The sequence below is a fragment of the Rhinatrema bivittatum genome, chromosome 15 (assembly GCF_901001135.1).
Source record: "Rhinatrema bivittatum chromosome 15, aRhiBiv1.1, whole genome shotgun sequence".
In the NCBI taxonomy this organism is placed as follows: domain Eukaryota; kingdom Metazoa; phylum Chordata; class Amphibia; order Gymnophiona; family Rhinatrematidae; genus Rhinatrema; species Rhinatrema bivittatum.
Window position 1 is genome coordinate 14513321 of NC_042629.1, and position 72089 is coordinate 14585409.

Here is a 72089-nt window from a genome sequence, read left to right on the forward strand (position 1 = left end):
TTATAAAATAGCACGTAAGCAAGTGCAAACTGTTTATGCACACACATGCTCATTTTACAAGCATAAATCTTTTGAAAACCCACCCCAATGAGCATAGCTAACAAGCATATTTACTAATCCAGTAATTCCGGAGGAATTATCTGTTTATTGCCCCTGCTTGCCTCCTTGCTCTGCAGTTTCTGTTCTCCTTCCTCTTCTTTCTGGGACTGTACTGTTAAACTGAATGCTTCTTCTTTTCTACTTCTATCACTATGAAATGCATCCGAGCTCTGTCTCAAATGGAAAAGAAATCTGGTAGGTGCAATATTCAAAATAACTCATGGCAGAGAATTCTTTTGCAGAGGGAATAGGGAAAAGCAGGAACTGCTGAAAATATGGACAAACAAGAGCCAAACAGAGGTAATAAAGAACAGAAACACTGATTTACTTTAATAAATTACACAGCACATAGGCAGCGTGGGCCATCCAGTGGATGGCTGGTGCCATCTTTAAAAATGGCGCCAGCCGTCCAGTGCTCCTACCATGTGACAGGGGCCGGACAATAGCATGGTTACCCTGTCACATGGTAAGGGCAAAGGGCCATCGGCGCCATTTTTATTAGTGGCAGCCGACGGCCCGAGAGCGGGAAATCGCTCCCGGGGCCCACTGGACCACCAGGTAATTTTAAAACATTTTTTGGGGGGGGGGTCGGGAGGGTGATGGAAGCTAAGGGAGCGGTTTTAAAGGGTCGGGGTGGGTTTTTTGTTTATCGGCTGACAGCCCGAGCATGAGAGAACGCTCCCGGGACCCCCGCTGGACCACCAGGTAATTTTAAAATGTTTTTTTTGGGGGAGGGGGGGAGGTCGGGAGGGTGGTGGAGGCTAAGGGAGCGGTTTTAAAGGGTCAGGGTGGGTTTTTAGGTTGTGTCCTAACTCCCGTTAGTGTGAACTAACCCGATTAATGATTTTTTCACGATAAATCGGTGGAATTTCTATTGTATTGCACTCTTTTAACGATTAATGACGATTTAAAACATATCAGACGATATTTTAAATCGTCAAAAACGATTCACATCCCTACTGAGTACCATTCAGAGACTTGGTCGGTAGCAAAAGGAAAGTCTGCCCATGAGCTTTCTAATACAAATATTTTGTAAGAAACTGAATAAGCTCTGCTGTGAACACTGCCTTCATTTGTCCTGGGGGCAACAAAGTAGATTAGACGCCAAGAGATGTCCAATTAGAAATTTTATTGATGGAGACGTATTCTTTATAAAATGAGCCCGACTCAGGCCGAGTTTCGCCCACACATTACGGCTGCCTCAGGGGTTAAAACACACAAATAACAATTATAACCCAACAAAAAAGGACATATAAAATGAAATCATAATTACATATATAATGGTAACATATAAAATGAAAAGATGCGTTACGGACACATACTTCTAAAACAATAAATAGAACATTATACAGCAGAAAAAGGTTAAATGAACATAAGTGCATGATTTTACCTGTATGTAGTGAATCTTTGTTGTGTATGAGCTCAATCTCATAACAAATGTACTCTGATATTCTGTAAAAGTGTGCATATCTTTATATATTTATTCTTGTTATTTGTGTGTTTTAGCCCCTGAGGCAGTCCCAATGTGTGGGCAAAACTCGGCCTGAGTCGGACTCATTTCATAAAGAATACGTCTCCATCAATAAACTTTCTAATCGGATATCTCTTGGCGTCTAATCTACTTTGTTGCCCTCACGGCTTTCTTAGATAGCCTACCCTCCTGCTTTGTTGGTCCTTCATTTGTCCTGGGACTGCAAATCTAAGCTCCCCCTACAACTCTTTATTTTCTAACATTTTAGAAGGAGCACAAAATAGAGCAGCCTGGGTTCTTTCGTTGTGTGCAATCTGCTGCATGAATCCTACCCCAGGCCTTCGATTTCCGACTTATTCTAATAATTGGAATTTAAGATCTTTTTTCAATTGTTTGTTGTAGCAAATACAATATGGAAGGAAGTTTCAAATATTTACATGTGTAAAAATTAGCATATACACGTATAAGTAGCATCTACTCGTGCACATAAGCACGCAATAGGGGAGCAGTCTGGGGCAAGGCCAACATTTACGCACATAAAGGTGAATTCTAAAAGCCCGGCGCACGCCAAAACTGGGGGATGTGTGAATATGCTAGGCTGGCGCACACCAAGCAGATTTTAAAAGGCGCCTACGTAAGCGCGCATCTTACGCTACACACACAATTGAAAAATTTCAAAAAGGGGCGGGGTCTGGGCATGGTCTGGGCAGGACATGGGCATTCCTGGATTTCAACTTCAAATTGATACATGAATACTTAGGCACACAGGCACGCACCGGGGTCCCCTGCACATAAATGTACTTCTGCTACAGAGAACGTGTAGGTAATAAAATACAGAAAAATAGATCGGCAGGGTTTTAAAGGTAGGGGCTAGCAGGGGAAGCAAGAGGCTACTAAACTAGGGAAGGTCCTATCTCTTATCTGGGAGAACTGGGAACAAATTGGGAAAACTAGAAATGGCATCGTCACGCATGTCTACTCAAATTTCCCACTTATGCTGTAGAAGCAGCCTTTGCATGCATAGGCACGTGTCCACTTAAAATTGTGTGCCATGTGCGTGCAGTCAGTCTATTTTATAACATGCATGGTTATATGTGCATATGTTATAAAATGGTTGTGTCCCTGGACATGGGCCGACGAACGCGTGCTTATGTGCGCCCAGGCACCTGTTTAAAAATTATGGTCATAAATTGCTATTTTAAAAGACGTGAAGATTTGTCAACTTACCTGCTACTAATCTATATTATACGGTTAATCACAATACCCTCATAATCCGCCTCTCTGAAATAGGTATTTCTGGCTCAGCACTACTATGGTTCCAGTCATTCTTGAGCAACAGAACGTACAGTGTCAAAAGTGGACTAAGTGAATCCAAGACAAGAAATCTCTCTCAAGGAGTACCCCAAGGATCCTCTCTTTCCTCTACATTATTTAATATTTACCTTACACCTCTATGCCGGCTACTATCAAAACTGCGTCTTCAATACTTCATCTACGCGGATGATATTCAAATACTCATACCAATCACCAGCACTATCACAAATGCCTTGAACACTTGGAATGCAGCCTTATTAGAAATTAAAACAATTCTCATGGACAATCAATTGGCTATTAATACCAATAAAACCGAGCTTATCATTGTTTCACCTCCAAAAAATGCATCCCCGAGCTATGCTGGTCTTTCACATGACATGTCTGCTATTACTCAGCAAGTACGCAGCCTTGGCGTCATCATTGACAGCAATCGCACGTTTAAAAAATTCATCGCGGATACAGTTAAAAGTGGTTTCTATAAGCTACATACACTAAAACTTATCAAACCTCTTTTATACCAATACAACTTTCACACTGTTTTACAGGCGACTATTTTATCAAAGATTGATTACTGCAATGCATTGCTACTAGGTCTTCCTAAAACTACAATTCAACCCTTGCAAATTTTACAAAACGCAGCTGCCCGCATCATCACTGACACAAGCCGCCATGAGCACATCACTCCAGCACTTCAATCATTACACTGGCTACCCGTGGCATCCAGAATAATATATAAATCCTTGACGCTGATTCATAAAGCCATCCACAACAGAGATATGAATTGGTTCACTGATCACCTACAATTCAGTAAGTTGCGCGTTCTCGGCCCGGAGGGTGTCGCAAGTATGGGTATTAGCTTGTATTTGTATTTGCTGGCCTTCTACGCGCACATCAATGTCCCCCACCCTGTGGCCCAAAGCTGAGAGATCCTCCTTTACCTCCTCCACGCGGGTCAAAAGCTCCTGACGATATGCCTTTAAATCAGCGCGGATTCCAGCAAACCAGTCCCGAAATTCCGCTCGGGTCGGATGCTCAGAGAGTGAGGTGTCCGGCACATCGGGAGCCAACGGAGAGGGCTCAGGGGGATCAGCGCTCGCTTCGCCGCCATTTTGCCCGCCTTCATCCCCAGTAGGAGATAGGCTGACTTCCTTAGCGCTCTCTTTCTGATATGAAAAGCGCTGGAGATCCACGGTTTTTTTCTTGCTGGCCATCCTGATGTCTGTCGACAAGTGCTCAAAGCAAATTGGGAGCCGAATGAATAAGGGGAGCGCAGATTGCTGTGGATACAGCGGAGAGCCGGCGGGAGCTCAAGGATCAAGCGGCCATCTCGTAGCGTGACGTCACGCTCCCCGATCACCTACAATTCAAAACATCAATCCGCCCAACCAGATTCCAGCATTTAGCTAAACTGAAGATCCCTGCACCCAACCTGACTAATCTTTCCACTACAAAAGAACGTTCATTCATCATTGCTGGACCCAGAATATGGAACACTATGCCATCAGAATTACGCCAAGAATTTTGCTACAAAAAATTTAAACAAAACTTAAAAACCTGGTTATACAAAAAAGCCTACTATTCTTGAACTGAGTCCTTTGCTTTGCATTCTAGTTAGTCCCACAGACACTCATATTCTGATATTTATCTTCATTATACAAAGTTTTATATGGATTTGTATTCTTTCAGTTATAATGTTATATTGTAAAGCTCTATGCTGAATTAATGTTTGAATGTAAACCGAGGTGATGTTACTTACGTGCCCCGGTATATAAAAAACCCGTAAATAAATAATCTGGCATAAGTGATATTAGACTTGTTTATTGTGTATTTTTGGCTGAGTGGGAGGTCTGGGTGAACTGAGGGGAGTTCAAGCTGAAGAACCAGGAGGGTCTCGATGCCCTGGAGAAGGACTGGGCGAACTGGTGGAGTAATTGATAAAACTGGTAATTTCAATTACACACGCATGCTTTTAAAATATACCAACTTACACATGTAAATCCCTATTTATGTAAGTCCGACTTTATTTTCGCACATAAAATATAGGCGTATATATTTTTAAAATTGGTAGAAAATGTAATCATGTTCAGTGAATTGAAATACCCACTTTCAGTGCATTGCATGTATTTGCACATTCATATTGTTAGGTGCCCCGAGGCCAGACCCCCCTCACCTTGAGGGGCAGAAGGCTCACTCCTGTCCTGGTCTTCAGCGGCCCTCGCTGCCAGTACCGGCTCTTGCCGCCATGGCTTGCCTCTGCCCTTGCGGCACCTTCCGACGTTGCCAATGCCGACACCTCCCATGGCCCTACTAGCCGTGCGCATGCCATGTCCGGTGATTAAAGAGCCAGCATCGGGAAAGTTCCTCACGGCCCTGGAAGTTGACAAGGCAGTTATAAAAACCCTGCCTTTCCATTCCCACCTTGCCTCAGCAACGGGTCTTGCTTTGCTCAGAGTGCGAGTTGTGCTTCGGTTGCTACTTCCTGTGATCCTGCTCCTGTTCCTGCTCCAGCTCCAGTTCCTACTCCTGACTCCCTGGTCCTCTTCCTGCTCCTGGTTCCCGTTCCTGCACCTCATCCCCTCGGATTGCTCTTCTGGCTCTGGCCCTGGTTCGTCTCTGGATTCTGCCTTGTCTGCCGCTCGTCTTGACCATCCGCCTGTCCACCAACTCTTCTTGCTAGCTGCCGGCCCCGACCTCTGGTACATCTGATAGCGTTTTTGCCTCCTGCCTCCTTGGGATTGTCTTTGTCGAGAAACCCTTGCCTAAGTCCTGCTGGCCCCAGCACCCAAGGGCTCAACCTGCAGGGAACGTGGGCTGGTACAGGTGAAGCTCCAGTTGGGTCTTCTCTCCCTGGGTACCGCCTCCCGATGATGAGGGCCTACAGGGAGCTCCCTCTTATAGGCAGAGTCAACCTCGTCTTGGCTCAAGGGTCCACCTCCCTAACACATATGTGCGAATATTGTGGGATAAAGATATGTATATTTTTTAATATGCGCGTATCTGATATGCCCGGGTTATAAAATACTATTGTAAAGCTGCGTGCAGCCATGTACGCGTGTTTGTGCCACCATGCACAGTTGTCTGAAAGTTATTTTACCTATGATGTGCAACTTGCCAGTCTATGCCTCTTGATTTTTTATTAAAGTATTAAAATAAAAAGCAGAGCTGCAAATAAGTACCCTTACTTAGTCAACTCTCTTTATTTCTAGCCATAATTTGAGCCTGAAATTGCTTTGTTCTTTCAGTCTTCCCTGCATCATTTGCATGTCAGATAAGGGATCTTGTCAGGCAAATTATATTCCTTGTCTTATTTTTTTTAACTTGTTTTGGTCAGAAACGTTCTTCTGTTTCTATGCGCCTGCACTGGAATCTGATTATTGTATTACTACTACTGTGCCACTCAATGGCAAAGACATGTATTATTTACAGGGGAAAAGGTGTCTTCTGAATAGCTCAACAGATGAAATGCCATTTCAAGGAAATTACTGTCCTATATTCCAACCAGTCCAATTGCCTTACAACAAAGCCTCACCTTTAATTCAAATGAGTCTGCACAGCCCATTCTAAATGCTTTCCACAAAGTCCATTCATTCATTCATTCATTCATTCATTCATTCATTCTCTTTCCATTACTGTTCAGTGTGAAACTCCATGAAAAGTCAATCCCTGAAAGTCTCTTGTCTTTATCTTTGATCTTTTGTCAAATCCTCTCGTTAATTGTCTCTTCCTGGTGCTTTAATTGATGCCCTTGCTCCTTGTCACAAAGATTTTGCACGAGTCTCTCTTGCCCTCAGCGGTAGCTTTTACGGAGGGACGCGGGTGGCCCTCCCTCACATTTGTTTTATGCCTCATACTTGCCCTCACTAACATTCTGCATCTCCCCTTCTGGATTTCTGGTCTACTCTTCTCAAGCAAGAAAACTAAGAATGAAGGTGACAGTTCATGCATATGAGGTAAGGATCAGAAAAAGGATCAAGCTGTGGAAATAACTACAATTCAAGGAATACTAAAAGAAAAAGCTGGGAAAGAGACGTTCATTTCAATATGCTTTAACTGCATATGAAGCTGTGGGCAAAAGACCTCTCTGGAATTTGCTTCTACATATGGTAAATAGCACATTCACAAAGAACGTGTTGTAGAGTCATAAAATTATATTTTGAAGTGTATGAGGTGCACTACATTAACTACGGTAATTTAATATACAAACAGTGCACAGCAAGATTGCTATAGCATTACAATAAAGGTATATGGGATATATACTGTATAAATATATATATATATACATACTGTATATTTAGACACTATTACATCACAGTCTACCAGTAAATGTCCTGTCCACCAAGCATTAGTTCTTTATTATTCCCTTCCATGCTGTGTTTTCAGATGAAAAGCCCATGGGGAAATATTCCACTCCAGGGGCATCCTGTGATTTTGCCACTTCATTTCCATGAGCTGCGAGAGATAGCAGGCAGAACATTTTCTGTCAATGGGGCAAAGCCAGAGAATTTGTGAAAACTGTTGTAAATTTATATGACAGCTAATGTAATTGATGGCACAGGGTGGGGGTGAATGGTGCCATGTGCTGAGCGAAATGAGCCGGCTTGTCACGTTGTCTTCCTCTGTGTAGGTGAAAAGGGATTACAGGATTATTAAAATCCTGTTGCAGAGCTAATGGAGGGTCTTCTGAAGCAGTTTACTCGCCATTGCCCCAACCCACTTACTTCACTGGCTACCCCCTTACATGCTCATGGGATTCATTTATCAAGTTAAAGAAAGGTTAAGTTATGTTCAACTTCATGAAGCCACTTTGCAATATGACAATTATTTTGCAATGATTTTACAAAGAGATTTGCTTTACTTAAGCCAGATTCCATGTTTTCCTTCTCGTCTGTTAACATAAGAGCAGACCATAGATGTATAGGCTGCTTTAAAGACGGTGTGTTGTATGTTCATATTTTCTAATTAGATTGGTCAGTTTTTTGTTACACATAATACATTTGTATGACCTAACAATCTATTTTTCTGAAGATGTAAGTAACGGTAAATACTAAGCAGTGATGTGCAGAGATATTCCTGGCTGCATTGGCTTTCCCCTTTGCATTATATAATCATTTTTCAGCCAAGGGATGGTGCCTTAAATTCAATGCAATGCTGTTTGTGTGTGATTAAACTCTAAAGAGGTAATTTTCAAGAGAGCTATACGTGTAAATGTGGCTATTTTCAAAAGCCAATTACCATCTAAGTGCATTTAATGTGGAGAATTCAATGGTCTATATTGTAGCAATTTTCCAAAGCCCACTTACACAGGTAAAGTGCATTTGCATGTGTAAAACCCAGGTTTAAGTATGTAGATCTTTTTTAACATTACCCCCTAAATTGGGTTGGAGGGTGGTGGTGAGCGGGCCCTTTTTTCCTGCTTCTTTGGGATTTTGTCTAAATCGGAACCAGATCTGAGATCATTCACATCTGCTTGAAGGTTTTTTTTCCCATGTTCTTTTCTATCCCCTGCCAGTTCTCCTATCCCAATCATTACCACAGTCCTCGGCTGGCAGACATATACTAGGACTTCTTCCAGAACTTTGCAATCAGGAGCCCTAAATCTGGCCACAAGGGTCAACATTTATTTTTTCTCTTACATTTTGTATTACTCGTTTCCATCTAATAGCACAAGGCAGATTCCATTAAAAATAAATCTACAGCAAAGTGTATTCAACATAAACAGATAATAAAGGACAGACATCAGCTAATCCAAATTGTAAATAAACATAAATAAAGGGTTTTATTCTTGCTCATGGAATGAGTCTTAGTCCTAAGTAGGAGCAACCTACATCCTACCCAGAAAACCATACTTGTGAACAAAAGACCTGAACTGAAAACTGTTGTGTGAATGGACCCTTGGACTGAGACGAGGATGATGGCTACCTGCAGGGGGAAGCCCTACAGTCCTCGGCAGCAGCAGGTGGAACTGGACAGTGCGGAAACTCAACAGGACCTTCACCAATACCAGCCCTCATTCCCCACAGGTTGAGCCCTTGGGTGCTTGGGCCAGCTGGACTTAAGCACAGGTCTCCAGTGAAGAAGGTTCCCATGACAGATGGCCAGTGGAAGGAGGATCGGAATGTTTTAAGGGTCAGGGCTGGCAGTGATCAAGCGAATCCAGGCAAATGTACCAAGGTCAGGCAGTGATCAAGCGAATCCAGGAAGACGAACCAAGGCCAGGGCAGGCAGCGATCAAGCGAATCCAGGAAGACGTACCAAGGGCTGGCAGTGATCAAGAGAATCCAGGCAAATGTACCAAGGGCTGGCAGTGATCAAGTGAATCCAGGAAGCCGAACCAAGGTCAGGGCAGGCAGCGATCAAGTGAATCCAGGAAGAAGTCCAAAGGTCAGAGCCAAGAGGCAATCCAGAGAAGACGAGACAACAGGACAGGAACATGGAGTTAGGAACATGAAGTCAGGAACACGAGGCCTGAGAAGTAGCACGCTCTCTGTGCTAATTTTCTTCTTCCTTTCACAATGTGACAAACATGGCAACTGTGAACCGCACAGAATGAATGTCTTCACCGGCGTGACGATTGCGGGGCTCCAGTCTGATGCTTGGCATGGAAGCCAGGGGCTTGAACTGAAATCTTTTCCTTCCCCCAATCAGCATCGCAGCCAACAGTGCCAGAGTGAAAAGCTGCATCGGATTTCTGCCTCTGGTGGGGCTGTGCCACTCTCCTTAGCGCCTGGCAACCCTGCACTGAGCACCTTGTTTTCTCTGATCTTCATCAAGGCCCTGTTTTCCTTCCCTGCACTCCAACATCGACTGCAGATAACAACTGGAGTGGAGGTAAGATTTCATTGTGTGGGATTTCAGAAGGAGCAGTGGATTTTAGCATGAAACCAATAATTTTTCTCTTCATTTAACTAAAGTGAGTTTTGCTGATGGATAATTTTACCAGGGGGGAAGTGTCTGAGTTTCTAGTGCCACAGTAATGGACAAGTACTTCACTTACAGATAATAAGAGAGTACTGAATGCTTACACGGCAGAATCAATATGAGCAGGCAGCAAACATACTACTGCAAGAGCAATTGGGAGACAGAAAAGTAGACACTGAACCTAGTTAACTATCATTTTCCTCCAAAACTGGGAGATTTGGTTGGGAAAATTGAAATGTTTGGGTTTGTTTTTTTTGTTACTATCCAGTTGAGAGTAAGAGGAAGAAGGTGAACAGGGATGAGGTCTCCGGAGTGCAAGTGGATGTTTTTCCCATAGGCTAGCCGCAGCAGCAGGTGTCCTTCTCGATCAGCCTTCCTCAAGCTGAAGGGCTTGCTGCTGTCACTGAATTTATTTTCTGGAATGTGCCTAGAGGAAGAGGCAGAGCAGAGAGAACACAAGGAGCTCGGCCTCCCATTCCACAAATCAGAGACATGTTTTTGAAAGCTCCAGCCGAGACAGACATTGAACTTCCATTGGCTTCTAATTTCAGCAGAAAAATACATGCACATATATTGGACGCATGGTAACAGACACAAAATACGTCTTGACATGTCCCTGCCTCCTCCTCACACATTTTTCTAATAGTTGGTGTATCTTCCTCTTCCTCTCTCCATTAACTATACATCATCTGAGCGGTTTTAGCAAGAAGGATAGAGCTAGTCTGTAAAATAAAAATAACCAAAATACTTACATCTCTCTATATCAAGTCTTAGTATGGAATTTTGTTTGTAGAGTGATCCCATAGCTCTGTGACTACGGTCACAACTCACTTCCACAGCAAATATTGCAAGGTGAGCCTCATGTTTTATCGAAATGCTAGAAGGTTTTAGATAGGATAAGCTAACAGCATGAGGCTTCCAAAATATTGGCTAAGATCACTTTTGATATCGTAGAGCCCATAAGAACCTTCGTCAGTTTTCATCTCCCTTTGAGGCCTTGTCACATGCTCCTGGTGAAGATTTTGGCCAATCAGTTTAACCTCTAACTGCAGGCTCCAGAATCGAACTGTGCGGGAGTGAGACTGATTTTTCTCGGGAGACCTCGGTGCGCCCTTTCCTTTGCACATTGAAAGTTACAAGGTGCCCCCCCTTTAAGAAATGCAAGGCATGCACCTACACCTACACCTCGAATAGCTTCCCATGCAGCCATCTCTCAAATCCAAAATGGGAAAGTGGCCGAGTGCCTGTTCCCAACTGCTCACCAAGAAATGGTCATCCTTTCTTCAGGCAGAGCGCCCCACTGCCCGCCAGATTCATCGTGGTCCAAGCCCAGACTTCCCACTGAATGTTTGAAATATGTCAGACTTATCATTTAAAAAAAGGCTACGATTCCTCAAAGTTCAAGATCTGTTTTTACTGTTATTTAAAAAAAATAAATAATAATAATGCCAGCTAACAATGGGGGCAAATGTAATAAGACATTTTGTTCATTTCTCTACAATTTCAATTTAACCATAATGACAGGCCCGGATTTAGGCAAAGGAAACACAGGCAACTGGCTAGGGCACCAAACTTTGAAGGTGCAGAAGAGGAGCCCACTTCTGTTTGCTTCAGGGCCATGTGCCGGCACAGCTTCCAAAGGATGACGCCATGGAATTTAGCCTGTGGCTGCCAAATCTTAAATATGGCCTCCATGCTGAAGCACCAAAGCAGACAAATGATATTGCATGTGTGTGTGCATACAAATTAGCTACACTGATAAATATACAGAGACAAACAGGTAGCTGAAGGCTATATTTGCTGCATGTTTCAGCTGAGCAGAGTAGAATGACACATGAAAGGAGCACATAGTCTATCGTGTTGGACGTTCCATGAACATGTGACACAGGTGTTACATTAACAACCTCCCACACACAAACTAGAGAGAGATACTGTCTTCTAAATTTAATCCGTGAGGAGTTAGTGTTTTGACTCTATGAATCCTGAAGTTTTCCTTTTTGTGGCTTCTCCCGGGGTAGAGTCTCCATGAGAAGAATGAACCTCTTGGGCACAATTTCAATCTCTCAAATTCCCTGCTAGTATTCACCTTAATACTTGCATTGTGCCGTAAAGAGCATCATAAGACATATAGGCAGTACATCAAAGTGCTCCATTAAAAGCCAATGGTGTCTTTAAGATGGTCACAGTTACCGCATCTTATGGAGCCACAGGGAAGATATCCATAAAACTGCAGCTGCTCTTCATTTTGAGGTATGTCATCTTTTCTATTTATGCGGTTTGTTGAGTGCAGCACTAAGGTTGAAGATCTCCAGTGACTAATAAAGTGGCAGTCATCTCCCTGAGTTGGATACACTCCTCTCTCTTGATGTGTCTCTGCTTGCTTCATGGCAAGGTCACGCTTTTAGCTTTCGTCACTAGAGACAGCAGAAATAAAGTATGAGTTGGTTAGAGGTAATGAACTTGCCACGTGAGAAAAGACTGTTGGAGAATAAGATGATTAGCAGAAAGAATGAATGCAGTAATTACACTTAATAGCCTCTGTGTGTGCTATGAGATATAATGTATATTGCAGTGCATATCTTAATCATGCCTTATGATAACTGTGACACTCTTGGAATAGGAATGGAATAAATGATTATACAGAGCACCACAACAATCATAAATGTGTTAATAATATAAATAAAAGTGTGACTTAGAAAGACTTACACACAAATGAACAGCTGGTTAAGTTACCATACTCACAGATGAATTTCCAAAGGCGTTACATATGCAACTGTAACTTACTATCGTAGTAATATTCAAAAGCCATTTATTCTCATTAAGTGCACATAACATGGGTAAAACCTATTGACAATTCAATGGCATACAATGTAGCAGTGTTTCAAAAACCACTTAATGCTGGTCAGCTGCATTTACCATGTAAACCCCAATTTTAAGCATGTAAATGATTTTGGAAAACCAGTCTATAATAAGTTCAATGCAGGAGAAGGAATCTAGAAGGGCAATTCAAGTTAATAAATGAGTTCTCTATTCCACGGCATTACTGTAAATTCTGTCCCGTTCTCCTGTTGTCCCTCTCATCCTTGGCACTCTGAAGGAAGGTCAGGTGTGTTGTCATTTCAAATAATACCTTCTTTCTCCTCTGTAAATATTACAGTGTAAATTAGGGAAGAGGAAGCTATACTGAGATGACTTTGTGGATGGAAACAGGTTTGCAGCTGAACAAGTAATCCTTGAAAAAGTAATTTCTCTTGACCTTCTCCTCTGAGAGCTAAGACTCATAGGGGAAAATTCTTTCAAATGCATTATTTAGCTGACCAAATAATCAGAGCTCCAGTTGTTCAGAAGTGTGGTCCTTGTTGCGTTTCAGACAAAAAAGCCTTTCTTTTATGGAATTTGTTTTTCTTGTATCATTGTAGGTTTGGAGATCAGTTTACACTACAGGAGATACTTGAAGTTTTACCAAAGATGAACAGTGGTTCTTGCAGTTGTGATGCTATAAACTGATATCACCATTCATTCACCTAGCAACATGAGAACATTCCGTGGTTTACATATGCTCAGATATTTTTTTTCAAACACAGGAGAATGGAATTATGTTTAGTTTCTATAATATGTCATACCCCGTTTGATATTCTAAAAAGATCTATGGGGATGGGGGAGGAGGCTGAAGCAAGATGGCAGCCATCTAACTTCTGGCCCTAGATCCCTGCTCCAGTGATTTTTCTTTTCACTTTGGGACTAATTTCTTCCCGTCCCCTGTGGGCAGTATTCTGTATGTAAGGGGGTCACCAAAATGTCCCTTACTGAATGCATCAGATGCCAAATTTGTGAGGTCAGAGAGATCGGGAGGGCGTACTGTTCTCTGATATTCCCCAGTAGCAGGTGTCTTGTAAACTCATGAGCCCATTTTGGCTTGTGGCCTTCCATCCTGGGAAGATGGCTGAGGCTCAAGGTTAGAGACCACAGACCTTCCAGGAGGAGGGAGATTTTCTTGGGGACCTAGGAGGATCTTGAGAATGAGTGAACCAAGAAAGGTGAAGAGCAGTGAAAGGGGAGTTAGTTCCATCCTTCATATGTTTTACTGAAGATTTGCCTTAAGTTTTGAAGAGTGGATTTTTAGTTGGAGTCAGATTAAGGATTGCCTGACTTGGAGATCTACTTTCAGAGTTGCTCATTGGAAGGAGTCAGAAGCAGCTTGTTTGTTCAGACAAGAATTCCAGTTCAGCTACTGGACTACTCAGATCTGCAGACCAGAAAATACAGACCCAAAATTGGAGAACTTAGGAAGGGTTCCATTCTCCTAAGCGGGCAGTGCAAGTAGAAAGACCCTGAGCGTGAGAACATTGTGCAGTGACAATAACGTTTTGGATTGTGCACTGCCTTTTGTTTTTGCTGTATGGACTGCACTATTTTCCATTGTGTACTCTTCTGATTTTATTCATCTGCATCAGTTATTCTCATGCAGGATTTTGCTTAAACTCCCAACTGTCTGGCAATGTGTTCTTCCTATTGGAGCATGTTTGTCATCTTACATCAGCGATCTCGAATGTGCCCCAAAGTTCATGAAATCGCTGGAATAGGGATTGGGGGCTACATATGTAGCCTCAATTGTTTTCTAGAATGGCTGCACCCTTCTTATTGACACAGACATTCAGCTGCCATTTACCAGTACATGTAATGCTACCATCGTCCTTTATGTGATTTATTGCCGATGTGAGCTCTTATATGAGGGGAAGAAGCTCAGAAGAGTTGCATCATCGAGCACACAAGTTATTTACATTATGGAAGGATAGAAACCCTCCACCCACCCCACCCCCACCTCCCTCCACACACACACACTGGTGAAGGAGGGGGAAGGGTGTTGGCATTGGGTTGAATACAAAGTGAATGAATCTCAACTGGGCAGACTGGATGGCTCACTTTGGTTTTTCTCTGCCATAATTTACTATATCACTATGGCTCATTGTGTTGAATGCTATCATCTCTGTGAAGATCCGCAAGACCCTGCATTGGATATGGTTCAGAGAGGCAATTCTGACACTCTGTGAGCGCTGCCTGTGCAGCATCCATAGCCCCACTGATCGGGGAGCAGAAAGCTCGAGCCTCAAATTGAACTTGGATCCCTCCCTAGAGGCCAGCACTGTTGCTGAGCCATTGGCCCTGCTCACATAATGCCTCCCATTGAACGTGATGCGTGTCAGCCCAGGGGGGTTTGAATATCTCTGAATCCATGTTATCTCTGCCATAGCTGTGTGCACTAGCGTAGGCTGCAGCAGAGTGTGTCTGTACCTGAATGTACGTTAGTGCAAAGTTGTGTGCTAGAGCCAGGTGAGCTAGTATGTATGCTGTCCAGGTGGATGTGGAAGAGCTGGGCGTGTCTCTGAAGATGCATTATGAAATTTAAGAAATGTCAAATTTTACAAAGCAGTGGCAAGGTAAATCTGGCTTACTTACAATATTAGTTTTTACAATGGAGTGGAGGAGTAGCCTAGCGGTTAGTGCAGCAGGCTATAGGTCAGGGAAGCCAGAGTTCAGATCCCACTGCTCCTCCTTGTGACATTGGGCAAGTTACTCTACCCTCCATTGCCTCAGATACAAACTTCAATTGTGAGCCTTCTGGGGACAGTACCTGAGTGTAATCTGCTTTGAAGTGTCAAATAAATAAATGCCTACATCTTTGCTCATACAGAGAGTGGGTGGCCTATTGATTAGAATAATGGGCTGGAAAGTGGAAGACCTGCTTTCAAATCCTGCATGTACTATTGCAACCACGGGTAAGTCATCATATTTTCTGTCTGAGGCAGGGACTCATTATATCTGTATGGAATTTATTGTTATACAAATGCTGGTTTAATAACATTCATAAAAGAGTCCTTGCTGATAGCATAAGTTACCCATAGACCAGACTCAGACATTAAAGAATATGCCTGTGTTTGACAGAGAAGATATTTATTACATCACTGGAATCAAGTGTCTCATTTAAAAGCAAATAAAACACATCAATCTAAGAAACTGAGAAGCAGTAAACCAGCAGTCAGTCTTAAATGAACATCACTTCATGGAAGAGGCTGTAAAAACATTTCAGATCCCGCAGTGCTTTGTGTTGTAGTGAATTCCATGATCCAATGCCGACCTTTTCAATGATCTGTAATCTGACTGGCTGGTCCTTTCCATACTCCTACAAGAACATTGAAATTTAATATTTTATGGATTTTTATTTATTGTGTTTTTATTTTTTATTATAGCTTTTTATAATTTTAAGAAATTTTAAAATTTTTTTATTTATATTTTTGTACACCGTTTTGACTAAACTTTGATTGTAAAGGTGGTATAGAAACATTTTTAAATAAATAAATAAAATAAAGAACAAAAGAGGGAGAATCACAGGGCCTTCTGAGATGAAATCTGTTCAAAACGTCAGTACAAGTCAATACAGAACCACAGACAAGACTGGGCATTTACCTTCAAAAAACTCATTTTTGCCAGATGTACCAAAGTGATTTTTTTCCATTTTGTATGTTGGGGAATAAAAGCTTTGCACATCTAGCTCTTAGCAACCAAAGATTGTAATGTGAGCTAAAAATGGGCCTATATAAATCCATTCCTACAGAAAGGAATCATTACAACAAAGTGGATGCACACATATTTTTACAGTGCAATAGTCTTAAATATTGACAGCAAAGCCTCATGCATTGCTCAGTGGTCCCTGATCAGCCTTGTAGCATGTAACATGGATAAGTAACTGTTTGCCTGCAGTACCTATGGTGTGCGGTCCCCAGCACAACCTCAGTACTTTCCCCTGGTCCCCCCACTATTGGGAGCCACCCACAAATTGCCCACCACTGACCCGGGACTGCCCTAATTGTTCCACAGATGTTTGTGGCATTTTAGCAGTTTGCATGGGAATCTATTTACCTTTTGGAATCCTGCCAGGTACTTGTGACCTGGATTGGCCACTGTTGGACCCTCCATCTGACCCAGTACGGCATGCTCTTAAATAGCAACAACGGCTTTTAGGTACCTAATGTGATGTACGACATAGCAAAATTTAATGCTAGCAGTGGAAGAAGAACTCAATGTGAGCAATCAAGGAGAGACAGCAAAAACGTTCTTACAGGCGACTACTCATCACTGTTTTGACTTTTTGCATGGGCAGGAAAGACAGGAGTTTGTTCTAAATTCCCTCTGTGTGCCCCGAGCTTTGCTTCTGCAGTCAGGAGCACAGCGAGTATCCAACACCGTGTCTTCCTGCCCTTGCTGTTCAGTTTTACTTTCTGATGGCTTCTTTCACTGTTTTAATCGGCATGGAAATGGTTGAATCTGATCTGATTCATTTTTATGGATGTAATCAGAACCTACATAACCTTAAAAAAATTGAAAAATGTATTTGACTTGCATGTACAAAGGTCTCTCTTTATTAAAGCCACAATAGGTTAGAGGCTAGCAAATTGATATAAAGATAATGTATGTGTGCTCACTGTCTACCTATAAATATATAAAACAAGCTATGCTTTAAGGGTTTCCAGGTTACTCCTCTGCTACCATGAATGCCTTCCTATCCATTAGGGCTGTGCAAGGGCTTCCTTTTTTTGTTGGTTTTGCCGCTTAGTGTGCTGATTAACCTCACATGCAAAATGTTTTGAAAGCCATCCCCCTTCAGGCCTCCTCTCCATGCCTCCTCCTCCCCCTCCTAGCTTACCTGATCCTGGGGTCGAAATGCGTCAGGAGCATGCCCCAGTTACTCCTTTCTTACTAGTGCCACATGTCAACATTTTGTGGCACAGGTTTATGCAGGGCAAGGCAGGCAGGATACAGAAGCATGGAAACAGAAATAACAGCAGAAAAGGACCAAATGATCCACCCAGTGTGCCCAGCAAGCATCTCGTACAGGTTACCCCCATGCTTATCAGTTTCCCAGCGTAGGTTGCTGCCTGAATCTAATTCTCCTTTATGTTTCCTATGTTACATCCCTACTGTTCAGAGGGCCAGAAGGTTGGGAACTCTGAACTCAAACGTACAAGAATTAGTTTGGAATAAAGGATTCATTTTGCTCTAACTGTTGATAGTAAAACCTCCTCCCCCAGCCTACCAGTCAGGCTAAAAAGCCCAATAAAACCATTTGGTCCCTTTTTTCAGCTGATCCTTCCGTTCCCTACATGTAAAATGTTCAACTTTAAATCAATTAGCACAATAGAGGTGGAGGGGACGAGCGGTACACTCAGTGGAAAATGTCCAAATGATTTCCACCAAAACAATATTAAACAGTACTTAGCTTGCAAAGTTTAAGCCCCCTGAAGTAGATATCCTTCCAAACATGAATTCATGTTGGGGTTTGCTTGTCAAGTGACTTAAAAGCTAAGTACTGTTTAATATTGATTTGCTCACTTATGATTCATTATCGATGCTGACTACGGGACATTTTTTGACACTGACACTGATACAAAACTAGCCTGATCATTTTTAAGAGATTTTGGTTGTTTTCAATAAATAAATTAAAGTGGACTCACGCTTATGTTCAGCTCTTCTGTTATGAGCTGTTTTAGTGTCAGTCATACACACTTATAAAAATTTGAAAATATTTGTTCATGAAAATTTGATATTGTTTGGGACATTATAAAGGTTACTGGATTCTGGTTTGTTTGGGCTCATTTGGGTGATTTGTGTAGCGCTAACACATCAGGATCCACAAATAAAAAGAGGATTCAGACAATTAGGATTCAGTCAATTAGGCTAAAAGATGTGGTAGACCTGATTGACAAACTTAAGAGTAGTAAATCACCTGGACCAGATGGAATACACCCCAGAGTTCTGAAGGAACTAAAAAATGAAATTTCAGACCTATTAGTAAAAATTTGTAACCTATCATTAAAATTATCCATTGTACCTGAAGACTGGAGGATAGCTAATGTAACCCCCATATTTAAAAAGGACTCCAGGGGCAATCTGGGAAACTACAGACCGGTTAGCCTGACTTCAGTGCCAGGAAAAATAGTGGAAAGTGTTCTAAACATCAAAATTACAGAACATATAGAAAGACATGGTTTAATGGAACAAAGTCAGCATGGCTTTACCCAAGGCAAGTCTTGCCTCACAAATCTGCTTCACCTTTTTGAAGGAGTTCATAAACATGTGGATAAAGGTGAACCCGGTAGATGTAGTGTACTTGGATTTTCAGAAGGCATTTGACAAAGTTCCTCATGAGAGGCTTATAGGAAAAATAAAAAGTCATGGGATAGGTGGCGATGTCCTTTCGTGGATTACAAACTGGCTAAAAGACAGGAAACAGAGAGTAGGATTAAATGGACAATTTTCTCAGTGGAAGGGAGTGGGCAGTGGAGTGTCTCAGGGATCTGTATTGGGACCCTTACTTTTCAATATATTTATAAATGGTCTGGAAAGAAATATGACAAGTGAGGAATTCAAATTTGCAGATGATACAAAATTGTTCAGAGTAGTTAAATCACAAGCAGATTGTGATAAATTGCAGGAAGACCTTGTGAGGCTGGAAAATTGGGCATCAAAATGGCAGATGAAATTTAATGTGGACAAGTGCAAGGTGATGCATATAGGGAAAAATAACCCATGCTATAATTACACAATGTTAGGTTCCATATTAGGAGCTACCACCCAAGAAAGAGATCTAGCATCATAGTGGATAACACATTGAAATCATCGGTTCAGTGTGCTGCAGCAGTCAAAAAAGCAAACAGAATGTTGGGAATTATTAGAAAGGGAATGGTGAATAAAACAGAAAATGTCATAATGCCTCTGTATCGCTCCATGGTGAGACCGCACCTTGAATACCGTGTACAATTCTGGTCGCCGCATCTCAAAAAAGATATAATTGCGATGGAGAAGGTACAGAGAAGGGCTACCAAAATGATAAGGGGAATGGAACAGCTCCCCTATGAGGAAAGACTAAAGAGGTTAGGACTTTTCAGCTTGGAGAAGAGATGGCTGAGGGGGGATATGATAGAGGTGTTTAAAATCATGAGAGGTCTAGAACGGGTAGATGTGAATCGATTTTTTACTCTTTCGGATAGTAGAAAGACTCAGGGGCACTCCATGAAGTTAGCATGTGGCACATTTAAAAGTAATTGGAGAAAGTTCTTTTTTACTCAACGCACAATTAAACTCTGGAATTTGTTGCCAGAGGATGTGGTTAGTGCTGTTAGTATAGCTGTGTTTAAAAAAGGATTGGATAAGTTCTTGGAGGAGAAGTCCATTACCTGCTATTAAGTTCACTTACAGAATAGCCACTGCCATTAGCAATGGTAACATGGAATAGACTTAGTTTTTGGGTACTTGCCAGGTTCTTATGGCCTGGATTGGCCACTGTTGGAAACAGGATGCTGGGCTTGATGGACCCTTGGTCTGACCCAGTATGGTATTTTCTTATGTTCTTATGTTCTTATCTTGGAGGAGAAGTCCATTACCTGCTATTAATTAAGTTGATTTAGTTTTTGGGTACTTGCCGGGTTCTTATGGCCTGGATTGGCCACTGTTGGAAACAGGATGCTGGGCTTGATGGACCCTTGGTCTGACCTAGTATGGCATGTTCTTATGTTCTTATTGCCAAGCTATTCCATTTCTATTGTAGCCCAGTATCGAGAAGAGCTGATTTTGGTCCCCTGACACGGAGCATGGATTGTCATTCCGGCTGCATCGGGAGGGACAGAAGCCCAAACCAATCAATGGCAGCATGAAGGAAATGTCCAAAGAAGCAGATCGGAAATTGATCCAATGTTGTAGTAGCAATCAAAGAAAAAAGAGGATCAATAAACACCAGGAGTTCTTTATTGAGCACAGAACATAAAAAGCCTGACTCAGGCCGAGTTTCGCTCGTTGAGCTGCTTCAGGGGCTATTCATTCTATTGCTGATAATTTGTCTCCATACATCTGGTGAACTTTTTCAATGTGCGCCACAACTATTTCAACACTTCACATCGGCTGATGGCTCAGGAACCGCCACGCCGACCATATCATCAGCTTACAATCGTTCAGCGTTTTCACCGTAAGGAGTATTCAGGCCCTTCTACCCTTATCCGGGGAGCTTTCTATGATTAAAGCTGTGCTCCTCAGTCACAGCACAAGCCCTTCAATGAAAATGTCTTCTTAAAGGTGCCACAGTATCTTTAATTGGATGAACACATGAATTATCCCAAGATGGGTGCTGGAGGGAAATTAATGGAGATCCCAGGAGGATGTAATACAGAGGAAGAAGACAAAAACATGAATATGCTGCGTAGGGAAAACCTTACCAGTGGTCATGGATAGAATAAGTGAGCAGGCTGAATGGGTCAGATGGCCTTTTTCTGCCATCTGACCCATCTGACTTAATCTGAACTAAGTAGGCTGCGTTCTAATCTACTTAGTTCCTTTCATATTTAACCAACACCAATATGATTCATAGCATTCCTGAGAGGGGCATAGTGAAATTGTTAGAAAATTGTAGTCACATTAAATATCAGGACAAGTAAGGATCACAGTACATGTGACTGGGTGGTTTTTGATAACAAACTGCTGTGTGTATCAAGTGAAAAAATCTATAGTCTAGGGTTCAGTTGGCTTTGCATTGATTTACCACTGCTAATTTACGTATGTAGCACAGACATAGGAGTGCCTATCACTTCCAACTGTCTGAGGAGATGAAAGTCAGGCGACCCTAGAGAAAGGGAGATCACCATGTGCTCTGAATTTAAATTTTGGAATATGCACAGCTCAGAAAAGCCTGAAATATTATGTGCAGTTGGACACAAGGTAAGATGGACTCAGATTTGTTCAGCTGCAGTATGATGAGATAGCTTGATCCAGACAGGTGAGTCAAACTGTGCAGTGAATTAATGGTAGAGACCGAAAAAAGATGTGAGACATCGTCTGACCCACCCTATGCAGCACGGCACAGTCTGCTGATCTTATGAAGGCAATTACAAGGACATTTATTTTGCTGATGAACAGAGCGGAGCGGATAGCATACGTGTAAAGTCCCTGACCGTGTGGCATAGTGAAGAGAGAATGAAAAGCAGGCAGCTTGTCTATGGAAAACATTACAAAACATTCTGCCCAGCAAATACTGCAATCTTGTGTCAAAGGATTTCATTAGCTTTTTTTTTTTTTTTTTAAATATATATTGAGTTTTCTTGAATAGCGTTTCTTTTTGTTTCACTTTTTGAAAAACAGATAGTTATTGACCCTGTTTTTCTGCGGGGATTTCATTGGATCCTGGAGCCAATATTGTCACAGGTGCTGTGTGCCCTTTTCTGTCCCTCCTCTCATGTGTAACCTTGATAAACTGTGCTTTCCTTTTTCCATCTGTTCCTGCCCAACCCTAACCTCTTTCTTAATGAAGTACTTTCATTCCAGCAGCAGCTGTAATATTGCCTGTCTTGCTTGAAGGAATAACCATAGTGAAAGCCTGCAGATCATTTGATAAAGGGACATAGCTGGGCATAATGCAATGTGTGATTACATGTTGCTTATACTGTATAACAATCTGGCAAAGCAAATGGGATGGTCCAATTTTTCTCTATCTCCATAAGTCCCATCAATATACCCAAACGTTACATATTTCTACTGCACAAATCCACCAGCAGGACTTCCTATCTGTTTTGCATTTTTGAATTCTTGGTATTCTGCCTTCAGTAAGATAAATATGCAAGTCTGAGTTACCAGCTATTGTAACTTTTTTCTTAAACTTTATTCTTAGCAAACTGTGATACTTTTTATTAGACAAATATAATATTTGCCCAGAATTGTTGCTCTGTTTATTTATCTAATTAATACATTTCTACACCGCCTACCATTAATGAACTATTGAAGGAGTTTACAAAATTATGTCCGTAATCATATCTTAGACAAAACAGGACAAACAAAATAAAACTTAAATCTGATGTTTTATGACTTCTATCCATTGATTGTATTTTGAGATGTGTATGTTGTCATATGGAACTTGCTTAAAGGTGAATTTTAAAAGCCCGGTGTGCACCAAAACCAGGAGATCCATGCACACGTTGGGCTGCTGTGCACCAAGTGGATTTTAAAAGCCGCCTCTATATGCGCGTATCTCCCACTGCGTACACAGATGAAAAGTTCCAAAAAAGGGGTGTGGGGGTGGTCTGGGTGGAGCATGGGTGTCCCTAAATTCCAGCTTGAAATTAGCATGTAAATACTTACGTGCACAAGCATGTGCCGAGGTCCCCCTGCCATGTAACTTTACTTCTGCTGTGCAGAATGTTCAGATTGTAAAACAAAAAAATCTAAACAGATGAGCAAGGTTTTAAGAGTCAGGGGCTAACAGGGTTGAAGGAGGCTATTAAACTAGGTTAGAAGTCCTAGCTTTTAACTGGGAGAAATGGGAATGAACTGTGAAAATGGATAATGGCGTCAGTGCGCCTGGCTTTTAAAATCCCCCCACTTACGCGGCAGACGTGGCATTTGCGCACATAGACACGCACCCACTTAAAATTGCGTGCGCATGTGCACGTGAACAGGCTATGTTATAACATGCGTGCATCCCCCAGCGTGGCTGATGAATGCGTGCACATGTGCACCTGTTTAAAATTTACTGTCCCTGGTATTAAGTGATTAACAAATTTTAATAAAGACAATCAATCAAAACAAATTAAAAACAATCTTCTATAACAAATACAGAAAAACAATAAATAAATTAAACAAAACAAGACATTAAATACCTGCTTCAAAGACTGGAGGTTTGAGGTTTCAAAGGATTCCTTCCTTTGACATCTGAAAAAGGAGCCTGTGTGGTTTGGAAGTCTCAAGTGCCAGAACATTTTTTTTAGTCCAATTAAAGGCGTCACAACCTATAAAGAAACTGTTTTCTTCTCCAGTGTCAGGACAGCTTGCAGATGTCTGCACTCTGATGGGAATAGGTCATCATGTAGTTAATGGTTTGAGAGATTGCATCCAAAACCATCTTTTCATGCATTTTTATTCTTTTTATCCAGCAGTTTACTTCTGATCTTTTTGGTTTCCAGATCATTAGGTATCATTAGGTATGTATTGGACTATACTGCCATGTGCAGCTATTTGGAGATATTCCTCATATTTCTAGCATGTCCTGCCGCTTCATCCCCCAGCCCAGGGTTTACATCAACATCCCCCCTGGTCAGGCTGTGGCTCCTTCTGGAATCTTGACCACTGGGCATCGACTCTGCAACACCCCCAATGCCAGCTAGCCCTGGAAGCAGGAAAAGAGCTCGGGACTTACATGCACTTGGCAGCACTGGCACAGAACCCTTTTCATTTTTTAATTCACACACATTTTCTCTTGTCCAGTGTCATTTTTTTTCCATGCTGGGTTTGTGATCTTATAGTTATAATATTACATTCATCAGAGTTAAATTAAACTCCCTCTGCATGCTCTATGGGCATTTAAACAGTGCACTGGAAGTGGGAAGGCATTCAATCAGTGTCAGGAGAGACAAAGGTTCTTTATTTTCATTTACAGGTGGAATTATTGTATTATCAGGTCAAGGACTGGAAAGCAAATGTCACCTAAGCGAACAAGAATGCATTGCAATGACTCCTTTCAGTCGCTTCTCATGATGCAGTGGCTCACGCAGTAGAAGCATCCACTACCGATTAAAGCTTTTTAGAATATTGGACCAATAAGGAATTTTTCAAGTGCCAAACTTTTCAATGTTAGGACCATTGCAAAATTCCTCCTTGGCTGACAATGCATTATGTTATTGTAAAGGCAAGTGAAACAATTAAGGCTGGATATCTATTTGCTACTATCTTATGATAATGGCAACAACAAAAAGAATTATTGTTAACTAGGGATGTGAATTGTTTTTTGACGATTTAAAATATCGTCCGATATATTTTAAATCGTCAAAAATCGTTAGGGCCACGATACAATACCAATTCCCCCGATTTATCGTTAAAAAATCGTAAATCGGGGGAAGGGGGAGGGCAGGAAAACCGGCACACTAAAACCCCCTAAAAACTGCAGGAGGTCGTTCAGCGGGGGTTCCGGACCGCCGCTGAATGACCTCCTTCAGTCGATCTCCTGCCGGCGCCATTTTCCGTACGGAAAACGATTTGCGGCAAGAAATCGCTTCCTGAACCCCGCTGGACTCCCAGAAACTTTTGGCCAGCTTGGGGGGGCCTCCTGACCCCCACAAGACTTGCCAAAAGTCCAGCGGGGGTCCGGAACGACCTCCTGCATCGAATCGTTTTTGTCTATGGCCGCCGCCATTTTGCGGCGGCCATTTTGCAAAATGGCGCCGGCTGAAGACAACAGGATTCAATTGAGGGGGCCGTTCCGGACCGCCGCCGTTCTGGACCACCGCTGGATCCCCAGGTAATTTAAAGCATTTGGGAGGGGGGGTTCGGGAGGGTGGGGGATTTAATTTAAAGGGTCGGGGGTGGGTTTTAGGGGGTCGGCTCACGATTTTAACGATTTTCACGATAGTTTACACACCCAAACGGCAACAATACGATTCCCTCCCCCTCCCAGCCGAAATCGATCGTTAAGACGATTGAGGACACGATTCACATCTCTATTGTTAACTGTATCTTATGCACCACATCATGGGAAGATACATATCAGTACTTCATTAGTATAACAAGTTTTAATCATACTCATTGATATCAATATTTTACAGTACTGCAGTTGCTCCTACCTAATGCTGATATTTGTTGCACATAGGGCCTGACTGACTAAAGGTTTTTCTCCCAATCTCTGTCTATGGAGAGAAAGTTTAGCAAATTAGGCATCTAAGGCATAAGTACAATGTACAAGTGACTCCATTGCTGGAAATTAGTTACTGACAATATCATTATTCAGTATCACCTATTCAGTACCCAGATATAATCATTTGTGAAGTGCCACTGGTCTCATCTCCACAGGGAACTTCTGATGTGTTCTCCTATCCAAAGCTGGTAATGAAGTAGTGAAACCCCGAGATTAATGGCCATAGAAGAATCCTAATAAGTGTTACTATTACCCTGTCGCAGCTGGAGGCATGAAGGCAGAGCCAGAAAGGTATTTCTGCAAATACCTCAGATATCTAACAATATTCCTTCTTCAGAGCATTTTGTGTCCACAGAATCCTCTTAAAATGCCTGTAATTGGATGGTGGTCCAGAGCATTCTCACCTAAGTGTGTTGTTGAGAAAGACAACCTGTTCCTGCAAGATAATATTAATAGAAGATGCACCTATTGTTGCAGTCCCGTGCCGTGCCCCGGTCCCTCCACCTACCTCAGGGATGGTCCAGGCCGCTGCGATGTCTCTTTGCCCTGTATGGGCCTGCATGGCTCCTGCCACGGCGCTCCCTCCTCGAAGGAGACACTGCCGATGCTCCATGGCTGGCCACGCCCCCTAGGCACGCATGCACGCAGGGGCTCAACATTTAAAGGGGCGAACACGGGAAAGTAAAGCACTGCCCTGAGGTGATGTCAGACGCTCCCAGGGTATTTAAACCCTGCAACTGGCTCCACTCCTTGCCTTGCAACGAGGTTCGCTCTTCCTAGAGTTGCTAGTTGCTGTTCCTGGCTTCTGACTGGCTTTCGTCCACTGGCTTCTGACTTCAGCCTTTGTCCTCTGGTTCCTGACTTCAGCTTTCGTCCAGGAGGTCTCGCCTAAGTCCAAGCAGCTTGGGTCCTCACGAGCTAATCTCGGGGGGACCGCGGGCTTCCAGTGGTGAAGATCCAGTTGGCCTCCTGGCTCCAGCTCTACTCTCCTCTATCCTCTGGAACTCCTCCTCCAACACCTACCCATAGGAGGCCGCTCGTAAGTCCAAGCAGCCCGGGTCTTCACAGGCTCCTCCTGGGGGGACCTCGGGTCTCCAGTGGTGAAGATCCTCCTGGTCTCCTGCCTGTGCCGCCACCCGGCTTTGACATTCACTGAGGGCCTTCCCACAGTGCGTCATCATCTGTCCTAGTCGGCTCAAGGGTCCACGAATCCAAGAGTTTGCAAAGCCATGGACCCGGCGGACAAGGCAGACTTAAAGGCCATCCCCAGAATTGCCGAGCATCTACAGCAACGGCAAATCTGCCTTGATGCCCTGATGGCGACAGAAGAGAGACTGGCCAATCGTATGGATGGAGCACCTGCACTCGTACCTCCTGCGCTAGTTGCCACGGTCGATCCCGGACCGTCAACACCCACACAAATGCTGGGACCTTCACGGTACTCGAGGGAGGCGAATATGTGCCGCGGATTCCTCAACCAGTGCTACATCCGTTTCAATCTGCTGCCGTCCCAGTTTTTGACAGATCTGATAAAAACCAGTTACATTATCTCTTTGCTAGACGGGAAGCCCCTGGCCTGGGCCTCTCTGCTATGGGAGTGTAAAGACCCCATTCTGGGGAATCCGGAACAGTTTGTCTCGGCCTTCCGACATGTCTTTGACAAGCCTGCTCGCAGACCCACTGCCGCCGCCGAGTTACTCCAACTACGCCAAGGCACTCGGTCCCTTGCCAAGTATGCGGTGGAATTCCGTACCTTGGCCGCCGAGTTAGACTGGAGGGATGACAGCCTTCATTTAATTTATTGTTTTATGTTAATTTATAGTTTGTAATTTTGTTAACTTATTGTTCAATTACTTAATTCTGTCCTATCTTCCGACATCCATGTTTTTACCCTCCCTGTTTTAATGTAACTTCTCTTTTCCACTTATACGTTAATTGATTTTTCCCCTTGTTCTAATGTAAACCGGTACGATAAGACCTGGTCTTGAGTGTCGGTATAGTAAAAGAAGTTAAATAAAATAAATAAATAAATATTCTTAGAAGGCATGTCTTTGCGTCTCCAAGATGAGCTAGCTGCGAGGGACCTTCCGGATGACCTGAATAGCCTGATTGATCTGGCTGGGCGGGTTGACCGCCGAATCCAACGCCGCTTTCGTGAAGGGAAGTCCAGTCGTAGACCCAGTAACTCGCGGTCTACATTTCCCCAACTGGTACCCTCCTCCTCTGCCTCTCCCGGAGCCCAAGGGATTGAGCCCATGCAATTGGGACAAGGTCCGATCTCACAGGAGGAGAGAAGAAGTTGCCGCACTCAAGGCCTGTGCTTATATTGCGGCAACAAGGGGCACTTCCTAGCTCAATGTGGTGAGCGGCTGGGAAACGCCAGAACCTAGGGATCATTGGGGAGCTGACCCTAGGTAATACTAATACCACCTCATGCACCATACAGGTTACTCTCATCTACCCCGGGGGTATCTTTGATACGCTGGCTTTGGTCGACTCTGGAGCAGGAGGGAATTTCATTCTTGTGGATCTCGTCTGGCAGTTACAGCTTGAGGTCCAACCCCGACACCCTCCACTCCGAGTATCTTCGATCCACGGCACTCCTCTCCTGGGGAGCATCTCTACCTGTACCAAGCCATTGATTCTACGAACTGGTCTCCTACATACTGATGAGATCTCGTTTCTCATTTTGGAGAGATTCATTCACCCTATCATCCTGGGCTGGCTTCAGAAGCACTCCCCAGTTATCCACTGGGATACTCTTCAGATCACATCTTGGAGCTCGCCCTGTTTTGACTCTTGCCTGAGAGATGTGCCACTTCTGACCACATCCGTGGCACTCCTGCCGCAATATCTGAATTACTTGGATGTCTTCTTGAAGGAGAAGGCCAAACTCCTTCCAGAACATCGGCCCTTCAATTGTGCAATAAACTTGGTTCCCGGTACCATTCCTCCCAAGGGGCAGGTTTACCCCTTATCGCTGCCTGAGACTTGTGCCATGTCTTCTTACATCCAGGAGAATTTGGAATGGGGCTTCATTCAGCCTTCTCATTCCCCCACCGGGGCCGGATTCGTCTTTGTTGCAAATAAGGACGGGTCACTCTGACCCTGCATCAACTACTGTGGGCTCAACGCCATCACACGACATGACAGGTACCCTTTGCCTTTGATTCCCGAGCTCCTAGACCGCCTGCAATGAGCCAAGCTCTTCACCAAACTGGACCTCCAGGGCGCATAAACCTGGTAAGGATACGACCAGGTGACGAATGGAAGACCACGTTTAACATGAAATACGGGCATTATGTGTATTTGGTCATGCCCTTCGGCCTATGCAACGCCCCTGCGGTCTTTCACAACCTTATGAATGAGGTGTGAAGGGATATGTTGCACACCTCTGTTATAGTATATCTTGACAATGTACTAATTTACTCTAAGGACCTGGCTACACACCATATACACATTCGACGAGTCCTGCAGAAGCTTCGAGACAATTGTTTCTTCACCAAGCTAGAGAAGTGTCAGTTCGAAAAAGAATCTCTGCCCTTCCTTGGATATATCATCTCCTCCACGGGCTTCCACATGGATCCAGAGAAGGTAATGGCCATCAGGGATTGGCCTCAGCCGGTGGGGGTCAAGGCACTGCAATGCTTCCTTGGCTTCGCCAACATTTATTGCCAGTTCATACCCCATTACTCCCGGATGGTGGCTCCACTGATGGCCCTTACCAGGAAAGGTACGGAAGCTAAGAACTGGTCCTCTGCGGCGCTAAGTGCCTTCCAGGAGATGAAGAAAGCCTTTCTTCAAGAGGTCTGTCTCCACCATCCAGATCCTCAGCGTCAATTTATTGTTGAGGTAGACGCATCCGACCTCGCAGTGGGAGCTGTTCTGACCCAAATATCTACTAAAGGCAAATCTTTGCCATGTTCCTACTTCTCTCGGAAGTTCTCACCCGCTGAGAGGAATTACGGCATAGGGGACAAGGAGTTATTGGCCATTAAACTCGCGTTTGAGGAATGGCACCAGTGGCTGGAGGGGGCCCAACTTCCTGTGATTGTTTACATGGACCACAAGAACCTGAGTTCCTGTGCCGGGCCCAATGCCTTAATCCTCGACAGGCTCGATGGTCACTATTTTTTAGCAGATTCAACTTTGTCCTTCGATACAGACCAGCTTCTAAGAACATCCAGGCGGACGCCCTCTCTCGCACTGTGGAAACAGAGGATAACCCCAATCTGCCTCAATATATCCTCGATCTGGCCAAAGTTCTCCTTGCAGCATCAGAAGTAGTTCCTATAGGCAAGATGATGGTACCTTCTCGCCTGCGCATAAAATTCCTGTCATGGGCCCACGACTCACTGACCGCAGGTCATTCGGGAGTGACTCGAACCTTGGGTCTGTTGATCGAATACTATTGGTGGCCTCAGGTCGAGAGATGTTCGTACTTATGTCAGTTCCTGTCCCACCTGTGCTCGACAGAAGCCTGTCTGGCTGTCCCTGGGGACTCCTCCAACCTTTGCCCATTCCCACCGAGCCATGGACCTATTTGTCCACCGACTTCATAGTGGATTTACCTCCTTCTGAGGGGAAGACTGTGATATGGGTCAGGCTAAGAGAAAATTTGAAAATAAGTTGACCCTAGAGGCAAATACATAATAAAAACTTTAAAAAATATATCTGAAGCAGTAAGACTATGAGGGAGTTGGTTGGACCGTTAGATGATTGAGGGGTTAAAGGGGCACTGAGGAAAGATAAGGCCATTGCAGAAAGACTAAATTATTTTTTGCTTCAGTGTTTACTGAAGAGGATGTTGGGGAGATACCTTTTCCAGAGACAGTTTTCAAGGGTGATGTTTCAGATGAACTGAACCAAATTATGGTGAACCTGGAAGATGTAACAGGCCAGACTGACAAACTGAAGAGTAGGAAATTGCCTGGACCAGGGTTCTGAAACAACTCAAAAATTAAATTTCAGACCTATTAGTAAAAATTTGTAACCTATCATTAAAATCATCCATTGTACCTGAAGACTGAAGGGTGGCCAATGTAACTCCAATATTTAAAAAGGGATCCAGGGGTGATCCGGGAAAGTATAGACTGGTGAGCCTGACTTCAGTGCCAGGAAAAATCATGGAAACTGTTGTAAAGGATAAAATCACCGAACATTTAGATAGACCTGGTTTAATGGGACACAGCCAGCATGGATTTACCCAAGGGAAGTTGTACCTCACAAATCTTCTACATTTTTATGAAGAGTGAATAAACATGTGGACAGAGGTGAACCAGTAGATGTGGTGTATTTGGATTTTCAGAAGGCATTCGACAAAGTCCCTCATGAGAGGCTTCTAAGAAAACTAAAAAGTCATGGGATAGGAGGCGATGTCCTTTCGTGGATTACAAGCTGGTTAAAAGACAGGAAACAGGGCCGCAGCATTTCCTGGTTCGGGTGAGAGCCCAGCTGATTAAAAGTGTTCTAATCTTGCCTACCAATCCTGGGGCAGTACTGAGGACGCCGCGACGTGGAGGAGGAGCCGGGTAGGCTAATAAAATCAAGCCTACGCCGGCGGGACACTGCCGCAGCATTTCCTGGTTTGGGTGAGAGCCCAGCTGATTAAAAGTGTTCAAATCTTGCCTACCAATCCTGGGGCAGTACTGAGGACGCCGCGACGTGGAGGAGGAGCCGGGTAGGCTAATAAAATCAAGCCTACGCCGGCGGGACACTGCCGCAGCATTTCCTGGTTCGGGTGAGAGCCCAGCTGATTAAAAGTGTTCTAATCTTGCCTACCAATCCTGGGGCAGTACTGAGGACGCCGCGACGTGGAGGAGGAGCCGGGTAGGCTAATAAAATCAAGCCTACACCGGCGGGACACTGCCGCAGCATTTCCTGGTTCGGGTGAGAGCCCAGCTGATTAAAAGTGTTCTAATCTTGCCTACCAATCCTGGGGCAGTACTGAGGACGCCGCGACGTGGAGGAGGAGCCGGGTAGGCTAATAAAATCAAGCCTACGCCGGCGGGACACTGCCGCAGCATTTCCTGGTTCGGGTGAGAGCCCAGCTGATTAAAAGTGTTCTAATCTTGCCTACCAATCCTGGGGCAGTACTGAGGACGCCGCGACGTGGAGGAGGAGCCGGGTAGGCTAATAAAATCAAGCCTACGCCGGCGGGACACTGCCGCAGCATTTCCTGGTTCGGGTGAGAGCCCAGCTGATTAAAAGTGTTCTAATCTTGCCTACCAATCCTGGGGCAGTACTGAGGACGCCGCGACGTGGAGGAGGAGCCGGGTAGGCTAATAAAATCAAGCCTACGCCGGCGGGACACTGCCGCAGCATTTCCTGGTTCGGGTGAGAGCCCAGCTGATTAAAAGTGTTCTAATCTTGCCTACCAATCCTGGGGCAGTACTGAGGACGCCGCGACGTGGAGGAGGAGCCGGGTAGGCTAATAAAATCAAGCCTACGCCGGCGCGACTTTGCCCGGCTTAGCCCGGTTTGGAGCGGTTTGGAGCCATAAATTTTGTTCGTGATGCGGTCGGATTGAGAGCGAAGGGAACAAACAGTGAGTAAATTTGATGTTAACTTGGAAACATTGATAAGACTCTCTGTAATTTAGAATATTAATCCCTCATACAGCCATGCCTCATACCAAGAGGAAGGCGAGAATGAGAGAGACGTCCTCGGTAACAACGTCCGGTAATATGTTTCAGTCTACAATTACAGACTGTTTCCATAGTAATCCCACCCAAGCACCCGGAAGGGCCGCTAGTAGCCCAACTCAGGAGCAGGAGTTGGACAACGTGGCATTCGAGACATCTTTAACCCCGGGTGGCCCAGAGAAAAAACCGGTCCCTCCTACTGCAGAAACCGAAGTGGACTTAAATGTCTCTTACCAGGATTCCTCCTTTCAGGAAGGACCAGTGAATATAACTGAGATCTCAAGGGTTATGATTGATCATAACTCAAAGGAAATTAAGGACACTTCGTTGGGTAATGCAGAAGGGAAAGGAGGGCTATTACAACAGATAGGAGAAAGTGATGTCCAACTATGTTTTGACAGTAGTGAAAAGGTTTCTTTTATTGCACCAAAAAAGTTCTCGATGGAGGAATTAGGAACCATGATGATTAAAATGCAAATATCTATTAATAAATTAGCAAACACAGTACAGGATGCCCTGAAACAAAATAACCAAGTGCAAGATAAAGTAGACCAATTGGAGAAATGTGTTAATACAATGGATAAAAATGTGGGGGAAATTCAAAAGATTCAGGTAAATCTAATTAAATCAGAAGAAGATCATGAAAATAAAATTGAGATGTTAGAAAATCAGTTGAAAAAACATAACCTTAGATTATTGAACTTCCCAAAAAGTCATCTGATTACACCTTTGGATTTATTCCATAGTTACTTGAAAAATATCTTGAAATACTCAGAGGTAAACTTTCCTAAATTAAGTAAATTGTACTATTTACCACAAACAGAGGGAGGGGGCAATACAAATAATGGAGAAATCCTAGAGGAATTAAATTTAACTGAATTCCTGGAAAAATCCTTTGAGTCTAAAATTAGCTCTACGGCCATATTGTTAGTTCAATTTGTGTCACAAACAGATAGAGATGCAGTGTTAAAATTGCATTTTAAACATCAAAAATCCATTTTTTATGGGCAAGCTATAAGGATATTTCCGGACATCGCACGTTCCACCCAATTAAGACGGAAAAGGTTTATAGAAATGAGATCTGAAGTATTATCAAGGGGGGCACAATTCCAATTAAGATATCCTTGTAGGTGTTTAATAAAGCATTTGAATAATAGATTCATTTTCACAAATCCTGAACAACTGCGAACATACTTGCACACACACCCTAAGGAAGCTGTATAATAGGGGGAAAAAGAGATATATGGTAGGATAAATAACATCAAGTATATTTCTTAAGTTTTTTTTTTTTTTCCTTAAAAATGCTCCTGATTTTTGTGTTTGAAATCCCTTTGTTCTCATGATTTCATTACCTATTGATTTCTTTTAAAGAGATAATAAGGAAATTGTTCTTGGAATAATATACCTTGTATAATGATTATGTTATCATATATTTGTTTAAAAATGCGAAATTTCAATAAAAATAAAATTAAAAAAAAAAAGACAGGAAACAGAGAGTAGGATTAAATGGGCAATTTTCTCATTGGAAAAGGGTAAACAGTGGAGTGCCTCAGGGATCTGTACTTGGACCGGTGCTTTTCAATATATTTATCAATGATCTGGAAAGGGGTATGACAAGTGAGGTGATCAAATTTATGGATGACACAAAATTATGCAGAGTAGTTAAATCTCAAGCGGTTTGTGATAAATTGCAGGAGAACTGGAAAATTGGGTGTCCAAATGGCAGATGAAATTTAATGTGGACAAGTGCAAGTTGATGCGTATATGGAAAATTAATCCTTGCTGTGATTACACAATAATAGGTTCCACTTTAGGAGTTACCACCCAGGAAAGAGATCTACGCGTCATAGTGGATAATAATAATACACTGAATTTGTCGGCTCAGTGTGCTGTGGTGGTCAAAAAAGCAAACAGAATGTTAGGAATTATTAGGAAGTAAATGGCGAATAAAATGGTGGATGTCATAATGCCTCTGTATCGCTCTATGGTGAGACCGCACCTTGAATACTGTGTGCAGATCTGGTTGCCGCATCTCAAAAAACATATAGTTGCACTGGAGAAAGTACAGAGAAGGGCGACTAAAATGATAAAGTGGATGGAGCAGCTCCCCTATGAGGAGAGGCTAAAGAGGTTAGGCTGTTTAGCTTGGAGAAGAGATAGTTGAGGGGGGGATATGATAGAAGCTTAAAAAATCACGAGAAGACTTGAACGGGTAAATGTGAATCGGTTATTTACTCTTTTGGATAATACAAAGATTAGGGGGCACTCCATGAAGTTAGCAGGGAGCTCATTTAAAACAAATCTTAGAAAATTCTTTTTCACTCAATGCATAATTAAGCTCTGGAACTCATTGCCAGAGGATGTGATTATGGCAGTTAGTGTAACTGGGTTTAAAAAAAGGTTTGGATAAATCCTAGAGCAGAAGTCCATAAACTGCTATTAATCAGTGAGGATTAGTAGCTTGTGATCTATTCATTTAATGTTTGGGTACTTGCCAGGTACTTGTGACCTGGATTGGCCTCTGTTGGAAACAGGATGCTGGGCTTGATGGACCCTTCTTCTGACCCAGTATGGCATGTTCTTATGTTCTTATGTCCATCAGTGGCTATTGTCTCCCATGTAACCCAGCTCTTTTGTACCCATGAAGAACTGCATGAGCAGAGAGACAGCCTGATTTCTGATATGGTCAGCCAGCAAGCAATCTCGATGTAAGATTTGTGGCTAATTTACTGCTGCATCCTGGAGTTGTATATTTCTCACACTCACAGCACCGTGACTGCGAACTGCCACTGCTCCTGCTGCAGTCCCATTTCTTAATGGCTACACAGCATAAAGTGGGATACTATACCCATGGATGAAAACATGGATTCTTTTCTCATTACTATTGTCACATTGAGCTCCTGTCTTAATGAGAGAAAATGGACACATTCCTTCATTGCTAATTGCAGTGTGACAGGCAGATGTTTCATTTAGTGCATTATCTAGGCTCATCCAAAGGGGAGAACTGGTAACTGTCTCTAGTTTTTCAGATATGTCCTTGACTATGTAATTTGATATAGAAGATATAATAGAACAAAGAATAATGTGCTTACATTGCAGGGGGGAGAAGGAGGAGGATTACAGGTTACTGAACCGGCTATGCTGAGAGATGCAGTCAATGATCCACATGGCAAACTTCCACCCCAAACCTGCCCTCAGTGGAGGCCTGAAGCAATCCACTTATCTGGCCCAGACGTTATCCACTGGCTATCAGACCTCAACATACAACTTTAATGAATCCATTCCTTTATCACCATTGCTGGCCTTAGTCCTAGGAAAGAAGATTAAGTTACATGGGGCGGAAGGGAAATCTCCATCCTTGGCAGTTTGGAAGAATAGAATAGGCACACATTGGTCTGGAAGGTTTAGTAGGCAGTAGATGCTGCTGGCGGGCGGAGGAGAGGGCAAGATGATGACCTGTGATCCCTTACCTTTTTATCATTTCATTTAAATTCATTTGATTTGGATAAGACCTCAAAGGCCTAATGAAATTTGTCAAAAGCAGTACCAAAATGAGGCTCAAATTCATTTTTATTAGCACAGGAAAAAGGAAATGTTTCACGCATCTGAAAGTAGCCAAATTCTCTTTGAGGGGAGGGGGCTGAAATATGCCCAGCAGGCCCCATCTGCTAAGGAAGTTCTAGCCTAGCTATGCTGTGCACGCTAATGGCATTCGTCATCATATCCTCGGCAGATCTCACTCTGCTCTGTGGCCTTTTCACTTTGTTGTGCATTGACTTTTCCTGCACTTTTACACTCATTCTTCTGTGCTAACGTGCCCATATTTCTCTTGCTTTGGCTTATTTTTCCTGCGTCAGGGCATCTGGTTATTGGGGGTATAAGATCACCTTAGGCACCGGACTCCTACTTCTGGAATCTGCCTTACAATATAGTGCAGCATTTAAAGAGTTAACATTTTAGGTCCCACTGGATAACAAATGATGAGGGTCATTTCACTTTGGTTTCATGCTTACAAAAATGTGATTAATTGGCTAATAGCCTATTTGTGTGGTTTACGTCACAATTTAATCCAAGAATTTGATTTTATGGCAACATCTCCCTTTTTTTCCTAAGGAAGACAAAGATGATTGCTATAGAAAGCCTGTGTTTTCCTCGGCATTCAGTTTATTGATTTAGCTGTGCTTGCCCAAATATTCCTGTTAATTAAATTGTGCAGCATTCATGGTGTAATCACCTGGATAATTTGATTGATTTGATATTTATAGTCTGGGTTTTCTTTTGAGAGAAGCACTACCAGGTCATGAGGGGTAACGCTGGCGTATGATGTTTTGTTTATTTCATTGCTGATCACATTGACTGTTTTGGTCCTGAAATTTACATGCGTCATTTCACTCAAGAGCACGTTTCTCAGAAATGTAGCCTAGAGTACACCACTCAGAGATATCCCACAGCAGTTAAGTGTATAGGTAGAGGGCTGAAAAGAAGACAAATCATCTTTCCCAGTATTCCTGACTATTTTCACTCAGTAGGTTATTGCAAATGAAGGGAAAGGGGTCTGCACAATACATTTTGTCCATGCTTATACCGTGACTGAGAGCATTTATAAATCAGTTTCACACTAGCTGAGTTGTCTTTCAGGCATTATTTATTCAATTGTAAGGACTTTAAAAAATAAATTGTATTATCATGGGTGGAAATGCATAGTCCTTGCCAGATCTGTCTGTTGCTGTTGGTCTCTCCTGCGCTTGCCGGATTTGCCAGGAGAGGATTGCATGCAGTCGAGGGTGAAGCTCAGTTTAGGGCATTTGAGTGCTTAACGTAAGTGGAAGGTCTTCAGTCTGACAGGCTGCCTAAATGTAGAGGGGTTTAGTGCCCTCGCTGGGAAGAAGCAAAAAGGGATGGATGCTAACTTTTTGCAAGTAGCTGAGGGGTGAACATCAACATCAGCTGCAACCGATAATCCAGGAGTAGGGACCCTTCTGGTTAGAGGAAGGAGGAGCAGGAGTATAAACACTCAGGATTACATAAAAACAGATGAAACATCTCGTAGGACTGCACGGATTGCATACAAGCCATTCTGTCAGCTTTGGAATATCTTCTTTGGGAGGCAATGTTCCCTGAATTAAAATTTAAGGGAATGTCCACCATCCAGGGACAGGGTTCCTTCAACCCATCACAATCTTAGAAACTGACAGTCCCTGTGCAATGTCTGAATTGCCTATTCGTTTTTGATATCCCATACCTTGTGTGTCTAAAAAGAAAGTGTTGCTCTAACACTTTCTTTTTAGACACACAAGGTATCTGCAGGATCCAGGAGTATCACTTAATAAAGCTGGTGAGAGGAATGGCCTGACTCCGTGCAAATCACCAGGAGATAGGTCATGTGACAAAGAGACTGCGAAGCGGGCAGCCATTTCCCATCAGCATGTGTCTACCCACTCATCTGGTAGTGCCACTGCCTTCCTCACTGCAAACATTGTCGCAATGTAAGAAAGGCAAATTGCAGCTCATTGGCCCCTCACCTTTTCAGTTGCTGAGATTCTTTAAGACATGTTTTGCTGATTTATTAACCTTTGACTAATAGAAGTGCCACGGACTATAGAGCCCATGTCTATGTCTAATGAGTGTGAAATTAAGCAGCAAGACTAATGACGGATTGAAGATTACTCCCTCTTTGAGAGTATGTTTTATCAGGATGCACAAAAATGGACAGCACCATACATAATTTTATCTGTTCATAAATATTTGCTATTCTGTCTTTCCTAAAGGTAGATCCAAGGCGGATTGCATAAAGTAACAAGACATTGAGTACATAAGTGATGGATACATACAGAAAAGATAAACAAATATGAGGTAGATTTCAAGTCAATGTTTAAGCGGTGGGTGCATTAGATATAGATTGCATATACTGTACCTAGTTCAGAAGTAGGTTAAACACCAGCAGTGGGACAGAATATTAAGAACCAGTTGGATAGAGGGCAAACCTTGTTAGGATTTGTGCATTAGGATGTTGTGGACTCATGCTATATCTACAGTAAGGCTTTAAACATAGGGACCTCTGTATAATATTTACAAGTGACCTTCCCAGAAGATTTACTAACATATAGCACTCATTTTTCCATAGGACATCTGCCAGGGTTAGAAAAGGCTTTTCTCTAGTTGTGTCTTTCTAATGTTCTGTCTGCTGCCGCTGTACAAGTCTTACCTGCCTTTGTCTCATAAAAAAAATCTTTTTTCCATTCTTCTCACTTCACGTCACAACATCTTTTCTAAACAGGCAACTTGAAAAGCAAAGAGATCCAAGTATATTAAAAAGCCATCCTTCGGATACCACATCTTGCTTTCTCACCTCACCACCTGCGCTCTCTCTCTCTCCCTGCTGATAACACGGCTTCAATTTATGGTTTCTCTCCTCTTGCTGAAAAGGGCACAGAAGGAAAATGGATTCTTTTGTCTGGGGCAGAAGGTTTGATTCTAGGATGACAGTGGATGTAAAGCTGTGCCATAACCTTTCCTAACGCTGCTCTAGCTTTCAGCACCAACAATCTTCTAACCCTGAAAGAGATCAGAGTTGTCACCACCTTTCCCCTTATAAAGGGTACAGACCTTTTGCAGAGACACAGTCATCTTCCCTTGTGCTGTACGCTGAAACAGTTGATCCTGGAGGTGAGAATTATTCTCCAGAATGCATTTGCTTATCTGATTAGTCACAAGAGACAGCCATACTAGAAATTATTTTCATGAAAAGAAAGATGCAAATGGAGAAAGGAAACTCACTCTGCATCTTCTCTATAACCTCCTGTGTCTCTCTTTTCCTTTGGCCACCTCCCTGGCACAGATTTCCCACTAGAGGTCCCGAGGTAAAACGATCACTGCCTATTGCATCCCAGTGGCACTTTCTTCTGAAAAGCACTGTCCCATTGGACCTGCCCCATGAAAGGTCCCGGAGCAGGCCAGCAACATTGGGAGAACTGCAGTATCTCCACCCCCGCCCCGTGGATGAAGCGGGCCACCACCACCCTTGGAGGGAGATGCTCCTTCTGCCACACCTAAGGGCACTGATGGGGTAAATCGGGCCCTGTCTTCTGCTTTATTTGGCTTTCTTCTCTAGTACATTCCTGCTTGAAGACCAATTTTCTTATTTTTACCATGATGAATCTCCCCCTTCTCCATTTCTGATTCATCTACTACAGCCTCTTCTACCCCATCCCTCTCTCCCTGTCTCTCCTCCCTCTCTCCCTCTTTCATATCCTCCATTTTCATTATATAGTTTCAGTGACTCTCCTGGGAAGTGGGATTATTATAGTTTGATGCACTTTGTATACTTGTCATATCTGTGATCTCCAAGGACTCATTTAAAATTGATTTTTTATTAACAAACTGTATTGTCTGTGACCATCAGGCACCAGCTTCACTCAATTTGATTGCAACAATTAAATTTTCCAGTGCAGTAATCTCCCTGTCTCCTAGTTTTTGGTTTGCGGTTCGTGCCTCCTTGACAGAGCCATTTTTAAGAGGTTGGGGGGGGGGGGGGGGGTGTTGCAATAACCCAGGGCCCTATTAGTGAAGCTGAGATGTCAGAGGCAGAGCTTCAGGTTGCTGGCACTGGCTGGGCCCCAGTGTGCCTAACCCTGGCACTACTCTCTGAGACTCTGCATCATACGTGCACACCACCTGCGAAAACCGAGGCACACAGCCGTCTTAGTCCGGTTCAGTGCTGTATAGTAGCATTTTACAGTCTTTCCTATGTTACTTGCAGAGCCTTACTAGGGACTTGCATCTTTTCACCTGCTCTAAGAAGGCAGGAAAACAATAAAACAAGATCACTCTACCATTTATTTATTTGCACTGTAGCTTGTCCTCTGCTTAGTTACAAGGAGCGCCCCAGGCTCCAGATGTACCTTAGCTCCTTGACTTCAGAGTCACACCTGCACATTTTTCTACATCATTTCACTTGCTTGTCTTCTCTGTACCATCATGCAGAAGGCCAGAAAGGGTCCTGCTTTCAGAATGGTTTTACCTTAGATGCAGACTGAGAGAAACTCTCTTGAGAAAAGTGCTGTCAGAAGTCTGGGGCTTATGGCACTTTGCGCTAAACATATTTAAAGCAACAGGTATGAGAAGAGAGCCCTAAGCCCCTGTTGAACCAGGAGCTACACATCCAATTTGATGATCTCTGGTAATGGTGGTGGAAGGGGAGAAAAGGGCCTAGACTACAAACTCCAGGCATAGTGGCCACAAATTCAGGCCTTGATCTGGTGACAGGAATGGGTTTCCAGGGCCTACATCAAGGTACAAGAGCAGGTTGGACACATTAGAAACACACAATCCTGCTGGGCAGTACAGACACACAGACTCTGAGTAATCATATTTGTAAGTGTCTGCATATAACATGCTGGTACTTATTCTCCATAAACCATAGGCGGGCTCTATTTCCAAATATACATCCACAGTCATGCACACTATGAGCTCCTCCCCCCAGCACCATAATACCAAAGCATACGGACACTGCAGCCTATTCTGGTTAGCCCCTGCTTACCCTCACACCCAAATCCTAGTCTCCCACAAATGATTTCTACAGCATAAGCCATTAGCACAGTCGCATCATCTGTGTTCCACTGATATTGCCTTAGTTCATAGGACAAATGGCAACTGGGATTTTTTTTTATTAATAATAATTCATAGTGCCTCATTAAATAAAAAGCTAGAGAGACAAGTACTGCTTTTCTTTCCAACTCCCTTCAAATGGTGCCTGACAAATCCCAGGATCGTGTTAGTAGAGCGCAAACTGTTCTCTCCTGCATTGGCACGGTTCACCAGCTGCCAGGTACTCCGACTCTGCAGGTGTGTGTGTCCTGCTGTCATCTTTGCTTCCTGTCCTCCACTTTACTGCTTTGAGTTTGAGAGAAAAAAAAGTCTCCCGTGCCTGGTACCTGCTGGCATGTGTAACCCAGAGGAGTCAACCACTGCCCAAAACGAGCAGACACAGTAGCAGGATTAGGAAGAACTGAACTGACCTGCCCACCACACACTGGCATTTGTTGGCATTTTGTGCTTGATATATGTTCATTCCCTGAATTGCTTTTAATCCCCATTGAGGCTGGAAATTGCATTAGAAGTTAGTGACAGGCTCAGTGGTCCTGCTAAAGAGGCTATGAAATATGCAGTCAGACTTTCTATTAGAGGAGTCTCCAGGCCTCCATCCATGTAATGAAATAAAAAGTGCTTTAGTTTTAAAGACAGATGTAGCAGTAGCATCCAATATTATGCTTATTTATTGTGAATGTATATAGTAATGGAGTCTGGGTCTAATACTGAAACAGTATTCTGTGACAATGAAGCTCGATCCTATTGTAGACAAGGTTGAGTCTAATACGCTAAGGCTTTTCTCTCATTTTGAGGCTGATGCAATATCATGCACTCAGGCTAGCACACCAGTTAACCTGCGCTTGAACACATGTTTTGGACGCGCAAAAAGAGCGCCCCATGCAATAAAGGTATTAGCGTGTCCATAAAGCGCATGCAAACCAGTGTGTCCCAAATAGCGCTGATCGTATTTAAATTCCATTTAAATTACTTCATTAGCTATTACCTCCCCCCTCATGCAGTAATGTGTATCCAAAACTTGTGCGTCCATAACAAGTTTTTCACGCTTGAAATTTTGCGCCTGCCCTGTCCTTGGCATTATTGTATTAGCACTAGCAATAGCTGACAGTTCATGGATATGGGGTTATAGACAGCCTAGTGGGATGGAGAGATGTGGAGCCCAGTACAAGATCATTGTCTCTCACCCACATGATATATATTATTGTGTACTGTTGATTTCTGAAAGCTTGTTGTTGTACTGTATTGGTGGTGAGGTTTTAAATGAGCCGGCTATCTATATGTATATGGCAATTGGAGTAGTGTATGTGTTTGCTGGTGTCATTGTTTTCAATGCAATATTGGGTATCCCTTTTATAGGTGATGGAGGCTATAGCTGTATGCCACGGTTGCTTACTCCGCTCCTGGCCCCACATACTGCGGCCAAAAAATGGTACAATAAGGAATATACCAGCACCAGGTCTGTCATCAAGTGGGCGTTCAGTGTGCCGAAAAGCCAATTCAGATGCTTGGATTGGTCTGGTGGTGCCCTGCAGTACAGTGTTAAAAAGGTTTCATGCAGTGTTATGGCCTGCTGCATGGAAGGACGTCCATAATTTGTGCTTCCATTTATAGGCCCCTGGTGATGCTCATAGTAGCTACCCACATCCGGCTCCTTTTGATGGTGTCCAGGGCTTGGGCATCCAGGGATAGGCTCATGATGGATACCCAAGTCCGGCTCCCTTTGTCAGCATCCAGGGCTTGGACATCCTTTCACCAATAGCCATGAGTCCATATTATGTAAAAAAAGGCAATTGAAAGTAGTGGAACTGAACAATTATAAATTTAAAAAAGCACAGGTAATATAAAATAAGCACAATGAACAAGTTTCTTATATAGTGTTTACTATATAATAGAGTGTATACCATTGAGATTGTTCCAGATTGACAGTATATAAAACAAACAAACAAATAAATAAATAAATAAGTTGTGCACTTCGGAAAAACAAACAAGGACAAAGCAAATACATCCTACCTGTTGAAAATGAAGCAATGTTGATCTTCCTGCAATGTTGAATAATCCGAATGCCAGTGCACAGATCCAATTTGAATTGAGTACAAAAGGACAGTTAGACTCAAAGCAGTGATTTATACACCCTGCTAGCAGGATTATGACCTCATGTCATGACATCTCGTTGGAGGTGCACAATTCGATTTCAAAATATAATTTTTCTAATAAACATTCCCCATATTCCTTTTGACAGAATGTATGCCCTTTTGACAGAATGTATGCACGTCCACATGGCACACACATGATGCAGTATGGACGTCTGATGTAATAAAATGGGTAGCATTATGGATGCTCTTTTTTGAACACAGCGTGCTTTTTTGGCATCCTTTTCATTTTGGTTTCATTTGAATACTGCATTGGGCGCCTAGGAGAGGTGGATGTGCATGCTTTGGAAAAACGGGTGCCCATTTTGGACGCATGTTTTTTCGTGCACAATATTGCATCAGCCCATTTGTGGCTAGGGGGAGAAAGCCCAAATTTAGCCATAAGCAACATAGGCAACTGCAAATTCTGAAGATAACGAATATCCAAGCAAAAGAGGAGCCTGTTTCAGCTTGCTTTAGGGCAATGTGCCTGTAGAACTTCAGGGGTGGCACTCTTCCTATGGGCACCAAAACCTTAAATCTGGCCCTGGTTTAGAGGAAAAAGTAATTCAGGTCTGAGGACACAAGAAAGTAGGAGGGTGAAACACTAGCAGTCAAGTGATCATTACCATATAGTGTTGCGAAGTCTAAGAATCTGCTTGACCTTTTACTTCAGATTACAGAACTTATACATTTTTTAGGAATATGTTATTGGTTGTCTTTCCTCTCATTCTGTGGACCATAATGCTACTTATTTAATTAATTCAACTTCTGGATATGTTTATCTTTGTAGTGCTGTTGTGATACTTGTGACTTTATTATGGATCACTATGTAGGCAACGATCCATATCAAGGATCCAAATAAATTTGCAATCACAATTCTTTCTTTCTCTTACTAACCATTACAAAACCCAGCTACATGATCAAAAGCCATTTCTGAGCTAGTAAAAGTAGTGACACACTCGCTTGTGCTGGTATTATTTGTCATCTATCAAAGAAGAATGATTACTGCTTGAATACTCTTTAAAGGTTCCTTGCCTTTTATGAATCCTGTTTCATGCGGATCAATCAACCATTCAAGGCCTCCATCTGATATCCTAGCATAAAGTTTACCTTTTTGTTTAACAAGGAAATTATGTTATGCAGGGCACATTTTAAATTAGCTTTGTTGACTTTCAGAAATAATGTCATTGTTTACTCCATAAATATTGGTGGGAATGCATAGCAGCCAGATATTGAACAATATTTACTAATATTGGACAAGTCTGCACTATAAACCCCTTATAAAAGTCTGATGTTACAATGAATATTCACCTCTGGTGATTTATTCTTTTTTAAAGATAGGGGCGTTGAGTGTTTTATGTTTGTACTTCAAAATTTGTATCCACAGTACAATTAGACAGACAGAAATGCACTAGGTGATGAGAATCCCAGTTATTACGCTTCTAGGAAAGATGTGATGGAGAAGGATCCTTTCTGGGAGGAGGAGGTAAGACATGGGATGGAAGCTGCAGAAGTTGGAATGTGATGCTGTGAGGTGAAGAAAGCTTTTAGGGAGGTTCACGAGAGTCCCGCTGAAGATAAAGGAGGAAGAGAGGAAAGTTCCTGAGGTGATGATGGTAAGGAAGTATGCATGAAGTTGTGAGTGTATAGAAGAGGCTGAGAAGATAATTAGAAAAAAGGGATACTTATGTGAAGAAGATTGGGAGGGTAGTGGGACTGTGTGAATGAATGTACACGAAGCCTTCAAGAATTGTGGAGAAAGGAAATAGACACAAACAGTACAGAATTAATGCATAAATTTACATGCAGATACTCATAGGGAAGAGTTAACAAAAGTTTTGAGGCTGCCCATTGTAACACTAATAATCAAAGGCATTAAAATACATTTTGAAAGGGCAGACCTGCATCCAGTTAGTGGTCTGGAAGAGGTCCATTTTCATCCGCTGTGTGGCTTGGCTGGTTAGCTAGATAAATATAAATATATCTGGCTAACTAGCAAGGTATATTCAGCAGCACGGTCTCACCACTGAACATACCTGGCTATCGTAAAGTCAGCCAGTTAGGTCTAACCAGCTAACTTTAGGACAGCCCTACGGCCTGACTAGAGCTAGCAGCATAGGTTAAGAGGTTAACTCTAAATATCGGAGTTAGTGGCTAACTCTTCTCTGCCCTGAAATGCCTTCCTCCTGCCCCCAGAATGCCCAAAACGTATGCGGCTAGAATTTAGCTGCATATGGCTTTCAATATATACGGGTAGCCATTTAGACTGATAACTTTTCAGTTATCCATCTAAATGACTTTTGAATATCGGCCTCAAAACAATTAGAAGGAATCAGTTGGAAGACAGCACATAAACCTCTGAGCTTATCACATCTTGTTACCCTATTAAATCATGTCACAATTCATGGATAACACTCTTCTCATCTCTTTAGTTATTCCTTGATCGTTTTTTGAATTTTCCTCTTTATTACTAGGGTAAAAGATACCACCAGAGAAATCAATTTAGACAAAGGCTGTAGTATATGTTTCTGACATCCATCAGTAAAAAACCTATATAAAACTGAGGTACAGTGTCTTCAATTACATTATATGACTGCTGTACTAACATAGTTCAGGTTATGTTCTAGAGGGTCAGATGAATATCAAAGGGTATTGCTCTTTTCTACATGAACTCATCTCCATCCAGTGCCCAAAGTGCCAAAATTTAACTGTGGCATTACAAAGGACCTCACAAGAAGATCAAATGAATTAGCTGAGAAAAGTTTTCCAAAGAGTTTTGGCCTGGACACAGAATGGGGGATGTCCCTTTGAAAACCGAGCCTCACTGACTTGCACAAGGCCTAGACTGAATACTGCATGTGATCTTAGGCACATCAACGACTGTTATAAAATAGCCTGCAGCTTAGGACTCACCTGATTTCACGTGCACTGGGATGGGGAGTTGGGGGTGGTGTAAGAGTTGGTGCCATAAGATTGAATGAACCAAGCAAGGTTTGATAAGGAAGACACATACATTATCCACACATACATTATCAGAAGAGAGAAGAGCAATAACACTATTACCCTTCTCAAATCACTAGAAATGATTTGCACCATATATTTTAACTTCAGAATGTACCACAGTAGCCTTCCTGCCTATTTAAAATGTTTTGTTTGAGTTGTATGGGAGAAGCCGATTTCACTTCTTGTGGACCATCAAACAAAACAATTGCCCAAACCTGAACTCTCTACCCATTCCTAGTACAGTAGAGCTCACTGAGTCCTCATGGGCAGTCTCACTGTTGGTGGCAGTGAATGTTTGAATGGTTTTGTTTATGTGGATGTTTCCCTTCTGCTCATAGACAGCTCAGAGAGAACAGCTGAATTATAAAAAGCAGGAAAGGGAAACTGCCCACACGGAGGTGATGAGGTGCACTTAACAAGTATGATTCATGCTAAAAACAAAGTCGGATAATCACAGGGGAATGATTTGTAGCAAAGCAAATGACAGATTCTGCTAACAGTGGTAAAGTACTATTTGATTCATAAAGCCCTTTCCATGCAAGTAGGATCTAAACAATCTCTGGAGCATGCATGTAGCCACCTCTGGGGTAGCCTATATATTTCGTGCTTGGATTTCCTGACATCTTGAAAGGGATAAGAAACAATATCATTATTACCTAGTTAAAATTTGGCAAAATGAGACTGTATGCCCCATTGACAGTTCTTTGGGCTTGATAAGGCGCTATATTAATGTGGCAGAACATAGAACATATGGTTCTTTGTCTAAGATCACCCAGAGAGTTAATGAGGAAAATAAACGTCTGAAGTGCTTCTGGCTGAAAACTTTCTGCTTCAGTCACTAGCCCCACACTTTGCTGTCTCTCACTTCTGGCCTGATTTTTCCATCCTTGACGAATTGGGCCCTTAGAGGACAAAGCTGGAATAAGCTGTTTCTGGGGCTCAGCTTAGTGATGTGGACTCCTGTCCTTCAAATCCCGCTGGAAGGCAGGAGAATAACAACAAACACATGAACAGGAAGAGTGGGCTCTCACCGGTTAAGGAAAGTAAACTAATACCTTAGTAGATAAAGACTTGGTGGATTTTACTGCTGCCTGCAGGTTCTGGGCTTTTAATAACCACTGAAAAGGACAATGGATTCTGACCTTTTAAAACATCATTTTAGTTTATAGAGTTTGTTTACCATCAAACTCTCTATATACTGCAATAGCCTCCATTAGTGCACGATAAACCGTACTGTACACACTTGCTATAAACCTCCCATAAGTGCCATTGATCTGTTTTCTCCTTGTTAAAGACTTTCCATAGAACCAGAAGTGCTCAACACATCTGGCTTGGGAGAAATTTTCCTGCTGCTCAGTTTGAAAAAAAAACAACCCATTACAAATAAAAGCAATGGTCAGAGGATGAGCAGGATCGGTGATGGTCTCCAAACCAAAAATAATAATAATAATAATAAGGAAACAGATAGTGAAACAGCCCAAACATCGCTGGCTTTGAAGGAATTCTCCAGAGGTGTGTGAACCAATGGCATAGCCAGAAATGAACTTTTTGGGGGACCCAAGGTTAACCTGGGAGGGCAGTTGACATACAGAACTAGGCCCTATTATTTGTACTCTTATCAATAAACAATGCCTTAGAGTGCATCTGACAATGGATTTCTAAGTAGTTCCATCATGAGTGATGCTTTAAAATATTTTAATTCTATTATTTCAAGCACTTACCAGCATTAAAAATACTTTATTATTCTATTTTAATTTATTTTATATTTATTGCAGTTTATCATGTAAAAAGTAACAGAAGTTTAACAGAGACATCAGATCCAATTACGTATTAAAACAAATATCAATGTATTCTTTTATGAATCCTCTTTCCAAAAATGCAGAGAATATCATAACTACAATAAAACAGCATAATAATCATCATAAGAACTTAAAATTTGCAACGTGCAGAACAGAATTAGAACATACAAAAAATATATATTCAAATGCTGGAGCCACCTCAGTGACAGCAAAACAAACTCCCTCCAATGCCAAACATTTTTTTAATTAAACAAATCCCTGCAAAAGAACTCCCCAAAAAACCTAGAACCTTCCCATGCCATAGCATAACAGCAGTAACTCGCAAGATTCAAACAACAGAAGCAAAGGCAAGCATTACACCAAGCCCTAGAACACTAATACACCTACGTAGTAGGGATGTGCTATTGTTCAGGACGAATTAGGCAATTTCAACGAAATAGCCTAATTTGTCCTGGTTCAGGGACCCTGAAACCCGAACTAATTTTTCCCGAATTACAAAGGCCCAAACCGTGGGAAACACGATATTTCGTGCAGCGGGCCAAAAACGAAGCCCGAAGCAAACGGTTTGGGCTTTGCACATCCCTACTTACGTAGTGGTCATACAGAGCAAGCAAAAGCTGCTATAAATCTCCATAAACTACACACTAGCCAAAATGCTGCACTTCTGTCACACATGTGCAACACAGACAGAGCCTTACCTAATACAGAATAAGAGACTAAAAATTAGAAACAAACATATAGACAAAACTGAAATGGAAAGCCTGAGAAACCAGCCTCAGCCTCTGTGAACACTGGAAATCTGAAGAAAAAGCAAAATACAAATATATAAGAAACGCACATTCCCAAAGATGGCAGATTCCAATCGCTGAAAGAAGGCAAAATAACTTTTTTTTACCTTTGTTGTCTGATCTTATTTTTCTAATCAGTTTTTCCTAGTCTCTTTGTTCCCCTTGTCTATCTTCCTAATTCCTTTTTCCAGGATCTCTTTTATTCTTTCTGTTTCTTCTCTCTCCTCTTGTCTTCTTTCCTTCCTCCTTCATACACACACACACACACAAAGATTCTTTCTTACATGCACTCTCTAAACACATGCTTTCTCTCACACAGGCTCCCACTTTTGCATGTTCTCTTACATATACACAGGCTCCCACTCTCATATACTCTCACACATGCAGGCTTTCCTCACAGGTTCCCACTCCCCCCCTCCCCTACACACGCACACACAGGCTCACGCTCTCACAGGTAGGCTCCCATTCCCCCTCACAGACACACGCAAGCTCTCACTCTTACATTCTCTCTCACACACAGGTTCATATTCCCACACAAACACACAAGCTCTCACATGCAGGCTCATAAACACACACACAGAGGCTCCCACTCTCAGACTCTCCCTCACATGCAGGCTCCCATTTCCACACACATATTCTTTTTCACACATACACTCAACTTCACCATTCCCACATTCTCTCACATACATACACTTCCTGGCAGGCTCCCAGTCACACCAACACCCCCTCCCCCAGGCAGGCTCCCAGACACACCAGCACCCCCTCCCCCAAGCAGGCTCCCAGTCACACCAATACCCCTCCCCCAAGCAGGTTCCCACACTAACACCCCCCTCCCCCAGAAAAGCTCACACACACACCAACAGCCCCCTCCCCCAGGCAGGCTCTCTCAAATACACACAGACACACACGGCAGGCTCCCAGTCACACCAACACCCCCTCCCCCAGGCAGGGTCCCAGTCACACCAGCACCCCCCTCTCCCAGGCAGGCTCTCAGTCACACCAATACTCCCCCCCCCCCCAGGCAGGCTCCCAGTCACACCAATACCCCTCCCCCAGGCAGGCTCCCACACTAACACCCCCCTCCCCCAGGCAAGCTCACTCACACACCAACAGCCCCCTCCCCCAGGCAGGCTCTCTCTCTCACACACACACACACACACACACACGGCAGGCTCCCAGTCACAACAAGACCCCTCTCCCCCAGGCAGCCTCACACACACACACACACACACACACACACACACACACACACACGGCAGGCTCCCATTCACTAAAAAACACATCCAGACAGGCAGCCTCCCAATAAGAAGCAGAAGGGGGAGCCCACTCTGCTGCTGCTGTTTCCCATGTGCCAGCCCCTGTGCTATTCAAAATTGTTGTGGATATCACTTCCTCTATGCTGATCTCGTCCACTGTGAGATCAGCATAGAGCATGTGATAGCCACAAGCGTTTTCAATTCAGTAGGGCTGGTACACGAGGAGGAGGCTGCAAGCAAGCAGGCTGTCTCCGGTCGGGTTTCTCTTCTTGGCGCTGGTGGGATGTGGTCCACCAGCAGCCTCCCGGGCCTCATTCTATTTCCAGTCTCCGGTGGGATGAGAGCCACCGATGGCCTCACAGGCTGCTTTCTCTTTGGTCGCTGGCGGGACAGGGTCTACCGGCGGCCTCCTGGTCCACCTTCCCTCTTTGGCCGCTGCTTCTCAAGCTGCTGTGCTAAGTGGGTGGGCCTGAGCTCAAAGTGGGCGGGCCATGGCCCACCCAGGCCCACCCAGGCCCACCTGTGGCTGAACACCTTCAAGACCGAGTTCAAAGGTCACAGACCTGATGATTTAACAGAAGGAGGCAGCACTCCCTCCTGCCCTTCCTGCAATGAGCTATGACAGTCCTGGACCTTTAGGTGACAGTTTTAAAACTGCCCTGCATTGCTACAAAATCCTTTTCTTTTTAACCACGGTCTTGCACCAGTTTTCAAAGAGGAGGTATGTGCCTTCGTTCACTTTTAAAACAAACGACCTGCAGGCTTTTGCTGCAGGTGCTTTTTTTTTCAAAGGAAAACAGAACATACAGATTTATAAATGCAACCTACATGCATTGCTTTCCTCCCTTGCAAACGCCTCTCCCCAATGTGGATAAAAGGGCATGTATTGGGTGGGGGGCCTGTGCATACTTCTAGCTGGACAACGGGTGCCCTATATCCAGACTCTCTTTTTACCAGGCTAATCCCTTTTCAAAATCGTCTTCTTAAGGGGAACAAAGGCAAAGGTGGGAGCAGCCATGTAAAGCAGGAACAGCCAAAGAGAGGACTCGGGGAAGGAGGAGAGAGGACTCGGGGAAGGAGGAGTGCGTCTATAGCCAGACCATTACCCAGCACCAAAAAGTACGGAAGAAATGAAAAGAAGCGACAGTAGGATGAAGGAGCAAGCCGGATGATACTTGAATAATCTAGATAGCGCTGCTGCTGTAAATTCAGCCAGTGGTGTTTAAAGAAATGGTATCTTTTGCTCTGGAGCCATAAATGACTAGAGACATAAAAGGAGCATTTCTTTTAGAGCTCGGCTCCATGAGCCTGAGGCATTACTGTATATGGCCCTGTGCCCTCCAGATTTCTGGGTCTGCAAGACATGCAGGAACATTTTTAAAGCCGAGTTTTTCAGAGGTTTGCATGATTATATTTTATAAATCATACTCTGAAAAACCTGGGGCCTGTCCAAGGCTCTCAGGGTCCTCTGGGCAGTCTCATACAGCATGGAGCACTCACTCTTATGTCTGGGCAGTGCTGACGTCCTCATGAGAGCAGGCCTTGGGGCTCCTACTCTCTGACTGACTGACACACCACATTGTGTGTTTGCTTCCAACATGGTTCAAAAAAAAACCTACTTGAAATCCAGGATCACAGTCAAAACCCCAACCTATTATATAAAGAGTTTCTTTTGGGCGAGGTGCAATAACAGGATCCTTGCAAATCATGGCAGATATGGCAGATATTCCAATGTAATAGGGGTCTTTGTCATTTTTTTCCTTATTCTAGAGGAAAGCAGGTAAGGGTTGCTGAACTGGCGCCTTTAACATTCAGGTACCCCCTAATCCAAAGAGTAGGAGTTAGTCCCCCAGGAGGAGCTCAACAGATCCAAAGTGATTTTAGATTGTCCCTAGGAATTTGCAGATCTGCTAGCAAATGATGAAGTGACACCTTCATGATGGGGGAGGGGGGGAGAAGTGTCTGCTGAAGGTATTTTGGAGCCGTGCAGGCAGGAAGGCGATGAGTGGCAGGTGGAGAAGCCACAGAGGCAAGGGGAAGGTTACAGGTGACAGGAGATGAGGGCTAATAACAAACATCCATGAAGAAGATAGAGAGACTGACAATATGAAATGTCAGAGAAATAGCTCACTACAGGCAAAGTGCCGTGCAATCTTTAATTCAATCAGTAAATGGTATTTAGCGCTGGCAAGGTGGGAACATGAAACAAATAGAACATTGTTACAAGGAGAATATTTTTCTTTTGTTTCAAGACAGCCATGAACTCACTCATGCAGAAAGTCAGTCTTTAAAGGGGACAACGCTAAGATTTGCTGTCTCCCGCTCTGGAAAAGTAACTTTTGTTTGGAAAGAAACAGATTGATTTTTAAGCAGCAATAGGTCTTTGGTAGCCTTAAAGATCTTTTTTTCATGCATTCTGATGCTCACCAATGAACAGGAAATGAACACATCTTATTTCACTATTAACTTTGAGGATTGTTTCTTGTGAACTCCGAGTGGCCTTCTAGCATGACTAATCACAGTCTATCAGAAGCCAAACCGAGCCCATAGAGGAAAGAGTATGACCTGTATTCTCATGTAAAACATCATAAAAAGGATTGCATATGTTTAATGGTGAATTTTCAAAGACTTACCTGCGGTTTGTTAGTGTAATATCGGCATAGAGGCGCGCATGTAGCTTTTGCGCGAGCCAAGTGAATTTTCAGAAGGCCGCACAGAAAAGTATGCAGAGAGAAAGAAGGCGTTACAAGGGCATTCCAGTGAGGGGTCGAAATGCAGGCTCACAGTCCCATGTTTTATAAGTGGAGAATGTGCTTTTATCATCTTCTAATTATATCTGCCTTCTCTTTTGCCTGCAGCAAGTGGTGTTGGCCAAGTGGTGGATTTCTGCATGAAAAGGTGGAGGGCCTCAGTAAGCTGGTGCTTGGAAATATTCAAACAAGGCTGACCTTAGGAAGGATGAATCAGCTGCAGCAGAGCCCTGGAACGCTGATGTGCATGGCTCCATCGCCAAGCTGATAGGAAATTCCAGTGTCGGGGGTTGGGTTATGATGGCACCATAGCGCACCTGCCCCTATTTGCTCTCACAAATATAATGATAAGAGAGCTATGCGCATACATTAGCCAACTTTATAAAATACCTAGCTCTGCATATAAACTGCACATAAAATATACTCTGTGTGTGTGTTTTTATAAAGTAGGTGTATAAACTATGCTAATCCTTGCATAAAAATGTGTGCATGTACTTTCCGGGCTTCTGCTGCACAATTTATAAAATACAGGCATAAGTTCAGTAGCACCAGCTTCTGCCTGCATGTATTGCTGATTTATGTATACTTGAAACAACAAGGAGAGGGAACATTCAGGGCATCTTGTAGTAACTTATTGAGGTTTCTGAGTCTCATTCTAGCTGCAAGGATTTTAAGAAGAATGGGCAACCTCAATGTAAAAAAAAAAGTGTATAAGATGCTTACAGGTCACTTTCCTCACAAGATTAATGCTTACAGGTCACACGATTTCAAAATAGTATAACCCTTTGCCGAAAGCTTCTTGAAGAGGCAAAGTTCCACAGGGAAAAACAAAACACTGCAAGCCAAAACTTGTAAAAAACATTAAGCGACTTCCTTCCTGTGTGTAATACCAAATAATCTATGATCTGGGGACTTCTTACCAGTACCCAGAGAAGACTGACAGTCCTCACTTGGTGGCATGTCCATTTTGCTTCGTTCTAAAATATGTTTTAAATAATATTTTGCTAATGACCACTGGGTAATATGACTTCAGCCCCCCCCCCCCTCTCTCTAACAAGCTGAAGAAAGGCCCAGGCTTTGCATGATCCAAGCCGTCGTGGTGATGAGGGCAGGGTCTTGGCCAGTTCTGTTGGGATGGCACATGCTTCAGGACGATTAACGATGGATTAAACAGGAAGGCAGAGCTTGTTTGGCAAACAGAGGTTAGCCGGGGCAGTGGATATGAGAAGCGATTAGCACTGAGTGTAAATGGGGGCAAGATAAAACCTGAATGGAAAGTGATGGGGGCGGAGTATGGATGGACAAACAATGGTGGGTGCTGGGTACACAGAAATCAATCTTCCCCAAGCAGATGGATGAGATGAACAAATAGAGTTTGGAAATGCAGGCCCTATTCTATGTGGTGCTGAATACACTCATTCAGGCTCATATATAACATTGCTTTTTAATATAGATTCATTATCTTCTCTTGGTAACCATATCTTTTGATACTCCTTCTCTCTGTTATGGTTTCTATTGTTCACTGAAACCTGTAAACACACTTTTAGACACTTTCTTTTTCATTCACACAAGTTACGCCCATTGAAGAGGAGATGAAAAACAAATGCTTTCACATTTCAACACAGGCAGTTATTGACATCAGAATCCTGGGGACCAGGCCTGGGTTCAATTCTTGGGCCTCGCTTCTGCTCCCTGCGCTGGCCTAGGGGTGGGTTCACAGACCTTGGAGGAGAGGGCGTGTGAGTCACCATTCAACAGCAACATCTAATGGCCACACTCAGGGTCCAAGGTAAACTGGGTTCTAGAGAGCGCGGCAGTTTGTGGACCCTGGCCGAGGACTGAGGTGGAGCGGGGGGGGGGGGGGGGGGGGGTGCGGAATATAAAAATAGGAGAAATGAAACCCTCAGGCTCATGAAGGCTCATGGCACTGTAGCCCAACAGAGCTGGAAGTCCATAGGAATAGGACAAAAGCACTGGGTCAAACCCTACCCTCCCAACAGTTTTCCTAATGGCAAAATGTAATCCAGTTTCTCATACTTTAAATATACTGTAAACCATTTTAATAAGGATCCTTGCACTGAATGTTTTACTATATGCTGTTACCTCTATGAGCATTCACATGGAGCCCATCTGCAATAATCTGTGGTTGCTATGTTAGTCCATTCAAATACTCAGAAATGAAGGCTGACATTTATTTTGGCCCACAATATAGGAAAAAATCCCCAAATAGTGCATCAAAACATTTACAAGCAAAAAAAATATCTAACACAAAATTAGGACAAGGACCCAATCACTTTGTTTTAGGGGTGTTCAGAATGAGGGCTCAATAATAAAATGACTTACGTGCACATTCATGCTTTAAGTCCTTGATGTCATTTTCATGTATTAAAGCCTCTTAATGAAATAAGAAAGTATCACGTGCAAGTTTGTAAAAGCGTCTACTTGACCGATGTCTTCGTTACAATTTACGAGGAGGTCGTAGACTGAGAGGGTGCATGGCCTTGAGGATTATGGCAGAAATGTGAGCCAGCAGTGAAGGATTTGTGTACAGAAGGGACCGTAAAGACAAAAAGATGCTGGCCATGAACACAGAAGAAAGGTTGTAACTTAAAACCATGGGCAGAACATGGCAGGAGCTCAAATGTACCGAAAACATCAAGATAAAAGCACAGCTAGAATGATCCTTTTGGATGAAAGTTACCAGAGCCTTATTATCACATAATCACCTAGGAATGGAACTGAACCATAATAAGTGGCGTGCGTTCCCGCAGGGCCAGCACGCACCTCCTTAATGATACGAAAACTTTCCAAAAGAAGCTCACTTGTTGTCTCTGTCACATAAAGGAAGCACATTATTTATGCCAGCAGATCGACAGAGCAGATCATCTTTTCGTTTGTAAGCAGGGTATTTTGCAATTGGTTCAAGCAGCAGCTAGACTGTATAAGTGAAGGGAAGTCATAATTTTGCAGCTCTAAAGATGAGACTGCAAGGCGCCTGAGTGAAGGGATGGCTTTGATCAACCATAAATCATTAGCAATCAGACATCCCATTTGCTTCTCAGTCCCATCCTCCCTGCTGCCTTTTGTCTCTCTTTCAAAGAAGGAATGCTTATCTTTTGAGAATTAAAAAAAAATCAAATCAAGAAAGCAATTTGTTTTAAAGGATCATTCTATGTGTTTTCCAGATAAGAAGTTACACTGAGGGTCCTGTCTACTTTACGGATAACAATCATTTCTTGGTTTACTAAGGCTTTTCTTCCACTCTGTATCTATAGGGGGAAAAGCCTAGCAGATCAGGCCCTAAGAGCTAGTTTATTCCTTTCATGGCTAAATTCCAACTCAGGTTCTTTAATGTGGCCTGGGGCAGCAAAACTTTCTTATAGAAAGAACTGAAGGAAGCTCAGAAGGAAATGAATATATCATTATCCATTATTAAATACGCAGTATTATCAGTGCTGCCCTTGAATATAGCAATCAACTGCATAAGACTGGCAACCCCCAGGCTATTTTCTCTCATAGTCATTGGGAGTGAACATGAGTCCTTTTAGACCTTATTACTATAGTATTATTGCGGTAGTGGACCCTCGCACCAAGGTGGAGTTGGCACAACCTGCAGGGATGAGCCCTTCTCCACTCAAACCAGCATCGAAAAAAGTATTTATGTGGAAATTCCACCATTATCTGCCTTGTCACAAGCAGCACCTTTAGATTTGTATACAGCCGGTCAGGGTGAGGATTACCTGGATTTAAACAACACGTTGCTGTAGCTGACCTGTAAAATTGTGAAAGATGGGTCACATATTGACATAGGGACCAACGTAGCTCTCGTGAACTATCCAGTAGCCTCTATTTTTAGCCAGCTGGATGCACTCTTGGAGACTGACTCATTAGTCAGAGCAACAACTGCTACTCTTAGAGAGCCCTCATAGAGCTGCTTCTCAAATATGGTGAAGGACCTCTCAAAACACAGTTTACAAGTGGTCTGTTTTATAAAGACACAGCCGGAAACCACGAAGTGAGAGATGTGGGGCCCCATAATGTCAGTTTTACCGAAAGAGCTTTTTTACAGCCGCTAGCCACAAGGTAGCGCTACTGGGACATTTAAATAGTGATCTTTGTTTTCAAGAAAAGCTGCTCACAAATGGCATGGATGTGAAAATTAAACTAACACAGAACTAAGATACATTTTGTTTAATGAATGGTGCTGCTGATGAGAACTACAAGTTCCTTATTTTATCTGCAGCCTTCAGGAGTGCATTTGGGGTCTTCTTACTAACTCAGCTCCCTATATCTTCGCTTACAGTCTCTTTACTTCCCCATTATCCAAAGTGAACAGCAGCCACTTCAGAATATTAAGAGCAAAACTTGTTAATCAGTAGAATAATGCACAGATAAACAAGTCCAAAACTGAATCTGTCTCTCCTGCCATCAATTTACCTCAGTATAAAGAGTATTATTATTACAGAGTCACATAAGAGAGAGTCCCAGCTTCTTGGAGTTTATAATTTGGTAAAGACAGACAGACAAAACAAATAACAGGCTTTGAGTTAAAGCAATGAGGTCATGATAGGGAAAACCTAAACCAGGTGGGATTAATTCAGAAAGGGGTAACCCCTCCCCAATCCCGCCCCTATGAAAACTTTGCATTCGCACAATGCGACACCATTACTATCGCATGTGTTATGCCATAACACATGAGACAGATTCAGTTTTGGACTTGTTTATCTGTGCATTATTCTACTGATTAACAAGTTTTGCTCTTAATATTCTGAAGTGGCTGCTGTTCACTTTGAATAATGGGGAAGTAAAGAGACTGTAAGAGAAGATCTAGAAGTTAGGTGGCTAACTCTGGTCGTGCTGCTGACCTGTCCTAAAGTTAGCCCCATAAACATATGGGGCTAACTTTAATATTGCTAGCTAGCCAGATAGGTTACCGGGCTGCTCAGCAGCTGAATATTACCCCTAATGTAGAGATGTGAATCGTGTGATCGATCGTCTTAACGATCGATTTCGGCTGGGGGGGGAGGGAATCTTATCGTCGCGGTTTTGTTTTTTAAAATATCGTGTAAATCGTAAATCGGGGGAGGGCGGGAAAACCAGCACACTAAAACATCCCTAAAACCCACCCCGACCCTTTAAAATAAATCCCCCACCCTCCCGAACCCCCCCAAAATGCCTTAAATTACCTGGGGTCCAGAGGGAGGGTCCCAGTGTGATCTTTTACTCTCGGACCTCCGGTGCATTGTAGAAATGGCGCCGGCGCTACCTTTGCCCTGTCATATGACAGCAGGGCAAAGGTAGCGCCGGCGCCATTTTGTTTTTTTGTCCCCCGACGTCAGGAGCGTAGGAGATCGCTCCCGGACCCCCGCTGGACCCTCAGGGACTTTTGGCCAGCTTGGGGGGGGGCCTCTTGACCCCCACAAGACTTGCCAAAAGTCCAGCGGGGGTCCGGGAACGACCTCCTAAACTCGAATCGTTTTGCCGTACAGCAAAATGGCGCCGACCATGCCGTACGGTCAGCGCCATTTTGCTGTACGGCAAAACGAGGGAGCAGCCTCTTACCACTCTATGATCTCTTATGTTTGTCCACCCAGTATTAATTCAAGATCATGTTGGAACCCCAAAGAAGGAAAGGGATGTCAAATCAAATAGGGAAATGGACAAAGGAAATCCAAAATTCAAAACTATCAGCATTTAGTAAAGTATCACTTTGAAAGCAGGAATCAAAAGACTCCATGGATATAGAGCACTCATTACAATGTAATACCAGTGGATATGTATACCATAATAAGAGAGAACATAAGAACATAAGAAATTGCCATGCTGGCTCAGACCAAGGGTCCATCAAGCCCAGCATCCTGTTCCAACAGAGGCCAAACCAGGCCACAAGAACCTGGCAAGTACCCAAACACTAAGAAGATCTCATGCTACTGATGCAATTAATAGCAGTGGCTATTCCCTAAGTAAACTTGATTAATAGCTGTTAATGGACTTCTCCTCCAAGAACTTATCCAAACCTTTTTTAAACCCAGTTACAACTCCATGCTGCTCACTCTGCAGGGCGTTCCTTAGGCCTTGCAGCGGGAATCCAGCCTGCTGGCACACTTGGATGACATCATGCAGCTGGGTACTGTTGCGCCCGTCGGCATCAGATGGCTTGCGACCTCTGATGCTCACCTCCCTTTTCCCTGCACCAGTGATTCTTGGAAGAGTGGCAGTCTCCGTCTGCAAACGCCACCTTCCCCGGCATCCCTGGGACAGCATGGGCGATCCTGTCCTCCATCTTGATTCAGGGATTACCTAGGGCACGCACCAGGCCCTCTCTTAAACACATCATGGTGGGAATCCCGGGGGTGTCCCCTCCGCATGCCGTCACCTGCCAGGGTATTTAAGCTGTTCGGACTTTGCTTCCTATGAGTTAGCAAGGACTTCCTTCCTGCTGAATTCCACTCCACTTGGCGACGCTTCGCTATTCACTACTCTGAACTTGTTCTGCACTCCGGGTCTTGAGCGCTTTAGGTACCCACTCCCCGGGGGCCTTGTTGCATTCTGGCTATCTGCTCCTTGGAGGGCCTTCCTGCCTGGAGAAGCCATCTACTCATATTGGGACCCAGCCTTGTTCAGCCTTGTGAGTACGCTACTCGGTTGCTACTATCATAGTAAATGATGGCAGATAAAGACCAAATGGTCCATCCAGTCTGCCCAGCAACTTGCTTATGGTAGTAACTGCCACTCTGTGCTGGTTACCTCCAAGCTTTATTTTAAGGGTAGTAACTACAGGATATTAACCCATCATATTGTAAAGACTCTCAGTCTTGGACAAAATACCAAGAAGGGATCATGTAACCAAATCACGACATAGATTTGCAATTGGCTCATATTAGCTCATGCACAGTTTGAGAGAGATTTTCAATAAAAGTAGTTTCAGAGTAAATTTCTGAGAAGACTTGTGCCTGTCTGTTTTCATTACCTTGTGTATCACTGGCATGGTGGCAGGCTTTTATTACAGCAATTTATATTACAGTTTTGTTTTGGTGCTACAAATAATCAGATTTGAAGCTGGTAATATGGTGTGAGATTTACTGAGACTTGTATAATGGAGTTAACGTGCACATTACACGCATCATGCAACTCTTAAGAATAAAATGTAATGTGTATAGGAGTAGAGAGGCTGTCTGCAGAATTTCTAGCTAAAGGAGAATGCTCACAGCCTAATAAGAATAAAGTACTACAATGCTGAACTCATCCCATAATATTTAGCTATCTCTTCTTAATCCAAGCATTAATCATTGGGATTCAGACAGATATAATTGTTACGATCCTGCTCGAAGAGCCCATCCCATGAGCATCCTCTCACCTCTGCACTGTGCCGGCCCGATGTTGCAGGGCATCCCCTTCTCATGACCTAGGCTGCCCAGACCGCTGCCTTCCTTCCAGCTCTGCGGCAGGAGCTGCTACTGGGACTCCTCTTCACGGCCCTGGTGCCGCCACCAAGAGGCTTCTTCATACGGCCCTGGTGCCGCCTTCATTGCTCCTCTACGCGGCAGGGATGCCGCTGCCTGTTCCTGTCCTTGGGCTCCTCTGGACCTTTAAATGTTGTGAAGGCGCGCCTCTTCACAACATTTAAAGGTCCAGCAGTGGGAAAAGCCCATGGCCCCAACCGATGACCTCATCAGCCTGTGCCTAGTGCAGCCCTATAAAAGGGCTCAGCCTTCATTCCTTGGGGCCTTCGAACCAGATCCATGGTCGTTCATACTGCTTTCTCTGGTCAAGGTCCTCCGTGGTCTTCTCGTGTCTTGATGGCTCCTTGTTTGATGTTCCAGATGTTCCTGGTATCCTTTGTCTGATTTTCCTGGTCCTGTTCTTTGTTGGAGCTCCTTCGTTGTCTCTTTGGTGTCCTGATGTTCCATGTCCTGAAGTTCCTGATGTTCCATGTTCCAGTCCTGGTCCTGGTGTCCTCATCTCCGGTTCTTTGTCCTGCTTCCATGTTCCCTGCTTGTCCACCTTTCCTGGCGTGCCACCGTCGTGGTCCATGACCAGCCTATGGGGGCTATGTAGGGCACTTCGTGGCACAAGGCCTGTCTTCATGTCTGCAGCGCAAGTCTCCAGAAGGCCCCTTGTTTTTAATTCCGAGGTCTGTTCCTGAATCCAAGTTCCGAGTCTTGAATCCTGAGTCGAATCCTGAGTCTTGAATCCTGTTCCCGGTCTTCGGTGTACCTTGTTCCTGTTTCTGTCCATGCCCAAGACTCAAGCCAGAACCTGCTCCGCTTCAGCGTGGTCTGCGACCAGCCACGGGCAGCTGTGTAGGGCGCGTCTCAGTGCAGGCCTCTCCTGAATCTTCGACATGTTTCCAGTTCCAAGTCTCCACTTTCTAGCCTGGAGTCTGCTTCGCTTCTGGCGTGGTCCGCAACCAGCCATGGACAGCTGTGTAGGGCACGCTGTGGTGCAGTATTTATTTATTTAGTCACTTTTCTATACCGACATTCGTGTTAACTTCATGTTGGTTTACAATACAATTATAGAGGACAAAAATCATTGGAAAAATACAGTAAAACAATTAAAAGAACTAAACTAAAATCATTATCAAATTAAATTATTAAAAAAAAACCCAGTTACTCTAAAAAACAGGAGAAAATCGAAATTTGCTAAAAAATTGCCTTTGGAGTTGTTAAGTAAGGTAAAAACTAAAAACAATAAAATTTAATACATTAATATAAATTAAAAATTAAAAATAGATTACAAATAATAAAACAAAAAACTCAATAAAATAAACTTGGCAAGTGGGAGAGTAAAACAGGGGGATTAACCTGACTGCATAAATGCCTGTTCAAACAACCATGTCTTCAGTTTTTTTTTTAATGAATGTATATTTGACTCTAACCGGATGTCTAATGGGAGTGAATTCCAAATTTTGGGTCCTGCCAAAGATAGAGCCCTCTCTCTGACAGTGTTTGAGTGAGCTGTTTTTGGTGATGGGATAGTTAGCAAAGCTTTACCTGAGGATCTTAGGTTGCGTTGAGACGTATGGATATGCAATGATGCGTTCAACCATTCAATCTTTTCTCCGTAAATGGTTTTAGATATTCAAATCAAGCATTTAAACTGGATTCTAAAATGAATTGGCAGCCAATGAAGGTCTTTCAAAATGGGGGAGATGTGATCATATTTTCTAGTGTTAATCAAAAGACATGCTGCCGTATTTTGCAAAAGTTGCAGAGGACGAATCGAGGAAGTGGGGAGGCCCAGTATCAGGGCATTACAGTAGTCAAGTTTGGACAATAAAAGAGCTTGCAAGACTGTATGAAAATCATCACTATGTAGCAAGGGCTTTACTTTTTTTAATATCTGTAATTTATAAAAAAAAAGTCTTGAACTATGGCTTTTATTGAAGACTTCAAATTTAGGGCCTCATTTTGTATTCAGGGGGTGGAGCAAATGTAAAGCAGGGAGGATTTATTGTGTGCTGTGAAACAGCTGCACTGTTAGTGCAGCCAATAATTACACCTCTGTCATTTGTGTTCTATAGCCAGTAAAGGTTTATTGTAGTCCATGATGTTTCTGGACAGGCCTATTTGAGAGTGAGAGTGAGTGTGTGTGAGAGAGTGAGAGAGAGAGAGAGAGAGAGAGAGAGAGAGACTTGCTATGGTGCTGCCTCCCTAGACAGGTATTTGTATCCCTATGGGAGACCCACCTAGTAACTCGAGGTGAGGGTTACGTATTAGTGTAGGGGGTTAGGGGCCACTTTCACATTCAACATGAGACGTACGAACAGAACAGTGGTCTCTTGTGAAGATTTGCTGGCCTTCGGAGTGAGGAAACTCACTCCAAGATGAGATTTGGGCAATGTTCTCTCCACCTAGCTTGTAGTTACCCAGGTAGAGAGTCCATCAAGCTAGGTGGAGAGAACATTGCCCAAATCTCATCTTGGAGTGAGTTTCCTCACTCCAAAGGCCAGCAAATCTTCACAAGAGACCACTGTTCTGTTCGTACGTCTCATGTTGAATGTGAAAGTGGCCCCTAACCCCCTACACTAATACGTAACCCTCACCTCGAGTTACTAGGTGGGCCTCCCATAGGGATACAAATACCTGAATACCTGTCTAGGGAGGAGGCATTATAGCAAGTCTCTCTCTCTCACTCACAAATAGGCCTGTCTGGAAACATATATACTGCCAAATTGGGTTAATAGTGCAACTTGTGATAACAGCCTTTCACATAGCTGATATTGCAATTTGTGATACCAATGAGGCTCTTAGTTTGCTGTCCAATATGCAACCTAGATATCTAACTTCCTGAAGAATGGCATGAGTAGAGGGGGTCAATCTGATATCTTTTCAGTGACTTTATTGCAAATCAATAGAATTTCAGTTTTGGAGTGATTTAAGAAAGGGACATCTGGGTGAGTAATTGTTGTATAGAATTGAAATAAATTTCCCAAAGTTTCAATGTGGTCTCTAGGGAACCTTCAATAGGAAGGATGTCATCCACATATATGAAGTGAACTAATCCTAAACCTGCTAAAAATTTACAGAGAGGGGCCATATAGATGTTAAAAAGTGTAGGGGACAGGGAAGAACCCTGTGGAACCCCCAAGGAGAGATTAACTGTATTGGATTCGGCTGATCCTAATTTGACTTTGAAGGATCTGTTTCTCAGGTAAGATATGAACCATGCAAGAGTTGAATTTGCTAGGCCAATTTCTTGAATTCTCATTATCATAGAATCATGATTAATAGTACTGAATGCAGTCGATATGTCCAGTAGATAAGAATTTCCATTGTCAAGGCCTCTTAGCATAATGTCAGAAAGGGAGATGAGTAGTGTTTCGGTGTTATAAAATTTCCAGAAGCCGAATTGAGAGGGGCAGAGTATGTGGTTATTGACCAGGTAATCCATGAGTTGCTGGTTTACCACCTTTTCCAGTAGTTTTGCTAGTAAGGGGGGGGGTGTAGAAATAGGCTGAAAATTTGTAAGGTTATCTGGATCTAAGTGAGGTTTCTTTAAAATGGGCTTGACTACCGCATACTTTAATGAATCAGGAAAGATGCCTTCACCCAGGGAAATATTTATAATGTCTGTTAATGGTCGTGCAACAATGTCAGGAACGGATTGAAGAGATTTTATTGATATAGAATCTTGCGGGTGGATGGCAGGATTCATGTTTTTGAGGGCATTGGCAATTTCAAGTGATGACACGTTGTTAAAGACAGTCCAACTTAAGGAAGGATTGGAGGGTACTCACCCTGAATCCTTGTCCGAGTCTTCCAAGTTTCACGAAACCTTGTCTGAGTCTTCCAAGTTCCTCGAGACCCAAGTTCCTGAGTTCCATGTCTTGTCTTGTTCCTGCCCTCAGTCTCCGTCTGGCCTCATGCACTCGTCGTTCCCAAGTGATGGGTCTGGAAGGGCTACCGAGTGGCCGGAGGGCTACTCTTGAGACCAGCATTGTGTTGCTGGGTCTCACCGGTGAGTGCAGGTCCAGTGGAGGGCTGAGCCTGCCTTGTTCCAGTTCCTGATGTTCCACGCTTTGATCCTGGTCCAGCTCCAGCCCATGCCTGAACACTCTCACCTCCCACGGTGTGTGTCTTGGGGCTCCTCCCTGAGCTGTGGCCCAAGGGCTCACAATCTCTCTGAGCAAGCGACCGCACCTCCGCACACGCAACAATAACAAGTCTCTGTCTCTTTGTCTTTCCATTTCTACTGTGACCCTGGACATATGGATCATGTGATCTATTAATCATCTTTCAAAGCCTTAAAAAAAAATGGTAACTAGTTCTGTTAACAAGTCTTTATAGTGTGTTAGTTGTGTAAAACATTATGGGGCAGATTTTCAAAGAGTACGCGCGTACCCCCCAAAAACCTGCCCCAAGCTCCCCCTGCGCATGCCAAGCCTATGTTGAATAGGCTCGGCGGCGCGTGCAAGCCCCGGGACGTGCGTAAATCTCGGGGCTTTCCTGGGGTGACGTTTATTTATTTTATTTATTTATTTATTGTTTTTATATACCGACATTCGATCGAGATATATCAGTTTACATGTAACTAAAAACAAATAAGACAAGACTTGCTTATTTTACATTATAACATGGTAACTGTTTGTAACATGGTAACAGGAAGGAGAGAACAAGGTACTATACATGGTATTTGAAGAGAAAGAACAATCAACTGAACATGTGGCTAGCTAGGTAGCAAGCTCTACTTATTTACAAAGAAGGCAGGTAGCTGCTAACGACGGGAAAGGCGATATTTACAGAATTGCTCTAAAATTGCACAGCAGAAATGCTGTAAGGAGAGGCAGGGAGAGGGGGGGTTGTGGGAGGCTGTAGTGGGGAGTTGCTTAAAGGGAGAGTTGTGTGCGGTGGGAGTGAGTTAAGTATCTGGTGGGAAGGCTTTTCTGAAGAGCCATGTTTTGATTTGTTTTTTGAAAGCTTGAGTGGAGGGTTCATTTCTGAGGGGGGGAGGGAGGGAGTTCCAGAGTGCGGGGCCCGCCACGAATATGGCACGTTTGCGGGTTGATGAGCGGTTTGCTGTTTTAGAGTTTGGGACGCCTAGGAGTCCAGTGTTTGAGGACCTGAGGTTTCTATGTGTGGAATGAGGGAGTATGACATTGTTTAACCACGTCATATCCTTGTTGTTTATCTTCTTATGGATGAGGGTGAGGGTTTTGTACTGAATTCTTTGGTTGATGGGAAGCCAGTGAAGCTCTTTTAGTGTGGGAGTGATGTGGTTGCATTTTTTTATGTTTGTTATTGACCTTGCTGCGGCGTTCTGTAGAAGTTGAAGGGGTCTGAGGGTGGCTTCGGGGAGACTGAGGAGTATTGTGTTGCAATAGTCGATTTTCGCGAAGATTATTGTTTGTAGGACTGTTCTGAAGTCGTGAGCGTGGAGAAGGGGTTTGAGCTTTTTCAGTGTTTGCAGCTTGAAGAAACCATCTTTGATCATGTTGGAGATGTGGTGCTTGAAGTTGAGTTCCTTGTCGATGGTTACTCCCAGGTTTTTTGAAGACAATGATTATGGGCGTGCTGTGGATTGGTGGGGTCTGGGTGTGGTGATGTATGAAATGATGTGTGGGTGACTGCCGTTCTACAATCAGGATCATGAGCGGCTCTTTGAGTTGATTCTGATGGAGGAGATTCGCTTCCCTCGTGTCAGGGGTGTGTCGGGGGGGGGGGGCGTGTTGCGGTGGTGCGTCATCTGGTGGCGGGGCCACGGGCATGGTTCTGGCTCGGGGGCATTTCGAGGGCATTGCTGAGGCCTCCGAAACTGCTCCTGGGCTGGGGAATTGTGCGCCGGCCAGCTGGCCGGCGCGTGCGAGTTATGCCTGCCTCAGGCAGGCATAACTTTTCAAACAAAGGTAGGGGGGTTTAGATAGGGCTGGGTGGTGGGTTAGGTAGGAAGGCAGGGGAAGGTGTGGGGAGGTGGAGGGAACGGAGGCAGGCTGTGCGGTTCGGCGCATGCAGGTTGCCGATTTTGCACAGCCTTGCGCGCGCTGACCCCGGATTTTAAAGGATACGCGTATCTATTAAAATCCGGTGTACTTTTTTAAAATCTACCCCTATATGTATCCCACCTTTGGTTTTAAAACTTTTGTCCTATAATGGTTAGGGGCAATTTTCAAATTGTCCAGATTTCAACTCATGGACTCTGTACCAGTTTTCAAAGGGAATTTTGCTTTGAAACTTGCTGTGAGAATACAGTTACCTACCGACACTGGCACCTGCTCTTTCTAGGGAAAATAACATGCACAGTTTTGAAACAGCAATCTGCATGCATATTTCCCCCCTCCCACCCCTGGGAACACCTCCTCTGAACGTGGTTAATAGTCCGCACATCATGGAGGAGGGCAGGCAGGATTCAGGCAGCCAACTGACATGAGCAAATCATTTTCTGTAACAGCTCACAAGGATTCTAAGCAATTGTCCGCTTACTTTATGCCAGTTTTCACCTGGAAAATACATGCATGCTTGCCCTTTGAAAATTATCCCACCAAAGCTACCCAAACATGCTTTTAAAAAAATGCAAAATTCTGTACTTGAGTAAAGCAGAAATCACGTCTGCTTTACCCATTGGATTTCATTGGATGAAATCTAATATGAAAACCAACATAACTGCAGCAAAAGCTCTTGCAGCTAGATCTCTTTTTGTAGTCCCGTAGTCATGGCTAATAACACATCTCCCCCACATTATTCACTCTGCATTGGCTGCCTATTAAATTCAGAATACAGTATAAAATCTTGTCCATTGTACATTCACTATTACATAATCCATCCTTGATCTGGCTTTGCACTATCCTTCGAATCTACAAACCATCTAGACACCTAAGGTCTCTGAACAAAAACTTACTAGACATTCCATCGATACGCTTAGCACGTCTAAACATCACAAGAAAAAGAGCATTCTCAGTAGCTGGTCCGCAAATATGGAACTCATTACCTACTCCGTCAAATCTCAAATCCAAAAGAATTTAAGAAATCACTAAAAACCTATCTTTTCACTAAAGCATTTGTCACCCCAGATAAATCTTTCATAACCACACTATATACAGCATTTTTCATCTTATACTCCAAATCCAATTGAAATTGTCTTTCTTTTCCTATCTCCTGTTTTTAAAGTTAGATACTTCTTTATTTTAAAACATTTGTTTTTATAATTTTTAATATAATTTTATGATTGTACTTTTTTCTGCTTTCATTTTTGTTTATGTATATTGTACACCGTTTTGATCTATATTTTACTGTTAGATGGTATATAAATAATTTTAAATAAATAAATAAGTCCAGGTTCCATCAAGAAATCGAGTGTTATTTTGTATCTGAAAACAATATTTTTACCAGGACTTCATAAGCAAGGACTCATGTTGCATGTAGGTATTTGGAGTGGACTGAATGCAAAGTTGAGTGAAAGAATATTGTAAATTGTTGGGTATTACCTCTCTGGAACATGGAGGTCGGAGGTCCGAATTTGGTGGTTCGGAGGCCTTAAATTTTTCCAAGACACATTTCATAGTGGGTTTTCTTTTATAGACATCCTGTGGCAATTTGAGGAAAGGAGATGGTGTCTGCTTGAAGAAATGTAGTCTTTTTTCATGGAAATCAAATGAAGAGGTTATCTGAAGGTCTGTGATGATGGCAATGAAAAACTAGGCTGTTGCTTCCTCCTGACCGCAAGTAGCATCATGCAAGGCCAAGCTGACTTTGAAATATTAAGATCATTATTTCCAGCTTGGTGTAATCCATGTTGACTGTGTTGAAAAGACATTAATGCATAATCTGTGCCTTTTTAATTGATTTGACATACACTATGCAATGACTGTGACATTAGCAGCCAGCAAGAATCTGGGCGATGACTGTAATCTTTCCAAAGATCATGATCTGACTCATTCTTTGTAGAATTCTTCATCTTATTTTATTGCAAAGCCTGACCCAATTATTGCTCAAAAATAGCTGATTAAGGTACTGGGATAGGAAGCGTATTGAATCTTGTCATTGTATACAGTAAGTAAAATGTATGTTTATGCTGGCCTTTACAAAGCTCTTTTGGAATATCTTTTTGTAGCTGATAATATAAATATAAAATAAAGTTTTGTATTCAGACCGGGAAAGGGAAAAAAATTTTTCTGCACAATGCCTCCACAGCTTCTGAATCTGAATTGTAGTTTCAAACTGAAGTTTTGCTTGTCTGACCTCAGCTGGGCTTACAGAACTTCTTCGCTGCTCACTCGGGCACCAAGTGAGGCCTCATCTTCTCTTTCTAGGGCAGAATTTTGTTTGATTTGGCAGTTCCCTCCTGTTTCTTTGAGCTTCCAGTTCAATCAGAATTGGCCACTGTTAGCCTAAGGAGCCATGAGCCTTTATTTGTAACTAGCTGGGAATCCCCCCACCCCCCCATTTTTATATCCCCCTCCCTACTTAGATCAGTGTTTGCCATGAAAGCCCTCAACTAACATGGACCCTAAGATTGGCCTCTAGGTGGCAATGTTGAGCAATGGCTGAGACTCCCTTCCCACCTCCACAACATCCCCAGCCCCAGCTGGTCCAGGGAAGAGAAACTTGGTCTATAAATCAAAGCCATGTCTCTCACACAGCAGTAAGCAGCACTACTCATGAGCCACTGAGCAGGGCCAGGCAGAATTTTTTTTAAAGAATGATCCAAACTTTCAAGTTGCAAGAGATGGCAGATAGGGTACAGCTTTACCCATCACAGTTAATCATCTTTTCTCCAAATGATGTGTCCTTCCCTCTCCATTATACTGTTCTATGGCAGTGAAGTAAAAGTCTTTTGATGCATCACAAATTATGAATGCAGGGCTATTCAAATTTATTTTCCTGAGCCTCCATTATGGACAATTCAAAATAAGGATTGCACTTTCCCCCAAAATGATTACTGTAAGTCCGCTTCACAATTAAAGCTCCTGGGCTCCAAATGATCAGCAGCTTGATAACCCACCTCTTCACCCAGATTCTTCCTGTCTTGAGCTGCGGGACTGTGAAGCTCACACAGAATGACAGCAGTCATACTGAAATGTCCTGAGCTCAATGATCAGATTCATAGCAAGCAGCAGAAGATGACCAGACCTCATCAGATGTTATAGTGTGTCCCTGTTATTTTAGATCATTTGATGGGACCTCCTACTGCAGAACCAACATCAACTGATCAAGACCTCTAATGGGAAAGAGATGCAAATTCCATGCACTAGACAGATATCTGACCTGTTCATCCAAGGTTTGGTTTCCTTATGCCGAGAATGGGAAGAAGACCTTTTTGAAATTGGCCCTTAGATTGAATTCTAGGGCTCCATTAATTAGAAATGTTTGATGTAGTACAGAATGGGAGAACTTTTTTTTATTTAATTTAGCCTCCTACAGATTAATTATGTAACAATTTTATAGAGCAGTCCTTTGCAGAGAATTTAAAAAGGTTTCTACAGAATTGTGAAAAGGGTTTCTGAGACTTCAATGAATCTCTCACTGTGCTTGCTGTACATGGAATCAGCACAGAATTTTAACAGCATGGGACTAGAATACAAATTCAATAATTATATTTGTTTGAATGTCTGTGACAAGCTCAATCAACAGAGCCCAAACAGGCTTATGCTATTAGCTGCACTTCCAGTGGCTATGGGGCGTTAAAGCATTTGGTGGACCACGGGCCCGTCCCATGGCCTGCCACTCTTACCTCCAGCCTGGGCCTATTCTCGTGGCCTCCTGACACTGCACCTCCCCAGCAAGATGTAGTCGTCTGCCGTGCCTGCCCGCTAGGCGCCGACATTGGGTCCTCATCACAATATAGTAGGAAGCTGCACCGCTCCAGTCCAGCTGGCTGCTCTCCTATGCGGAAGGACGCTGCCAAGACCTCAGGGCCCTGTCTTCCCTAGGGCACTTGAGCACCAACCACTAAATTTAAAAAGCCAGTTATGGGAACTCCTCGGAGGCACCTCCTGATGATGTCTTCATTCCAGTTATATAAAGGGCAGAGGCCGAAACCTCTCCAATGCCTCAGCAATAGGTCGCCTCCTCAGAAAAGTGCATTGCCTCAGCGTTCCTGGTTCCTGCTTCCTGCTGTGATCTTGTTTCTTACTCCTGGTTCCATTGGCAGTCAGGTTCATCTTGAGTTCTTGTCTTCCTGGTCAGTCTTCCTCAGCGTCCCTTCCTGCTTCTGTGGTCCCTCATCTTCCTCTTTGATCCTTGTCTCTTAGGATTGGACTTCTGGCTTTGACCTCAGATTGGACCATGACTCTGCTTGACCTCCACCTGCCACCTGCTTGTTTACCATTATTGACTGAACTCCGCCTGGTCTGACTACTGCCTGAACCTCAACTGAGAGAATTCTTCCCGCTTTCACCACAGCCTGTACCAGACTCTGATTGCCTGCTGCTTGACCTGACTCCGTTTCCCTTACTGTGCTGTCCCACAACATCTTTTACATGACAGATCTTCACCTCCACAGAAGCCTGAGCCTAAGTCCATCTGGCCCCAGCTTCTGAAGACTCAACCTAAGGGGATCAAGGGTTGATATTTGTGAAGCTCCAGTTGGGACTCTGCTTCAGCCAGCTCCACCTGCCTATGGTGGGGACCTGCAGGGCTCCTTCCTGCAGGTTGCACCAACTCCCCCTCGGCCCCAGGGTCCCACAGCAGGGGACTTTGGGGGAGGCCAGAAGGGGCAGGAAGGCTGGGATTGGGGTTGTGTGTGGGTGGGGAGGGAGGGAGGGAGAAAACCATGAAGAGAAAGCCTGAAGATGGATATATTTTCTGAATTTGGGGTGGCGGGAGAGAGAGGAATGGGCGGCTCCTTGGGCCACCAAGCACACAATGTTTTGAGGGATTGTGTGGAGAGGGCATTATGTTTGACTTCAGTTGGAATGATTTTGTAGGGTGGAGATGTTGGGTAATCAGGCCTGCATGCCTGCATGGATTTTTTAAAATTAATTTTCTGCCATTTAACTGACTCTATAGTTTGAATATAACTACTTAAATAACATTAGAACTAACCATTATATTCAAACGTAGTTATCCAGTACCAAGATAACTTTAGGCGAGTATGTTCACTGGGAAACGTCCCACTGAATATCCATAACAAGTTATCAAGCTAATTTGCTGCTTTTCTAAATATTGACCTCTTTCAGGCCGATGCAATATCATGCGCTCAGGCTAACGCACAGGTTAATTCGCGGTTGGATGTGCATTTTGGACCCGCATACATAACCCTTTATGCAATAAGGGAATTAGCGCGTCCAAAATGCTCATCCAAACCAGCGCATAGGTAATAGCGCTCAACACCTGTAAATGGCATGTTGATGAGGCTATTAGCTGTTACCCCCTTATGAAAAAATAAATGTGCACCTGACATGCACATTTTTACCCTTAAAAATGAACGCCAGCCCCAGAGCTTGAGGAGCCCCAAAAGTTAACAGAAAAGCTTTTCTATAGTTCCTCTGACTTAATATTGGAGGAACTGAAAAAAGGAGTAACGTAAAAAATAAAAATTAAAAAAAATGTCTTGCCGATGGTTAGGTTGGGGAAACAAATGCTCAATTAACGAATGTCTGTTTCCGTAACTCATGCATAGCCACTTCTCCTGGGCACCTGATGCTATGGATGCGCTAGGGACGCAAAATGTATCCCTAGTGCATCCTGTTTAGTGAGGCATCTCATTTGCCTATTGCATCGAGTATCCAGAAGAGGTGATTGTGCGCGCATTAAAAAAAGTGCATTCTCTTTGGACGCATGTTTTTAGGACATCGGTATTGCATCAGCCTGTTTCTGTTTTAACCATGCTTAAAACAAGGAATCTGTTTTATTTTAAGGAATTTTACTAGGCTACTGTTTTCATGACTATGTTGTCTACACTCTATAGTGCTCAGTGGGAGCACTGAGAGGGGAAGATCACCTTGCTGGTGGCTGAAAGGAATCAGTAAGTTCTTGCTTGGGAAATTTTCTTTTTTGAAAGTATTGGGGTGAAGTTAACTATTTGGAAATATTATTTAGTGTGTTTGTGCTTTTAAGTCTGTAAGGCAACTAATAAGCAGAAGTTAGAGTGTTTGTATATAAAAAACATAAAACATAAAAAGGTAGCTAGAAGCTAGAAATAAGCTAG

General features: G+C 43.3%; 1 long non-coding RNA gene across 2 annotated transcripts; it reads right to left on the reverse strand.

The window, feature by feature from the left end:
- Nucleotides 1–15743: 15743 nt before the first annotated feature.
- Nucleotides 15744–52700, reverse strand: LOC115076885. Of its 2 annotated transcripts, XR_003852896.1 has the most exons (4): nt 52386–52700; nt 23497–23681; nt 16721–16826; nt 15744–15983 (listed from the first exon to the last, which is right to left on the reverse strand). It is a non-coding gene; the product is annotated as an uncharacterized LOC115076885 (long non-coding RNA). The 2 variants fall into 2 exon arrangements; XR_003852897.1 differs by lacking the exon at nt 23497–23681.
- Between the last annotated feature and the right edge of the window lie 19389 nt (nt 52701–72089).